Source organism: Gossypium hirsutum, chromosome A01 (genome assembly GCF_007990345.1).
Source record: "Gossypium hirsutum isolate 1008001.06 chromosome A01, Gossypium_hirsutum_v2.1, whole genome shotgun sequence".
NCBI classification, from domain to species: domain Eukaryota; kingdom Viridiplantae; phylum Streptophyta; class Magnoliopsida; order Malvales; family Malvaceae; genus Gossypium; species Gossypium hirsutum.
In genome coordinates, this window is record NC_053424.1 from 11,734,882 (window position 1) to 11,806,372 (window position 71,491).

At 31.3% G+C, this 71,491-nt stretch overlaps 8 protein-coding genes across 10 annotated transcripts; 4 read left to right on the forward strand and 4 right to left on the reverse strand.

Annotated features, from left to right (window-relative positions):
- The first annotated feature begins 1,924 nt into the window (after positions 1-1,924).
- On the forward strand, positions 1,925-4,865 carry LOC107918138 (uncharacterized). Its single transcript, XM_016847669.2, has 6 exons — positions 1,925-2,183; positions 2,320-2,447; positions 3,207-3,376; positions 3,446-3,523; positions 3,981-4,125; positions 4,212-4,865. The coding sequence occupies exons 1-6, from the start codon at positions 2,069-2,071 to the stop codon at positions 4,623-4,625; spliced, it is 1,050 nt and encodes a 349-aa protein (XP_016703158.2). The 5' UTR covers positions 1,925-2,068; the 3' UTR covers positions 4,626-4,865.
- A 1,147-nt stretch (positions 4,866-6,012) lies between these two features.
- LOC107917804 (uncharacterized) lies at positions 6,013-12,555 on the reverse strand. 2 transcript variants are annotated; one of them, XM_041076109.1, is made up of 8 exons: positions 12,295-12,555; positions 9,085-12,175; positions 8,858-8,995; positions 8,584-8,763; positions 8,124-8,318; positions 7,491-7,589; positions 6,814-7,413; positions 6,013-6,700 (listed from the first exon to the last, which is right to left on the reverse strand). In XM_041076109.1, exons 2-8 carry the CDS (start codon positions 12,157-12,159, stop codon positions 6,338-6,340), a joined length of 4,650 nt encoding a protein of 1,549 aa, XP_040932043.1. In that variant the 5' UTR covers positions 12,160-12,175; positions 12,295-12,555; the 3' UTR covers positions 6,013-6,337. The 2 variants fall into 2 exon arrangements, with proteins under 2 accessions (XP_040932043.1, XP_040932045.1); XM_041076111.1 differs by having other exon boundaries at positions 9,085-12,143; positions 12,295-12,468.
- Positions 12,556-25,648: 13,093 nt separating this feature from the next.
- On the reverse strand, positions 25,649-28,441 carry LOC121205966 (uncharacterized). Of its 2 annotated transcripts, none has more exons than XM_041076114.1 (9): positions 28,144-28,441; positions 27,480-27,536; positions 27,261-27,313; positions 26,974-27,025; positions 26,797-26,859; positions 26,647-26,706; positions 26,513-26,543; positions 26,183-26,224; positions 25,649-26,070 (listed from the first exon to the last, which is right to left on the reverse strand). In XM_041076114.1, the coding sequence occupies exons 1-9, from the start codon at positions 28,253-28,255 to the stop codon at positions 26,007-26,009; spliced, it is 534 nt and encodes a 177-aa protein (XP_040932048.1). In that variant the 5' UTR covers positions 28,256-28,441; the 3' UTR covers positions 25,649-26,006. The 2 variants fall into 2 exon arrangements, with proteins under 2 accessions (XP_040932048.1, XP_040932051.1); XM_041076117.1 differs by having other exon boundaries at positions 28,140-28,371.
- A 52-nt stretch (positions 28,442-28,493) lies between these two features.
- LOC107917896 (ATP synthase gamma chain, chloroplastic) lies at positions 28,494-29,857 on the forward strand. Its single transcript, XM_016847300.2, has one exon. It carries the CDS (start codon positions 28,602-28,604, stop codon positions 29,733-29,735), a length of 1,134 nt encoding a protein of 377 aa, XP_016702789.2. The 5' UTR covers positions 28,494-28,601; the 3' UTR covers positions 29,736-29,857.
- A 249-nt stretch (positions 29,858-30,106) lies between these two features.
- On the reverse strand, positions 30,107-31,611 carry LOC121209575 (aconitate hydratase, cytoplasmic-like). Its single transcript, XM_041080458.1, has 5 exons — positions 31,546-31,611; positions 30,798-30,962; positions 30,616-30,714; positions 30,299-30,529; positions 30,107-30,175 (listed from the first exon to the last, which is right to left on the reverse strand). Exons 1-5 carry the CDS (start codon positions 31,609-31,611, stop codon positions 30,107-30,109), a joined length of 630 nt encoding a protein of 209 aa, XP_040936392.1.
- Positions 31,612-31,740: 129 nt separating this feature from the next.
- LOC107917292 (uncharacterized) lies at positions 31,741-32,142 on the forward strand. Its single transcript, XM_016846658.1, has one exon. It carries the CDS (start codon positions 31,741-31,743, stop codon positions 32,140-32,142), a length of 402 nt encoding a protein of 133 aa, XP_016702147.1.
- An 8,213-nt stretch (positions 32,143-40,355) lies between these two features.
- Positions 40,356-42,012, forward strand: LOC107916819 (uncharacterized). Its single transcript, XM_016846193.2, has 3 exons — positions 40,356-40,911; positions 41,013-41,069; positions 41,218-42,012. The coding sequence occupies exon 3, from the start codon at positions 41,228-41,230 to the stop codon at positions 41,822-41,824; it is 597 nt and encodes a 198-aa protein (XP_016701682.2). The 5' UTR covers positions 40,356-40,911; positions 41,013-41,069; positions 41,218-41,227; the 3' UTR covers positions 41,825-42,012.
- Positions 42,013-52,430: 10,418 nt separating this feature from the next.
- Positions 52,431-53,621, reverse strand: LOC107916920 (heterodimeric geranylgeranyl pyrophosphate synthase small subunit, chloroplastic). The gene has a single exon (XM_016846296.2). It carries the CDS (start codon positions 53,390-53,392, stop codon positions 52,505-52,507), a length of 888 nt encoding a protein of 295 aa, XP_016701785.1. The 5' UTR covers positions 53,393-53,621; the 3' UTR covers positions 52,431-52,504.
- Positions 53,622-71,491: the final 17,870 nt, after the last annotated feature.

The window sequence follows — 71,491 nt, forward strand, 5'->3', positions numbered from 1 at the left end:
TTTGCTTTTGCTAAAAGGAACTCGGTAAATAATGCATACACATATTCTTGTTGAATTTTGTTTTCTGTTCAACATTTTGTTGTTTGAAATTTTAGATAAGATATTAGTTTTCTTTTTCTTTTTCTGTCAACAAGGTTGACCATATATATAACTTGCTTCTTCAGTGAAGCAAGTAAAGGTCAGCATCCGCGTCCCACCGTGATTCGAAAGGGTGGCCGTCGACTGCTAACTCCCACCAGCTGTTACCCCGGCGCACACACGTTCATTAATTGGAGTTACTTTTCAAATACAATCTACACTTATCGGTTCGATTAATACTTACTTAAAAAGTAAGAGAGCTTAAATAAAAACATAAGTCCGAAAGATAGATTTGGACAAAAATAAAGTCCGTTTAGAAAACAAGTTGGGCCTTGATAAGGTCTTTTGTGCGAGTCCGGTTCAACCCGAATTTGTAAAAAAAATTATTTTTTGTTGTTTTCTTATTGTTTTGTTGTTATTTTTTTACTATTTTTTTAACTATTTTGCTACAATTTTACTATTATTTTATTGTTATTGTTTGGATATATTGTATAACTTTTGTATTACTATTAATTTTGTTACTATTTTAGAGGTAGTTGTTTGTTAAGTTACATCTATTTTAGTGTTATTTAAGTATACATTTTTTTAAATTTATTTTAATATTTTTAGTATTTTTGATATATTATATTTAAAAAATATATTTTATATAAAAAATTTAATACGGTCGGATCAAGTTAGATTTAAATTTTAGTTTTTTTATTCAGGTAGAACTTAGACAAAATTTTAAACCTATTTTTAAGCCCGAGCCTAACAAATGGATTTAAAATTTTAATTGAACCCGGCCTAGCTCGACGCATTTACACCTCTAATGCAATCCAACTAATGTATAAGTTTACTTATATATCAAATTTAGATGCATAATTTGTAATGCAGAACCATGTATTTTGAGTGCCATGTAAGTGGCTTGGCTGGTTGCGCTCACGCCCCACCTTTCAACCATCATGCTTTCCTCTCTGCCCATTTGGAATGACACTCCTCCTTTGCTCCTTTGTGTTTGGTTTTGACGATCTCTACAGTTTTCCTATTATGCTTCTTTTATTTTGCTTTGCGATTGGCCTCAAAGGGCTTGGTGTTTGTGCACCGAGGCTGGACGATGCTAACTCCCTTTTTTGCTTTTGTTGTATTTCATATAGCCCTTCTGACTCTTGTCATAGGTTTTGGTTTTGTTCATCAAGTTGACGCATTAGGGAGAATGAATTTCACACTAATAGTTGTTGCTCACTCATTTGGTTTTCCATCTCTTCCATGTTCGACAGAATGGCTGCCCTTGGGGCATAGCTCTTCCGACATGACCATTGGTATGGCATTTATGCCTTCTTAAACCGTATTCAGACCTGTGTGCCTTGACATGATCTATATGGTCTTGAGCTTGAGAGCCACAATTTGTACTCATCATTATGTGCAATCACCCTTAAAAAGTAAATTTTATGTAATCCTGATATCAACTCCTTTACATAAGTTTCAAGCGAAGACCAACACCCTGAGACATATAAAAAGGCTATACTATAAGATATGCTAAACAACACAGATGGCAGCTTTGGCAACCTTACTAAAGACTCCAAGTACTTGCCCTAGGATGTGCTACAATTGCAGATTGCCAAATAATTTAAATATGTATCATGTTCTTGTAAGAACATTTTATCACCACATCAGCTGATTATGTGGCAATACATGTGCAAAATGTTGTGATATCAAATGTACATTATTCAATAATAACCCTTTAAAATTGAGAGTCGTCATTTTATAATAATTTAATAACGGATAATTTTGTTAATTTTAAAATTTTGATAACTGAAACGTAATTTTAAATAAAATATAGGGACTATTGGTGAAGTTTATTTATTTATTTTCTCCCTTGATGAAGTCGGCAATCATTTTGGTATGGTTTTTTCATCGTATAAAAGAGGAGCGAAATTAATCAAAAATCCAAATTCATCGCATCGCCTCTCTTTCTATACGAAATTGAATAATTAAAAAAAATAAAATTTTGATGGAAAAGGGAAAATCTGCTCGACAAGCCGTAGAAATCTCGTTGAAGAAGCTCAATCTGAACGCTGATCGAAACTTTAAATCCTCTCGTTTGATATCTTCTCTTCACTCATCAAGTATTCTCTTTTTCTCTTCTGCATTTTTTCTCTTAAATTTTGATGCAAGTTCTATGTTATTTGTAATTGAAATTGAAAGAACAAGAAAATTTTTGTAAATGAATTAATTAAAAAAGACTACGATTTTTTATGATAGAGTTACGCATTGAGAAGACGAAACCTCCTAGTTTAGTGAGCTTGTGCCTTGGAGTTATTGGTCGGCATCTGGAGGAAATTATCGAGGATTTAAGTGAAATTGCTGTTAATTTTCCCGCGGATATTAAGGTGAAATTTAATTTTATCTGTTAATCCTTAATTGTGTGTGGTAAATAATATTGTATTAGGGTTTGCTTCCTAAAGTTTTCGAAGAAATGATTAATTTGGAAGAATTAGTTCGCTTAGGTTAATAGTTTCATCCGTAGGTAATTAATGTATTTTCCCCCCAGGGCTTATGGTTCCATTTTCATGCTTTGGAGAATTGCGTTCGTTCATTCATTGAATTGCTTAATGATATGTCTATTTATGTCTGGAACCATGCTTGAGGAACTTTGTATTAGTATTTGGCATTCTTCTTGGGCACATTGCTAGCAATTTTAAGACTAGCTTTTGAGAAGATAATGTATTTGTAAGACTTTGTTTTCTTAGGTTGATAGTTCCATCCCGTAAATGATTAATGTATTGTCATTTATTTCCCTAGGGTTCATTTTAGTGCTTGGGGGAATTGCTTTCATTCATTGTTGATTGTTTAATCATACTTCCCGATTTTATGTCAACTATCCTTGCTGAAGAAACTTTGTATTAGCATTCTTCTAAGCTACATTGTTGGATGATGACAGGTAAATTTGGCAGCAATTGTAAGGATTAGCTTTAGAGCGATGATGAAGATGATTAATGTATTATCTTATGTTTCTCTAGGGTTCATTTTTATGCTTATGGGAACTGCATTGTTGGATTGTTTAATTGTATTTTCTGATTTTACTTCTACAATCTTTGCTTAAGAAGTATTTTATTAGTATTCCTAGTCACATTACTGGATGATGACAGATACCATTGGCAGCAATAGCAAGGAGAAGAAAATTACTGAATGATGATGTCATCATCTCCTTGGCCGATAGTTCTTGGGAAATTCTTGACCTTTCTGGTTCAGATGTTTCCGATTTTGGCTTAGCTAAAGTAGCTGAAATGTGCAAATCTCTTCGGGCTGTGGATATAAGGTATGAAAATATGTAATTTATCTTATGAAGTCAATTGATAAACTGGTTACTGAGACAGCTTCTATGCAGCCAATGCAAAAAAATTACTGCCAATGGTGTTTCTGAACTTGTACGGCACTGTCATTCATTGGAGACGATGAGATGCGGGTAAACTCTCATCTCCATGCATGTTATTTATTAGGGTTCATGCAAATTTCATGCTTTATATATATGAATAATTGAGTTCCACTCTAAGTTCTTCAAATTTATGGGTTCACTAACAAGATAATCTTGAATGCTTTAACATTATAAATAATAATGATCTCATATCAGATGGTTTGTGTAGAATCAATAGATGTGCGGTATTTTGGTTGAACCTTGTTAGTTTTCAATTAATGAATAAGCACTTTGATTCTAAAATTTTCTGAACTTGTCAGACCCTGAAGACAGAGAATTGTAGCTTACTGAACTGTTTTGTGCATGAAAATAGTTAGACTTGGTACTTTCGACCTTTTTTTTTTTTTTCCTGTTTCAATCGCATGCAATGATATTGAAGCAGGACATTAAGGTTTGACAAGGGGTATAAACCTCATAAACAGGCTATGAACCAAAGTTAATATTGCAGAGGGTGCCCTTCAAGCGAGTCTACAGCCCGGCGATGCTTAGGCATACTGAAGCCAAAGCTGAATGATGTGGAGGGAGATTCTTGGGAGGAGCTTGATACCATGGAGATTGGTCATGGTGCACAGTCTTTGCGTTGGCTTGTGTGGGTAATGACTTGCTTTTTCTTATTTTCATCCCGTTGAATCTATGTGGTCAAGGCTTGTTAATAGGCCTTGTTGCTTTTGTTCGGCAGCCGAAAATTGATGAAGACACATTAGAGATGTTGTCGGCTGAATGCCCACGGATAATTGTAAATCCGAAGCCCTCACTTTTTGGTTTTAAAGGGACTGAAGTTCCTAGGGAAGCATTTCCAGATGTTGCTTTGGATGATCCGATTGTTGAGGACATTGATCCCAAAACATGGTCTATTTGTCGATCTATGCCAAAGGCAATGTCTCCTTCACTTTCAAGTGCCAATGAGTTATCCATAGCAGAAAAGTTTAGACTTGCCTTTGTGGAAAGAGACACACGTTTAGCTCCAAAGCGTGCGAAAAATGCAAGACAGCATCAGCGCCGTGCAGAGAGGGAGTGGATGATGACAAGTACACGAGCCAAGGCATTAGCTTTGGCCTCAAAAGCAACCAAATCTCTACATGGTCGAAGCTGATCAAGATATGTTAAATGTGCAGCACTAATAGACCATAAGCTATCGTCATTTCACCTTATTTTCGTTTTTTGGGGTAACGGGGATGTGTAATAGAACCTGTAAAATACATGATGGAGTAAGCAAGGGCTTTGGCAATAACTTTGATTTTGCATTCTTTGCCTATATCCATCATCATCCTCTCGGAGACAAATGGAACTTCGGAGGGCACGCTTAAATTAGTATAAGTTGTTGATTTTTGTATGCAAATGTTAATACTTACTTTGTTCTATAGCGTCGCCTTTCATGGACGTATGTTTATGGGGTGTAATTGAGTCAAGTAGAGCACAAGTCGAAACTCAAGCTCAAAGTTTGGCTCGAGCTCAATTGAGTTCCACTTTCAAAGATCAAGTCCACTCGAGATAAAAGATTGAATGTTGGAACTCATTTGACTAAGGTCATTTACTTGGTAAAAAATGAGTTTGATTCTCATGTTTGGCTTCTAGGTCTTATCTTTTGTGCTTATGGGATAAATCTCAAAATTATATATGGATTTTGTCAAATGTGCAATGTTATATATGAATTATGATTTTGTGTTATTTTATACATGAAAATTTAATTTTATTTAATTTTCACAAATTACTAAAGAAAATTAAGTGTAAATTCTCAAGATTTGTGTCATTTCATATTTAAACAACTAAAAGACTAAAAATCTAAGAATGAATTCCGTAATATTTGAATTATTCGATTAAAGGTGGTACAGATCTTTAGAGAATCACATCCCAAAAATTAATTATTAAATCAAGTCTAGTCTAAATCCATATAAACTTCACTAGGAAATCTCTTACTTTTTTATGTGGGATCTAAGTCTCAGGAAATCTCTTACTTTTTTATGTGGGATCTAAGTCTCATGCCTTTGGCACATAATAAGGATATATTGACGACAAATTCACATCCAAAATTGTTTTTTTCATTGGCATTCAAGGGTTAACCCTTGTGTTATTCATCTCTAATTTTTCAATAAATCTGAACTTTTAATTTAATTTTTCAATAAACAAAAACTTTTAATTTATTTCATTTCTAAATAAGTCCTTCAATTTTGTACCAAGTACTCTCCTATATTATTTGTTCAAGTGAAATAGTTTACGATTATTTTTTCTTTTTACATATATAATGTTTAGAGCTACCCAAAGCTCCCCCTTAAATAAGATTGTTTAGCCATCTCTATTTTTCCGAAAATAAGTATATATTTCTTTTGTGGATATTCTTCTATGATAAAATGATAATATAATTTCTATGACCGCAGAGTTTAATTGTTGAGTATTTTTAACATAGGAAAAAAAAAGTAAGATTCCTTCACAAAATAATTCTGATGAAGGGAAAAAGAAATAGTAGAGGAGGGAGAAGTCTATAAAGAAACCAGTATAGTATCTCGTTATTATTATTATTATTATTATAATAAAATAATAATAATATATCGTCCATTAACACACCAACTTAACAATACCAGTGGAAGTTCTCTTATATTAACTTAGCAGTTGACCATCAACCAATCTAATCCAATAACACTATTGTAATAGAATTCAAGACTAAGGAATAAATAATGACAAAAAAAAAAAAACCACCCCGAGAAGAGCACAAAAGAATTGCCTATATCAAATGGAGATATCGACCCAGACTATGTTGATTACTTGCCAGCTAATTGAGCCAATATTTGTATATATATGTGTGTGTGTCTAAAAGTTAAACTTTTGCAGCAGCCCAAAGTTGAAAGAGAAGTTATAGTTTCCGGCCAAAAACAAGGCCAAAACAATCAGGGATGTAACAAGGACCCACATCCATTGCTGCATCTTTCTCTTACCACGGTTACGAAGTGGCGGCGGAATGGATTTTGCCTTGCTTTGTTTTGTGAACTGTGGTGGCTTTTGAGATCTCTTTGCCACTGTCACAAGTTTCTCTGTACTTTCAGAATCTTTTGGAGTTTCAGCTGGAGTTTCCAAAGTCAGAGCAGATTCGGTTTCGTCTGTAACACTTGCATCCCCTACTCCTGCTGCAGCCACCTTTCTTCTTTCCTTCTTCTTTGCCCTCTTTTCTCTTTCCTGCATGAAGGATTATTCCACTGAATCCATATACAAGCAAAATGTATCGAGTATTGCTACATTACAAGGACCCAATATGGAATATATAGTGTCAATTAACAAGAGGAATTTACCTTCTCTTTCTGCTCAGCTTCTTTCTGAGCTCTTAGTGCAGCCCTGGCTTGTGCCTTCTCTGCATTTCGCCTCTTCCTCTCTAGTGCCTCCTTAGCTTTAGCTATCTCCTCCAACCGACGTTGCTCTCTTAATTTAGCTGCTTCCTCTTCCTTTCTCGATTCGTCTGCCTTCCTAGCCATTTCCTCTTCCTCCTTCGTTATCTTTGGTTTTTCTTCTGCTTCTTCAATTTTACCCCTGCTAGAAGCAGTGGTTGAACCACTTGCAGGAGGGACAGATTTCACAGGCTTTTCTGATTTACTAGTCAGGTTCTTTTGTTCCATGGACTTTGCTGCAGGTTTAGCCTTAGCTATTTCAGCTTTTGCAGGTGCAGTCTTCTCTTGAGTTCGCTCTTCCAAAGTTGAGCTGGAAACTGTTTGATCCTTGGCCACTTGTTCGTTTACAACTTTAGGAATTGCAGGAATTACAGGTGGCTCCTCATCAGGACCAAGTGCACGGCCATCTAATGTCCTCAGCCTCCTTAATGTGCTTCTGGTATTGCATCGGATGTACTCTTTACAGAATTCATCATTGTTGTTCCACAATTCCATAAATTTCTCCACCTGAACCATCAACTGTTTTAGACAAATATACATACGATTTTGACATTGAAGAAATAAAATTAAAAGCATAAGCTCACCTGGTTAACACACAGATTTTGAAGTGCCTCTTTGTCCCCTTTCAAAGCCAAATCATTTGCTGCCTTTGCATCATCCCTGTATTGATAGAAGGATTTGTTCTGCAAAATTCAAGAGTAGGTCATCATCTTTTATCAATATTTTACTTTCATAAACAAATATTCAACCTAAACAGAAAAATAAAATGCAATTTTATTACACTACAACACCAGACCATATTGAAGAGATACGAAGTAAAAAACTAGAGGAATGGTGATCAACCTCCAGCAAGAAGCCTAGAAGATAAGAAGCAGTATCTCAATTGACCTTAAACATAGTTCAGAATAGAAAATAAAAACCACCAAATTAGTTCCAGCAGGAACACCTGCCGAATCAACAGATACAGCAGGAAAATAATGGGAAAACATTCTTAAAGCAATCCTGGTATGCAACATACAATTCAATGGATGAAACACTAACAATGCATTATACATCATAAAAACAAGTGTACAATAACTTCTACATCTCATTCCTATAATATGGGCTTTCACTTTTTTTTGGATCTTAGAGTGACCAGAAGTTATCATGATGTAAGAGAGATATAATAGACCATCTTCCTATACATAATAAGAAAGGCTCGCAGGGATTAGAAGTACCTTCTCATATGATTGTTTCTTCAAACTCTGCAGCAGCACGTAAGCTTCTTGGCGAATGTCATCAGCAGCTTTGAACTGGGACTGCAATTTGTTTAACTTTTCAGTTTCTTCGTGATACTCTTTCTTAGCAGCCTTAGTAACTGCCTCAGCCTTCAGGAGATTGACTTTCAATTGGTCTGCTTCTTTCTTTAAAGACTGTACATGGAGAAGAATGAAATTAAATAAGCAATAAAAAAAGTATTAACACTACAGAACAAAGATGTACGGTCTAACAACTAACATGGTGGATATCATCCTACATTAATTATTATCAAAAAAATAAAACTAAGGAATGACTCCCTTCAATTCTTCACAATTTTAGTAGACAATACAAAGGGAATCTATAATCATAAAGCAAAGTAGGAAAAAGAAAAATAAAAACATAAAGGCGGGTAGAAGAAGAGTAAACTGAAATTACTACCTTCATGCGCTCCTTAATTTGGTCTTTTTGGTCCAAACCCTGCTGAACTTCATCCTGCTTACTCATACTAGAAGAGATCCTTTCACGAGTTTGCTTAAATTGCTTGATTTGATGAATAAACTGTTTTTCATCCTTAAGAGGCATGGTTTCATGTTGTATCATGTGCTCCATGTTTCGTATCTGGTTGCAGGTGATATAGTGAGAACAATCAATCATATATTTAAAAAGCAAATTTAGACAAAACTATCCAAAATGGAATAAAACAGGAACTTACCTGAGCATCAATATCCTCAATGTTCATCATAGATTGAATAGAGTCTATTTCTTGACGTTTGGACCTATGCAAATCTCGTACTGCTCTTTCTTGGGATATGGCAGCATCAATGTGATCGCCATATTTCTTGCAAACAGCCTATTATTTAAGTATTTTATCAACCATTAGAAAAGAAACAAACAAATATATGATTTCTTTTTCAGAAAGGACATCATGAACATTCTTACCCTCATCTTTTGTATTTCAATCCGAATGGCATCCCGACTTTGAGTTTTTTCATCAACTCTAATTTGAGCAAGCCTGATTTTTTCTTTTAAATTTTCATCATCATATCTTGGGACCCTGATCAAGAAGTAAAATGGACTTTTCCTTTCAACCTCATCAACGCCTTCTGGTTCTTGACCTGTAACAACACTACCAAACTGAATTCCACCCTTTATGACAGCACAAGTTTGCTCATTGTTGTTAGTATCACAATCTGACTCTCTAGATTCATATACAAGCTCATCATTGTCAGAAATATCTGCAGACAATTGTTCAATTGGGGCGGATACTTTCTCATCATTACTTACAGCAGCAACCGAGTTACTATCATCTTGAACATCAACCACAGCTACCAATTTCTCATCAGTTTCAGTGCTATGACATTCAACAAGCACTTTTGAAACCTCAGCCTCTTTGGATATGATAGAATCATCGTCATTTGCCACACATCTTGACTTAAATTTATCATCAATAGAATCTCTCTCAGCCTTTATATCTATCTCCGAGTTCTCAACAAGACAGGGATCTAAACCCCCTCTGCTATTCTCACCTTCAGTTTCCAGGTTCTCATCATCAACAGAAGTAGGTGGAAAAGTCTTATCTGTAGTATCACTAACACCATTTTCAATGCTTAAATTATTACTGAGCATAACTTTAGAGGATGAGCCTTCCGCAACATCAGCTGAGTCAGTTACCATATCATTAGTAGTAACCCTTTCAACATGCACATTCTCATTTATACTTTCCACAAATTCAGGAGACTGACCTTGTTGTGAGTTTAAACCTGAATCACTGGAGTTGTCAATCTGAACTGCCTCTGAAATACCATCCTGAGTGTGAACATCCTGCAAGGCCTCTCCACATTCATCAGATAAAGAACCATTAGCGGTTTCTTTTTCTAAATGAATATCTGCCTTCATGCGCAAATCTCGTTCAGTATTTGGTTCCAAGTCTGAACCACTTTCCACAGGAAAATCATCCACAGCTGTTAAACTTTCCCCATCTTTAACCAATTCATTTCCAGATACAACATCTGGAAGCACAGTCTCAGCAATTCCAGAAAACCCATTTTGCTCAGGCCTGTATCCATTACCATCACCATCAGATACAGGACCAGGAGAATCAGCTTCAGACTCATTCTGTTCAGGCTTGAAAACTTCTGAAGTGTCTTCCACAGTATCAGAACCAGAGACACAGACTGGAATACCGTCGTTATGTTCAACCCTGGAATCAACAAGAATAGCTTCTGAAACAGTGTCATTTTCACTAACATCAGGGAAACAATCCCCATTACTGTCAGGCACAGAGACAATAGGAACCCCATCATCACAGACCTCTTTATGTTCATTCCTGGTAACAACTGCAGCTTCAGAGTCAGCGGCCTCAGCAGAACCATTAGCTAAACCATCTCCACTGCAATCACCATTAACAACTACAGCCACTTCAGATTCCTCAACATTGGCTCCAGAGACAGTGGCCTTAGCACTATCATTAGGTAAACCATCTCCGTCGTAATCACCATCAGCAGCTACAGTCATTTCAGAGCCCTCTTTCTCTTCTGACCAGGAATCAATAACATTAGTTTCAGAGACAATGGCGTTTGCACTATCATTAGCTAAACCATCTCCATTGCAATCACCATCAGCAGCTACGGCCACTCCAGAACCCTCTTTCTCTTCTGACCTGGAATCAATAACATTGGCTTCGGAGACAGTGGCCTCAGCACTATCATTAGATAAACCATTGGCATTGCAATCACCACCATCAGCTACAGCCATTTCAGAGCCCGCATTCTCTTTTGACCAGGAATCAATAACGCTGGCTTCAGAGACTGTGGTCTTAGCACTATCATTAGCTAAATTGTCTCCATTGCTATCACCATCATCAGCTACAGTTATTTTGGAGCCCTCATTCTCTTTTGACCTGGAATTGATAACGTTGGCTTCAGAGACAGTGGCCTTAGCATTATCATTAGCTAAACCATCTCCATTGCAATCACCATCATCGGCTACAGCCATTTCAGAGCCCTCATTATCTTTTGACCTGAAATCAAGAACAGTATCTTCAGAAACAGTTGCCTCAACACTGTCATTGACAAAACCATCTCCATTGAAATCTCCATCACCAGCTACAGCCATTTCATTGCCCCCATTCTCTTTTGACCTGAAATTGAGCACATTAGCTTCAGAAACAGCGGCCTCAACACTATCATTAATTAAACCATCTCCACTGCAATCACCATCATCAGCTACTGTCATTTCGGAGCACTCACTCTCTTTTGACCTGAAATCAAGAACATCAGTTTCAGAAACAGGGGCTTCAACACTATCATTAACTAAACCATCTCCACTGCAATCACCATCATCAGCTACAGCTATTTCGGAGCCCTCATTCTCTTTTGACCTAAAATCAAGGGCACTATCATTAGCCGAGCCAGGGCCAGAGAAAGGAGAAATCTCATCACTCTGTCTAGCACTGGAATCAACAACAGCAGCTTCTGAAACAGTGTGTTTAATTATATTCTTATCAACAAATACATCTTCAGTCAATTTAGAGATTCCATTCTGATCTGCCATTCCAGCATTAGTAGCAGAAACAGGACCGCCCTCGACAAGATCCCCCGATTTTTGTTCATCAACGGGAGCCTCCACGTGGCACAGTTCCACTGATTCTTTGTCCTGATCCACAATTCCAATACAAGATTCATCCTTTTCTACCAAATCAGATTTAGATTTGACTTCTCCTTTAGTCTCCAAACTCTCAAACCCCTGATCTTCCACACCAATGCCATTGCCGTTTTTGTCAAGATCCGACTCCACTAGATCTCCGTTTTCGGCTTCGTTTCCGTTAACGAAAACGTAATCACCGTCACCATCAGTGTCTTCCCTGACAGTCTTCCCATTGGTGCCATTGGAAAGATCTTCCTTTTCATTCTCTTTCCCGTGATCTTCCTTCACCACAGTCTCAACCTTGGACGAAGACGATGCCGCCATCTCCTCCTCCACCGCATGCACGGCCATCACTTCATCCACAGTCATATTCGCTCCCAATTAACTAAAAAATAAAATAAAATAATAGATCTAAATTACACTTTAGAAATTGTAGAAAAATATGTTCTTTCTTTCAATATATATAGATAGATAGATCTTAAGGAACAAAAATTCAAAACTTACTCGAAAACGAATCCGAATGGAATGGCCAAAAAAGCAGTAGCCGGAGTGAGCTCGGCGGCGCCAATGCCGGAAAATGCGGTGATCAATTGAATCCACAGAAGAAAGAGCAAATTAAATGAAAAATAAGCTGTGAAAAAGTTAAGAAGAAAACAAAAACATACATATACTCTCTCCTTTATATATATTATATAAGATAAATGAGAGAGAAGAAAGAGAGGAAGGAGTCTTCTACTGTCTGTGACTGTATGAAACTCTTTCTCACAGTAAAATTCCTTTCCTTTTTCCTTTTTCCTTTTTCCTTTTTCCTTTTTCGTAATTTTTATTTACACATCAATTTCTTTAATTGGGAAAATTACAAAAATAATATTTTTTTACTTGGAAAATTATTCTGCAATTAATCTTTTTATTCTCCAAATTTTATTTTACATTTGAAAAGTAATATTTTTTTAACCTAATAAATTCTTTTTAAAAACAAATATTAATAACACCTATCTAAATAATTATCCATAGGATGGAATTATAAATTTAAATTGGAAAAAAATTAATTTAAAAATTTGCATATAATTTATAAAAATAAAATATAAATTTAATTCAATCATAAAATTGAGTGGCATGTAATAAAAGGTTCGGAATCATTAAATTAAATTAAAAAATTTTGTTGAATCCTAGTTTTTTACTTTTAATAAATTTTTAATAATTGATTTAATTAATTTTAAAACCTTAAATTCAGCGCCTCAAACTTACACATAAACAATTTTTTATTTTTATAATCATTAAACAATTACTTTTTATATGCAAAGATGATAGTGGATAAAGAATTAATTTTTTAAAGAAAAAAAAACTGTTGTTTGATGTTGAAGTTAATTATGATGTCAGCGGTGAGATCACCCATTGCTATTCGAGACGCATACCACTTTTCTTTAAGTCCTATCTACTTGAAGTTATGAGTTTTTTTTTTAGACAATAAAAAATCTTCCCCTTTTGCTCTTACCCAAAATAAATGAAATTTTGTTTTTCTTAATTCAATTATAAATCATAATAAAATATTAACAATCTAATTTTACGATTAAGATTGAGGGACGAAGCTAGAATATTGTTTAAGAAATTAAAATATTTAAAGGGAAGTTAAAGGTATCGTTTATTAAATTTGTCCATGAGTTGAGTAGCTCATCTTATTTGATCTGAATTTAATTTTAATAATAAAAATATATAAAATGAGTTTATCAAGCGAACTTGCTGAATTAATAACGAGCCTGTGATTTAAAAATTAGAACCAGACTTCAACCAACTCGATACATATACACATCTAATGCTTATCTATAACTTTATTTTGAAAACTTATCAATTATGAGCTTTTAATTTGACAATGTTTCTAATTTATTACTTGTAATTATAGACGTAATTTTTCAAAACAAATATAAATATGATATAGAAAAGAAAAAAAAAAGTGGGGGTGAAGGTGATGAAAGGCGAGAGAAGTGATAAGGGAGCTTTTTGTGTGCAGTGATGGTGCAGGTGTGAGGCGATGAGAAAGTTCGTGAGTGCTAAAAGTGTTGCTCTGTTTTAAAAATGGATCCATCTATAGTTATGATTCCCCCCCCCCCCACTTTCAATGCAACATTTCAAGGATCTCTCTCTTTTTTTATTATTCAAAAGGTATCCTAAGTTTCCCCAAAAGTATAATATGATTTTGATTTTTGTTTTTATTCAATTTTCAATTTTCTTATTCCACTAAAATTATAAATCATACATCAATTTTTCAACTCAATTTACTTTTTTTTTCTTTTATCAATTTGAATATGTTTAAAATTAGTAATCAAGATATTATAAAATTTAAGTTAGATCTAAGATTTAATTTATTTGTTTTTATTATTGGATACATTCACAACCATCTTGTTATATCGCTCTTATTTTTAATAATTTTAATGTGCATTTCACGTATATAGAATTGAAGCATAATCTATGAATATCTCATCTAAATATTTTAATGTTCGTTGTATAATGTATAATTAACGTTTATTTTCTTAAAAGTTAAACATGTATGGTTAAATAGTAATTTCAAATTTTTGAGACGAGGCGGAGCGAAGTAAGAAAATGTCAAAATTATTCCATGCCCGCCTTTCAAGCAAAAAAAAAAACAATTGCCTTTTCTCGTCTCATCCCCATAAAAAAAAAAGAAACTCTTAAATTTAAAATCCATTAGAAATTTCAAGTTTATTTATCACTAAAATAAATGCAAAGTTCCCTAATTTTATTTTTTAGATCTAAACTTGAAATAAAGTTAATTGATTTAATGAGTAAAAGCTTTGACTTTTCGGATTTTGACATTTAGTAATTTTATTTTTATTTTTAAAATTTTAATTTCTCTATTTTTTATATTTTAAAATTTAAGTTTAATTATTAAAATGGTTAAAATTATTCCATTAAATTCGCTAATGTAAGATCTAAAAATAGAAAAAATCACTTGGTAGCTATATAATTAAAAAAATTGACATTGTAATAAATATGAATTTAATAAAAATAATTTTCAACGTTGTTTACAATTGAATTTACATTTTAAATTTAAAAAATAGTATTAAATTTATTAAAATAAAAATATAAAGACTAAATTCGAAACGTATAAAAAGTACATAAATTTGTTGCATATTTTAACATTTAAGATATTATAAGATCAAAGTTAGATCTAGATAAATAATATATATTACAATGAAATAATATTTGATACATTTATCAGCGAAATTTTTAAATTTTACAAGTAAATATTAAAAATTATCAAATATCTTATAAGAATATAATAAAATATTAAAAAATAAATATATCTATATTTTTAGAACTATTTGTAGCATAAAAAAAATATACTATCCATTTACCAAATATTAACCCATTAACAATACCTTAAAATAAAAATAAAAAATGAAATGTGAAACTGGGAGATTAGTTTTCTTTTTTTATATATTATATTATTTTTAATTCCTTGACTTGTCGGCAGCAGCCATAGGACAATTGAAAGGTCGTTCTTCTGTACATTTTATTGTCCTTTTGTTCCTAGTTTTTTTTTTTTTAAACTTTTTGAGTTTTTAACTAATTACAGCTAAGGTCAAAGTCAAATCAAAATTTAAAATAAAAAAAAATGGTATATGTTAATATTAGGCATGCTCTACCCAACTAGACTAAACAGCATTCAATAATAATAATAATAAATACAAGATATTAATTTTCCTTGGTAGTTATTGCAGAGAACATGGGCTTTTATTTTGTTTTTACTTATGTCCTTGTATTTAAGAAAAATCATTATGTTTAGATTTGTATCTAATTAGACCTCATTTTAAATAAAAAAAATATTAAATATAAATTAAATATTAGAAATTAATTTGATACAAAGCAAAGATAGAGACATATAAGTTAATACTTTTTAACCTTATAAACATATTACCTAAGTAAGTAGATAAAATAAAAACATATTTTAAGCTTAAATTTAATATTTGAAATTGTTGATGAATTAAATTAAAAATATAACTATAATTTACGACAAATTTTTTTTATAGATCTATAAAATTATAGTATATATATCTAGCATTTTTTATAGTTAGACAAATATTTTACACATTTAAATAAAATAAAAAAATTTAAAAATTATTTGATGAAATTAATGAAAACAAATTAACTGGATGCTAAAAAATATATTTCAGAAGATAAATAAATTAATAATAAAAACTAAATATATTAAAAAAAGTAAATTACAAAAATAATCACTTTTGTTTGCTTCAGATTATATTTTAATCACTTATGTTTGAAATGTTACATTTTAGTCACTTACATTATCGTTTTGTTACAAAGTGGTCACTCTGCCGTTAGGTTCTATTATCTCTCTAATGGCAATCCTATGTGGCAGTCCAAATAAGTTTTAAATGCTGACTTGGATGTCCAATTGGTATGAGAATAGGTATTTAATTAAATAAATTTAATTAATTAAAAATTTTAAATTAATTATACTTTGAACTGGAAAAAAATTGTTCGTCTCCCTTTTTTTTTCTTTTTCATTTTGACTATAAAAACTATTCTTATCCAAATTGGACATCCAAGTTGGCATTTAAAACTCATTTTGACTGCCACATAGAATTGTAATTAGGGAGATAACGGAGCTTAACGATAGAGTGACTACTTTATAACAAAATAATAACGTAAGTGACTAAAACATAATATTTCAAACATAAATAATTTAAATGTAATATAAGATAAATAAAAATAACTATCCTTAAAAAAATGCATGATATAAAGATGTACCACAAGATTTGACCAACCACTGTAGAGGCTTATCTATAAATTGGCGTGATGATCAAAATGGACCCAAAGAATAGGCCATGCCCTCAACGCTCTAAATAGTACTTGATTAGGACATTTTATGATTCCAATTGGACAATTAAATATATATTCTCTCGTGCCATATGATTTCAATGGATTAACATTGGGTCACTATCCCACTTTTATTTACTAATTGCTTAACCAATAATATTATTTTTGTTTTTCTGAAAATTACTATTATAGCCTACCTAATAAAAGAAATCTTATTGAATGTGTCCATCCTGAGTATATAATTATTTTAAATATATGATTTTTTGTGGGGTTATCTAGAAGAAATAAAATAATCAATATTTTTTTAATTTTTATATATAATATATTTTAAATAAAAATATAAACATGCTTTAACACATTTGAATTTATATTTTTTTCTATAAATAATAATGTCGATGTTAACCGAATCAATACTTAATCGATAATATCAATAATTTTTTATATTTAATCAACTTTAAATGATGATGTGAAACATGGTGATGTAGCTTAGACATTAAAACAAAAGATGTTACATCTTTCAACACTGTTTTCCCAAAATTTTATTTTGGGTTTGTTTTGATAGCAACCTTAATTGCATTACATGTTGTGTCTGCCATATTATAGATCTGTAATGGGAAACCATGAACAAGAGCCAGCTGTTCAAACAAAATCAACTTTTTTATATCTTAACAACTTATTTCTCAACTTTCTTACATTATTTTTCAAAAAAAAATCATTATTCATTAACCATAAATGGAGGAAAAAAGTTCCATATTTTTTTTGTCCAAATCTACCCTTTTTTTCCCGGTATATTTGCCTTTTTTTTTTAAAAGATTATTCTTATCATTCCATTCAGAGAACTTTTTTTATTAAATTCAAACAAATCCTTAATTTTTAAAATATATTTAAATTATGTCAGTATTCAAAAAATGAGAAATAGGAGTGAGAAATAAGCAAAAGTAATAGGAAAATAATAAAAATGTATAGCAAGTAGCCAGATTCATCTCATGACACATGTTTCTTATATTAAATTTAAAGGCTCCCTTTGACAAATAAAAGAAAATGTTTGGTATTGAAGCAATCTACCTTGTTTGGTAAAAATATAAAGTAAAGCTTTTGATTTTCTTTTCTTTCTTTTTTTTCTTGAAAGATAAACAAATAATTATATTAAACTACTATGAAAAAGTTTCACTTGCTGTACCAAATTTTAAAATAACAATAAGCTCTCCAAGAACTTTGTTAAAAACTCGAACACCTTCTTTTCTATTGCAGTTTTATTTTTTTTCCCTAAGAACATACCTTAATCTCTATTGTCCAATAAGTCTAAAACTTGAAGAATCCTCCTTATCAAGGTTGAATTTGAAACTATCAATTGCTCATCATAAATAGCTTTGACCACCTCAAAGCTAGCAATGTAGATCATCACTTTGTTAAGTCCTTGCCTGTGAAAGAGAACCAGATCATCCAAAACCCCTCATAGTTTAACATCAAACACTAACACTCCTCAAATAATGATTGTATCCAAGGACCCGCTCTCCTTTATGATCTTGCAAAACTCCCCTTGTAGAAACAAGGCCTACACTCGACTTGATGCCCCATTAGTATGTAAGAGGCACCAATTACCTGTATAAGAAGGACCTGAATCAATTTCGCGCTATCCAGGTGGGGTCTTCATATGAACCAAAGCATATTGTTTCACCCAACTAATAGAGACTTTTATAATTTCACGAAGGCTCCAAGTTATTCCTTGAGAAGTGAAAAGGTTTCTATTTTTCCAGATACGCTAAGCAAGTAACCCAAAAAGGCAAGACCAACTAACCCCTACACTAGGCATCCATAAGTAATCATTTAAGTTATATTCGAACAATTCAAGTAGATTTTTGGAAAAAAAAAACTACCTTATTGACTGAAAAACACAACCTCACTTCAAACCTCTTTTGCAGCTAAGCAATCTCTAAGCACATGTAAAATATCCTCTGACTCATTATGGCAAAACGAGCAAGAGTGATCTTGTCCAATGCCCCATCTTACTTTTTCCTCATTAGTAAGGAGCCATTGTTTGAAGACGAGCCAGAGGAACACTCGAACTCATTGTGGTCATTTATACATCCAAGGGACTTTCCACAACCTTACTTTAACATGCCACGAACTCTCTTAAATAGCTCAATACGCACTTTTAATAAACAGAGACCTTGTTTGAGTGTTTAACCAAGTGATCCAGTCTAGTCCTATTGATGGATGAGGAGCTAGAATGATCACAATTCTTTTAACAAAATCTTCTGATATCCAAACACGAAACAATTCAAGATTCCACGTACCCTCTCCCGTAACCATTTCATTAAGCTGATAATCTGATACAAGATTTCCATGAAAGGGTATTCGTTTAAACAATGGCCCTAAGTGCGGAATCCAATAGTCCTTCCAACATTAAATAGATCGACCATCTCTCACAGACCACACTAAATTCTCACGAAGTAAATGTCATACCTTAACAAGGGCCTTCTAAAAGAATGAACATCTTCCTCTCGCTATACTATCTGACATCCTCTCCTTTATGATATACATCAATCGAAGAACACGAACCCATAAAATATTGTCCTTTGAGACTATAGCAAACCCACAACCTAATACAAAATGAAGCATTCTTGTCTTCCAAGTGTCAGATTCCAAGGTCGTTACAAACACAAGGTTGGCACAAAAAATCCTAATTAACTAAAGTCATCTTCTTCATACCATTCGATGCTCTCCAAATAAATTGCCTGTCTATACACTCGATCTCCTCACAAATACATTTGGGTAACATTATGGACTGCATAAAGTATAATTAGGAATAGAAAGAAGCTAATGCGAGTCTCAAGGCCCAATTTTAGACCCATAGATGTGATGGGCTTATACTACCTCAAGGCCCAACAACAAGGTCAAAGGCCAAGCAAATCAAACCAAAATTCAATTAAAGGCAATATATAAGGATGAATCTTTTCGAGAAAACGATACATGCATGAATTTTTGGATGAATGATACATGCATGAATTCAACCAAGCTGACAATTTCCAAACTGAAAAGATTAGTCAACTTGCAACGAATTTTTGGATAGGATCTAGGATTTATGTGTAATGCCCCAAAATTTTAAGTTTTTGAATTGTTAGAAATTGATAAGTGATTTAATTTGGTTTAGTGGTTAAGTGTTGTGAGTAGTGTATGTGAGGTTTTGGGTTCAAATCCTTTCCTTGATATTTTGGCTAAATTTTGTCTAAAACCCCTAAGTTTGAGTATCTAGGTTAAAAACTATTTGTGCGCATCTGTTGGCAAAAACAAACATGTTGGTTCAGTGGTAAGATTTCAGCTAACTTTTTGGTCCTGTGTTTGAATCCTTACGTGAGCAAATGGGAATAATTTTTGCTAATTTTTCAATGTGCCATCCATATAGTAGTATTTCGGTTGAAACATAAAAAAAAAAAAAACAAAAATCTATTTAGATGAAGGATTAGGTTAGTAGGTAAGTGGTTAGTTTAATTTTTTTTCTTTCTGAAATTTATTTTTCAAAACTGCCCATAAGTTTCCCTCACTGCTACCGTCCACTACTTTCTCTTCTTTTCATGTCTGTTACTTTCTTTTCTTTCTTGTTTTTATTTTATTTTATTTTATATTATTTTCTTTCTTTCTTCTTCCTTACGCCTTTCTTGTGATACAATCTTTGTTCCCTCTTATTCTTTCATTATTATTACCTTCGTGCTAGAAATCTGCTTCTTTGTGTTCTACCTTTCGCACTATTAATCTTTCGTGCAGTTGTGCGTAAGTGTTTTGCTACTGGATTTTAAAAGAGGTTTTTGAAGGATGAACTTATTATTTTTGTGTGGCGTAGATTTAATATATGTGAATCTTTGTTTAGGTTAGGATCTTGAGACAATCGTTCCTCTAGTAAATTAATTATTGTTGAGAGTTGTTGCTCGTTTTAGGTATGTAATTGTTAATTGGGCTTGTGGTTAATTGGTGATGTTAGGACTACCGCTTGGCATATGTTGTCGATTTAACATGTTAGTTTTAGAGAATCATTATTGATTTGAGCTTGTTAAATACCGATTTTAGATTCTAGTATTTGTGTTGTTGGTTTCACATCAGAATATTTAGGTGTGTGACTCGATCTCGTAAAAATAGTAAACAACAAAAAGCCAAAAACCCCACTGTTGACGTCACATAGTCATGTGCCAAACTATATGTACCACACGGTCTGGGTTGTTTGGGGTATATGTAGGCCATGTGGATCACATGGGCTGAGCTAGTTTGGTTGTGTGAGCCTAATTTTTGGAAATTCACGTAGGGTCGTTTTGATCTATGATTCATATTTAGACTATCCTTAGGGTTCATATTGCTTAAATAAGTCTTGAAAACATGATATATGTTAATATGCTTCTGTAGGTGATATGATTAAGGTATGTGAATCATATATGTATGATCTGTGTTCTAACAATTCTAAAAGTATGATTACATACGAAAAGTATGCATGACATATGTATACTGATTATTTGTTACTATGTACATGTGCATTGGGTTGGGATATATTATGATGAAAGAAATGTTGGCAGTTTAATTATTTGCCTTATCTGGTGGTTTAAAACCACATATATATGTTCTAGTGGCTCAGCCATGTATATATGCTTCTGGCGATTTACCGCATATTATTAACTGGTAGCTTGACTACACTACTATTGAAAAGTGACATACGCTCATTTATTGGTGCGTGGGTTTAGATGGATACTTGATACCCTAATTGGTGGGTGAGGATGATCAGAGATGGAGTGTAGCGGATGGGAGTAGGATCTGATTCTGCATCTGTTTCTGTTAATGAAAATATATCTGATTCTATATCTGAGCATAAATCTGAAATACTATATGTTAATTTACATGCTAATGACTTGTTGTTTGTGATGTGTTACACACTAAGCCGTAAAATCACTTTATGTTTGTTTTTTTTAATTACTCTGTTCAGTTTAAATATTATTTTCTGTTGGATTGTTTTTGGACATTTAGGGATTGTTTATGTTTAGGATTTTATTTTTCATTTTGAACTGCTTTAATGTTGTAGATTATTTTAATTCAAATTGCAATGCATTGAATTTCAAAACCAAATTATGATATTCAAAACTTTGTTTTAACTTGAGGTTCCCGTTGCAAAATTAAGTAATTTTATGTGTGTTTTTTTTGAAATTAAAATGAAGTAACCGAATAAGACAATTTTACTTTAAAAATTGGAAATATTATTACCAAGTATTGTTTTACAAAATATTTCCAAATTTTAGATTTCTGGTTTTCAAACGTACATATGTAATTTATCAGGATTCGACTATAATGTCTAGGTTGGGTATGAGGTGTTATATAAGGCTTGGATGTCTGCACAATGTTTGAAGATCTATCTTTTAGTTTCAAAACGCATTTTGAATCACTCAATTTTGAGTTTAGCAGCTTAAGTTATGACCGTTTTAGTAAAGACAGCGCGAACAGAATTTCTAGATGGGATTATGACGGAAATTATAAGTTTCGGATTTTTAATTCAAGTTTAAATCATATTGGATTCGATTTTAGGCTTAATTTTTATTATATATGAGCCTAATATTATATTTATTAGGTTTTATTTATTTCGAAATTTGGATATTGTTTAAGTATTTTAAGTTGTTTAGGAGTTTTTGTTTCTTAGGCAAACAAGAAAGATAGTCAATATAAAGGCTTCTTCATTGTTCATTAAACAGACAATTGTTTTCATTAATAAAATTTTTAACTATGAGAATTAGTTTCTTTGTGCAAGATTTCTTTATTGTGATTTTTAGAAGTAGTTTTCTTTTCGATTTTCTTCAAGGGGTTGTGAGAATTCATTCTTTACCCTTCAAATTGCCAAGGATTATTTGTTGTAGAGATGATTAGAGCCATTAATTAAATTTGTTGGGATTTATATCTCAAAGGATTCAATTAGACATTTATCCTTTTATCCATCCATCGATTTATTGTTCCATCTTCCATTTTATTTTTTTAATATCTATTTCTTATTTATTTATAATTTTTATTTGTTCTTTATTCTCAAATTTCTTCTTTTACTTTTTTCGATTTCTTTATTACTAATTTTGTTTATTTCTTCCTTTCATATCATATTCAAATCTTTTCTTTCGAGTCGAACAACTTGAATACGATCCTTCTTTCGCTTCCTCCGCTTCAATTTTTTATCAGGAGCACATATTGCACTAAAGTAATTCTGCTCGCAAGAGAAAGTTGACTGGAATCCCAATTATGCAATTTACTGCGAACCTTTTCAACCACAAACCTCAAAGTATTGCTCGTTATTTTACCATGAAACAAAGGCACTCCCAGATATGTTCTGAGATTTTGTACCATTTGAAATCCAAGTAGAGTGCTTATCCTATTACCTAGCTCTTCGTCAACTCCACTAGAGAAGAAAATATTAGTCTTGCAGACATTAACCCGATGCTCCGAAAAAGCACAAAAACTATCCAAAGTTTCCTTGAGAAATCGAGTTTGTTTCAAAATTGCTTTGGAAAAGATGATCAGATCATCAGTAAAGAAAAGGTGGGATAACTCCAGCCCAAATTGAGATAATCGAATAGGAAACCATCTACCACTGGAAGTAGTTGAATGAATATCATGTCCCAACTATTCCATACAAAACACAAAAAGGTATAGAGGTAGAAGACATCTTCAACGGATCCCTTTAACAGGCTTAAACCTTTGTGTAAGAACCCCATTCCACAAAATCTGCATAGTAAAATTTGAAATATTCTAAAACTTTTGACTTAATTAGCAAATTATTCCACACATAATTAAATTTTCATCCCTACTTCACCTATATTCAATAATCATATTAAATTTCAATTATAAATTCAAATTGAATTAAACTTTTAAATGAAAATAAAAGGTTCCCAAAATCATTTTTCCGTTGAGAATTGTTTGGTTAAGAAAAGGAGAAGAAAATAATAATATAAATGTTTAGCTATTTCTTTTGATTTTTTATATATATTATTATTATATAGTATTTTGATTTTTTTTTAGAACTTTTTGCCACTTCACATTTTAAATAATAGTTATTGGTGAACTAGTTGACTAATATATATAATGAAGAAAAGGAGGAAACTATATTTAAAAATTTTATGATTAAATAATGAAAAATTGCTTAACTAATTTAATTATAAAATAATTATTAGAATTCCTTTTTGTTTTTGGAGTAGAAAGCAAAGTTTGAATAGGTAAAAAAGTAGTAAAATTGAAATGGTGCCTGCATGTCCTGGCACGACGGTGACAACTTTCTGGAAGTTTTTTTTTTTAATGGTTTTAAGAAAATTAATTACTCTTCTAAGGAAACTCAGTCTCAAAAGTATTTGTTTGAAAATTTTATAAACACCCACATCTTTGTCAACATTTAATAACCAAACTTTTACAAACCTTACCCTTCTCTTTATTATTATTGTAGTGCTTTACAAATCGAGACTCATAATCATACTTGAATTAGCCTTTCATTGTTGATAAAAGATGAAGGAAAGGAAGATTCATGTCCATCACATTAGTGGACACACCATCGAGGCCAGCATAGCCACCTTGATGTGAAAGCCACCCTTGCTAAGCCCTCTCTCCTATCACCTTTAAATAGAATGATATTGTAAACTTGAAACAACAACTGTAAAAAAAGCTAAAAATAGGTTGGGGATGAGCCACCACGAGTGGCTAATCTAGTGCGGTTGACAGGGGCTCGGGCCTCAAAAATAAAATTTTTTTATTTAAGTTATTTTATAGTTTATAAAATTTTAAATTAATAATGATAAAATTTATACTTTAGCATTAAAAATAATAAATATTTAATTTAATTTTTTAAAAATTATAAAGATATAAAATATTAAAATTATAAAATTATATTTTTACTATTATAAAAATATATACTTTAATTTCGCCCCAAAATCCCCGGCCACCACGGACTCAACAAAAGGGCTCAATTGTCAACCTCAAGCGAAAGAGAAAGTGAAGAGAAGGCGAATGCCGCCAGAACCACCACGCGACTGGTGGTGGAAAGCCGGATAGGATGAAGAGCCACAGTGGAACGCTCTTTGTAATTTATACTTTCACATTTAAAAAAAAAATGGAAGTTAAATAGTAGACTTAGCTTATCAAGTCTTATACCATGAAAAGAAGATTGTTTTCTTTGCAAATTAGCTAACCCAAAACATAATTAGAGGTATTCATGCCCCGAATTGATGTAAGATATTTAGGTCACTTTTTTAAGCTTAGACTCAATCTCATCCAAAAAATAGACTTATTTTTTTAAATTCGGGTTGATTTAAGAAAAGCAAACTCGAGCCTAACTTGGCTTATCCATATTTGATTTTTTTAGATTAATTTTTATTTAAAATTAAATTTGTTTAAAAATATAATACACTAAATGCACTAAAAAAACTAAAATAAATGTTTTCTAACACGATAAAAATACATTAAAATTTATCTATATTTAGAAACCCTACCATAAATATAATAAATATTTTATTATATTAAAAAATAGAAATAAATATAATAAATATTTTATTGTATTTAATATAAATTTTAAAATTTTATATTTTGGGTTGAATTATTTAGTTGGGTAAATTTTTTTCAAGCCTTGGGCAATGGATTTAATTGTTATTGGATTAATGATTTAATATAAAAATAAATATAAATAAATATAATTATTATTTAACATATATAATTAATATAATATTTAGAACAGGTTGAGTCAAGTCAAACTCAAGCTAAAAAAATTCTTGCCCAAAGCCTAGCTCATATAAAAAAGGGCCTTAAATTTTACCCAAATTTCATTTTTCAAGCCTCGTATTTTATCAAAACCCTCCAATTTTTTAGTGAACTTCCAGGCTTGAGCAAGTAGCCCAACCCATGAACAAGTTTACTCATAATCTAGTTAAAGGAAGATATAAAGCATTGCTAAACAGAGCTATTTATGCTCTTAAGCTCTTTCAGACAGTTCTTTTTGAACCAAAACTAAGACTAATGAATAGTATAGTATTGTCTATGTTCAAATGTTCAAGAGAAGTGGACCAAAAGAATACTAGCAATATTTTATCACCTCTACAACATGAAGAAAAGGTTTAGGATTAGCCCTGAAATCATGCATTGATGGATAAAATCTGAATACCAACCATCATCTATCAAAACCCAAAAATGAAAATCAATTTTAAATGTGATCCACTAAAGAATGTGTTCGTTTAGAGTGCCAAAATTGAGGCTTCACCAGACAACAATGGTGGTTTATCTCAGAGTAGATTCTGTGGTATGGATCGAAGGGCAGAAATGTAGGCATTATGGTGCCGTAAATAGCTCTCAACATGCATTGATTATCGTCATGTTGGTGGTTGCCATGTTCCCGGCTTATAGGTTGCACCAGATCCTGTTGGTTCCGAAGACCTGAAAAAAATAGATAGGAGGATAAAAGAACACATAATTCGTGTTAGCAAGAATAGTGAGCTGAGAGTATCCATGTATAAAGCTATATTTTCGAAAAGGGACTGAAACTTACTCTGGAATTGGCTCTTCTTTTTCTTCATGTGTTTCTTTGATCCTGTAAATACAAGACGAGATGTTTAAGCATTCATAGTATTGAGCAATTATCATGATATGATAAAAAGAAAAACAAATAAGCTCCAATGGTAACTCATTTTACGAGAAAAAAAAAAAGTTCACTGGTGCAATGCAGGGAGAGTTAAAAAGAAAGAGGAATCCAGCATAGGAATTGGATTAGGAAAAAGATAAAACCACAGTGATAAAGAATTCAACAAAGTAGCATTATTATTGCTTCAATTCTCGGCAATGTTTAGTTCAAGTAGCAAAACAGTTTGTTGTCTCTTACCTTCCATCTGATGCTTGTTCAACTTTGTCACCTGAGTAAAAACATCGGAATGAAAACATTGGCAGCAAAGCTTTGATAAATTATATTGATTAAGTTTTAGAACAGATGCACAGCTCGGTAAAAGAATATAATACCTTCTGAAGCAGATGGAAATTGCCGAATGAAGCTTTTTAAGTCTGGACCTCCAACTTTACCTTTAAGTTACAGTATAGTTATCAACAACTAGACAATGAAATATAGCAACAGGGAATGAGGAAACACAAAAGCAGTAGCTAAACACTAACCCGAGCTCACAGCCTTCCTACTGCCTTCTCTGGCTTTCCTTTCTTCTTCTTCCTTCTTCAGAACTTTTTTCCCAAAAAAAAAAAAAAGAAAAAAAAGAAAAAGGCAAGACAAATCTTTATCAGAGAATGCAGTATCGAGACGTGTAAATTGATACTACTAGTACTAGTAATACATACGGGCAACATTAAGCCTAACACGTTCACGCCTTGCTTCAAGTTCCATCATTTCCTGAAGATAGAAACAATAAACTGTCAAATTGGAGTTGAAATCATTCCACCAGGATCCTTACCCGGAAAACTTGCAACCAAAGTAAAAGATTTGATATCAAAATGTTTTCATCAAATCTGCTATCTGTTTAAGAGATATTTATCCATTTAAATGTATAATCATGGTTCACTTCATCTTTTGATGAGGGAAAGTTTTGGTGCTTCGAGAAAAATTTTGATAATGCATTTGTAGGTACCTCTGGAGTCGGAGCTACTTTTCGCTGCCCATTCAACCAACATATCCATTCAACTACAGCAATTGAACAACAAGAAACCATAAGTAAGGATAAAAAAATTGTAGTGCATGTTAAGGTAGCTTTTAACAAACATACCGGTTAGTTACTTCGAGAGTATCATTGTCTATTCTATTCTATGCTATGATTAATGGACATGGGTAAAAGAGCGAGCAAGCTTACCTGAGATGGATGTTGGATCTTGCTCTCCCTTGAATTCCAACCATCTTTTCTCCTTTACTAATACATAGACAGAAACTACAATGTCAAAGAAACTTAATAGTAATGGCAACAAAAATCTGCATTAATTCCAAATACGGTGTCCAGGCCTGCTATTTTCCTTATTACTTTCTCCTTCTTGAAACCTCCTTACGATTAAACCTCACATTCAGACGAGGCCCTTGGAGCAAAATAGCATCATAGTTCGAAAAATCCATAAAAACCAAGAATGAAAAACCAGCTCAAAGACATCAAATAAACATATCTAGCTAGACCTTGAAGGCTTCAAGTCTTACCCTACATGATTTCGTAAACAAAAAACTAATCTCCCAACAAGCAATAGCTAAAAGAAAATTAAATCAAAGGGGAATCCAGATGTCAAATTGCTAGCTATTTGCAACAATTATAAACACGAAATGCAATACAAAATACACATGTTCATACAATTCTTCAAAATCCCAGACAAATAATCCAATAACTCAAATAAAAAGTTCAAAAACACAAACAAGAATCACAAGTAAAAAAACCCATACCGAAAAGGAACAAACAGGATCAACAACAAATACCCATATCCATAAGAGTGAAATTTTTTAAATTAAAAAAAGAAAAGGGAATGAGACCCACTTACAAATACCATCAATCTCTTCTTTTCTAGTGAAGTAACGGTTCCCAGCTTTATCTACACCTATGAATGTTCTGTTGCTGAAAAACCCAGCAATTCTAGACAACAGCTTTGACATCTCTGCTTCTAAAGCTGCGGTTTTTCGGCTTTTTGGTAACTTCAATTAAGGACTTGGCGACATTGGAGGGTGAAGCTAAGGTCACACAGACAGTAGCTCAAAACGACATGCCGTTTTGAGTCTTCTAGTTCTAATTCACGTGGAAGTGACCCGTGGGTTGTCTTTTAGACTCTGTTTGTTACTTCAAAAATAATTCTCTTTTAATCTAAACTCGGTTCATTTATTAATAAAAGAGGCCCAAACAGAGTCTTACAACAACTGAAAAAAGTCCCCACAACAATCGTTTGTTACTTTGATCGGATTCTAAGCTTAATCCCAAAACCCTGCAAAAACCCCTCTCTCAATAATGTATTCATCAAATCTACCTATTTGGGTCTCATCAAAACCTTCAAATTCCAATAAAAATATACTCTTTTATCAATTTAACCAAAACCTATTTTTCCAATTTTCTAAAAGATTACCACCAAAAAGCCTCTCTCAATCTCCTTCACCCTTTACTCGGATTCGTTGCTGCCTTCGTGAGCTCCGAAAACGAATTGAAACAGTAAAAAGCACTCAAAAAATCACTGAAGCAATGAAGCTGGTGGCTGCTGCAAAGGTTAGGAGAGCTCAAGAAGCTGTCATCAACGGTAGGCCTTTTACTGAGGCTTTAGTTGAGTTACTTTACACTATTAATGAAAGTTTACAATGTGACGATGTTGATTGTCCTTTAACTGTTATTAGGCTTGTTAAGAAAGTAGCTCTAGTTGTTATAACTGGTGATAGGGGTCTTTGTGGTAGTTTCAACAGTGCAGTGATAAAAAAGGCTGAGTCCCGGATTTCGGATTTGAAAGGTCTTGGATTGGATTACACTGTTATTAGTGTAGGAAAAAAGGGTAATTCTTATTTTAGTCGGAAAGATGATGTTTCGGTTGAAAGATTTGTTGAAGGAGTAGGGTTTCCTACTGCAAAAGAAGCTCAGATGATTGCTGATGATGTTTTCTCATTGTTTGTTACTGAAGAGGTTGATAAGGTTGAGCTTGTGTACACAAAGTTTGTATCTTTGGTGAAGTCGGATCCGGTGATCCGTACTCTGCTTCCTTTGTCGGTGAGAGGGGAGGTTTTTGATGTGAATGGGAATTGTGTTGATGCTGTGGAAGATGAGTTGTTTATGTTGACAACCAAGGAAGGGAAGCTGGCTGTGGAGAGGGATAAAGTGAGGGTGGAAGGAGGGCCAATTTCTCCTCTTATGCAGTTCGAGCAAGATCCGGTTCAAATTCTTGATGCCATGATACCTCTTTATTTGAACAGTCAGATCTTGAGGGCATTGCAGGAATCGTTGGCTAGTGAGCTTGCGGCTAGGATGAATGCAATGAGTAATGCTACTGATAATGCAGTTGAGTTGAAGAAGAATCTTTCAATTGTCTATAATCGGGAGCGACAGGCAAAAATAACCAGTGAGATTCTGGAGATTGTTGCTGGAGCTGAGGCACTTGCATAAATTCATAATTGGACCGTTTTTACTCCTCCTTACTTGTATGTTTCTTTTCTCCAATATCCTTATGAAGTGCATGGTCTTTTGATTATGATTGCAATAAAGAGGAATTTGTTCAATGATTCTAATCCTTTTTGCTTCATTGCTCCTTTATCTTCAACCATATGCTATGTCTCACTGTTCAGCATGGTGCCTTTACTTGCAATTTAAACTACTTTATGTGCTTCAAGGTTACTTTTGGTGTTGCACATTTGTTCTACGGTACATATTTGATTGAAACTAGAGAGAATGAAGCAGCGATTTTTACGAATTTTAACAACATTAATGTGTTGTAATAACTATATTCAAGATTTACATATATGGTATAACACACTTCTTCACTCCTTGTTAAGGTTTTGAATGATGAATGGAAGTATTGCACCATGATTAAAGTAAGCCAATTCCACCTGCAGATTAATTCTCATGCAAGTTAGCAACATTTATATGCATAAAGCTAGTAATCCAATCCTGAATGCTTGACAAAAAACCCTCCCCTTTTCTCTTCATATAACTGTTGAGTCGTGACATACCTTTGAATTGAAGCGGACAGAACATGTGAAGGATTTTCTGGTGTCGGTTGTGATGGTAACATCTTGGCCTGCTCTTATCTCACAGATTTTACTTGGTAGGTGAATTTTATAGCGCTCGAGACCTGTTAATCCTAGTGTATCAGCATCCTCTCCAGCCTTGAAACAACATGTTATGATCCCATACCGACCAGATTCTCTCTCGAAGCTCTTAGCAATCACTGCTTTGACTCCCTGAACAAAGGGGAAGAAAGGTGAATTATATTGATAGATGACATGAGCTAGAAACAAAAAAACATGGTATTTAGATGTATTTGCACCACTAACATTGGGCCTTTGGCCGCCCAATCTCGTGAGCTGCCGCTTCCATAATCTGATCCAGCTAAGATAATAGTGTCCTGCCCGGTGGCCTCGTACTTCTGCGAGTAGATGATATTCCGTATTTATTAAATACGGTCTAAGCTTAAGTCATGTATTTCTAAATACTGATGTTAACACGCACCATTGCAGCATCATATACATTGAGTTTATCTCCTGTTGGGACATGAATTATCTTGGGGCTAAACTCCCCCTTCAAGAGCTTGTTAACAAAGCGGATATTGGCAAATGCACCCCTTGCCATTACCTCATCATTGCTTCGACGACTACCATAGGTATTGAAGTCCCTCTACTTGACCCATTTTGTTGTTTAAAAAAAAAAAACATAAGAACAATTTACTTGCATATTTTTATCATTAAAATTTTTAAAAAGTATTTTTATTATTTTTAAACAGTAAACAAGTCATTTGAGTGGTTTGGATGCCTAGATCCAAGCCTAGAATTTTCTTTTAAAATTAGACTTATGATCAATATATGAAAACCTCTAATTTTCCATATTCCATCAAAATATATTATCCAAACAAAATAAAGATTCATTTCCTTGCTTGACTCAATTTTCTTTTTATCTCTAAATCTTGATGCAAACGTATTAAGTGAAGTTTAATATTCGATAAAAAAAGGTAATATTGTAGATAAAAAAATAGTATTGTAAAAATTTTTTTCAATGTTAAAATACGATGCAACTTGATTTTAAATTTAATAAAGCACAAAAAAATAAAAAATAAAAACTAGATTTTGAATAATTTTATTTCTACATAAACAAAACCTCATACTTCCAAAATCTTAACCCTGTTTTCTTGCTACTTAAAATCTCTAATAAACAAGAGAAATCACGTGATTCAGTCCAACTATGCATGGATTTCCCGCCCTACCTTTTTCAAAGCCCTAAAAACATTCTCTTTCTTTCTCAGCCCTATTTCTCCAATTTTCCCACCCATATTTTCCCGCTTCTCAAACACTTCTCTTTTCCCTTATAAAACTCTCCCATTTTTTCTTATCCAAAAAAATATCTATCTACTACTTTCTCCACTGTTCCGTATCCATCTAAATTTCCCAAAATTTTCCAGATGAAATCCATTTCAAGATCCTTCAAGGCTGAAGCATTCCACAGGTATCTAAAGCCAGGAGCTTTAGCCCAACTAAGGGACTCCAAAATCAATGCCAGATCCAACAAGCTCAAGCTATTTCGACTTGACTCGATCCCATCTTTGAGTCCAAGCCAAACCCAGATCCAAATTTCAGATTTTGATCAGATCCCAAGGTTCCTTAGCAAGATCTATAGAGGTTCATGTTGTCTCCAAAGGAAGAAGCTTTTGGCTCCCAAATCTATTTTGCTTGTCAATTTTCAGGCTTCTAGTCAAAGTTTAGAATCTAGGGAGAGCGATAGTAATAGTGAGAGTAGAAGTAATAGAAATGGTGATAATTTGTTGATTAACGTGCTAAACAATGATGTTGTTGTGGCTCATTGAATCAAAGTGGTGAATTAAAAGAAAAAAGGGTTCTCTTTGCATTCTCTTGTAAAGTTTCTTCCTTTTTGTGGTATTGATTTTACATGAAAATTGAATGTGAAGTTTCGCTTATAATTATGGTGGAATGACCCCAAAATTTGTTTGCTTCTGTTTATGACACAAGTAATTGTAAGTTATAACTACTGATGTTCATTTAAACCAATGTTTTGTTCTAGTAGGGAACTCAAGGGAGGTTTTTTTTATTTATTTAACTCAACATTAATATTCTTGTCCATGTATGAAGTGGTCAATCAAAGAAATACAATTAGTCATTCTCATTCACATGTTAAATTACTGTTCTTGTTTCTGATCTTTTTCATGATCAAGGACAAATGGGATTTGTCAAATTACACTATTGGTTTCTTTTGTTGAACCAAATGTTGTTAGTTAGGCTGATTTGAGGTTGAATCAGGTTTTAAAACAGGGGAAATTTATCCTTCTGGTAGATTAAAATCTCAAGTAACCAATTTGTCTTGTCATATCTGTCTATGTTGCTTTATGTTTAGCTGTATCATTTCCAAGAAGTAAGAAACATGCAATATTCAATGAAGAGAAACTTTGGGAACTAGAGCTGATTCCAGGGTTCTAAAACTAAGCTTCTTAGTTGAAATCCAGCTCAAACTCTCAACTGAATGATCCCTGAATGTGAAGTCTGGAGAATACTGCATTGCTTACAGCCAAAGTTTATGTTTAGGCCTTTATGTAAATGTCCTGGATATTGTTCTTATCTTCTGAATCTGTTCCTTCGTTGAAAGTTGATATGTTAATTGTTTGTTTTATAACATTTCTGTCCAAACCTATTCATGGTTCTTAGTTTAGTAGTCACTTGCATCTATGTTATTATTGTTTGTTTATCTTTCAAAGCAAATTATTGTGGCCAATCATGTACTTCAATGCTCCTATCAATCCAAAAACCAAAATTGTTCCTGTATGAAGCCTGAATGTTACCCTTATCACCATTTGGAGAATCCTATCATTATTTGTTTTTGAACATAAAACTTGTCATTCATTGCGTCCAATCAGAATCAATCATTACAAGTACTGAATTGAACAGTTTAACTCAAATCAAACTAACTATTGCTTACTCAGCAGTCGAGATGTAATGATCTTACATTAATTCATTATTTCTTGAAAGCCACTCTAGTATCATGCATGATACATCTGTGGCTCTCCAAAACTGTTGTCATAAATTGAAATGTTATGCTTCCTAAGGCAACAACATGTAACAAAAACTGACAAAATTCCTAGCAAATTTATTCTTTCAAATACGCCTTACATGTATATAGTTTCAGATTTCTGGTCTTAACTTTGAGGATCCAAGTAGCATTATATTCAACCATTTGATAAGTTGTAGTCTCTTTGCACTGAGTTTCTAACTACCCAAAACCTTTATGCTGATCTTGTCTGAAAAACGACCAAATCTAAGTTTAATGTATTTCTAGACATTGTTAAAAATCCTAAAGCAAATAGTGTTCAAAGTTTTCAGGAAATCAAGAGAGCACACATGCTTGGAAAGTATTGTGCTTTTATTAGTTTTTAAACCCATAGATTTAGTACACTTTTGAATGATCTTTCCACAAAGTATTAACAATAATGGAACTTTACACTAAAAGCTCCGCCCATGACTTTCTGAGTCATCAACTTCAATTTCAATTTTCAATCCGATATAAAGTACTACCTTTCCCCCACCTCCCATACCCTTTCAATATTTCTTCATCCAATGACTTTGGACATTTTAATTACATTCGAGTTCGAATAGTGACAACTGTATCCATTAATCATTCGTCTAGATTACATTTGAAACGTGAAAACGTGCTGAAATTTAAATATGAAATTTAAATATAATAGTAGAATTTTTTTAAAAAAATATGATATTACGCAGATATGTGTAGCGTTGGTGATAATATCTTAGGTAGATTCTGCTGTATATTTAAGAATAATAAGTGGAAGTCTGTTCTTGTCCTAAAATCTTTCATGTTTCAGTCATGATTGTTCATCTTGACCAATTAAGCTAATGCTTACACCTTTAATGGCAGTTTGGTGGAGAAAATTGTCAGCTAGTTTCATTTTAGTTTGATTTTAAATCTTACGATTTAGATTTATAAAAAATAAAAAGATATCTCATATTTACTGTTTTGTAAAAGAAATGAATTTTGATAATTTTTTGGTTTAGTTAAAATCTGATTGAAAAATGAAATTAACTCAATCAACCACTTAATATTAATATATAATATAAAATTAAAAGTTATTTTTAGTACTTATAATGAAAATCCCCAAAGCTGGAACTCATCAAATTTAGGATCAAATTTAACAAGTATTTTTTTTTCTTCTTCTAATGATGGTTTGATTTGAATGCTATTATTTTCGGTAAAAACATTATGGAGGCACTTATATTAAAAGTTAGATTATATTTTACCCCTTTGACTCAAAAAATGAGTAAATTAGTATTTGTACATTAAATTAAAAAGTAAATTGATTCTTTTGTTAAAAATTTAATCTATTTTTATTATTAAAAATTAGTCCTTGTACATCATAATAAGGTACATGTAGTATGTCCTATATATCCATTTGACTATTTCGTCAATTATGTTAGTTTTTAATAAAATAAATAAATAAAATTTTTAACAAAAATTATCAATTTACTCTTTAATTTAATCAACAATGATTAGTTTATTTTTTTAATAAAAAAACCAGAGATACATTTACCAGTTATTTTCCTACATAAATTCATCACCAAACTTTTTGGCAGAAAAATGGTTAAGTGGTCGAAGGCCATCTCTATTTAATTCATGAGATTTAAATAATAATAATTATTAAAATATTAATAAATATTCAATTCAATTTATTCATATTGGTAAGAAAAGTTTAAGTAAAAAGAAAATTACTCTAATATTTATCAAAATATTAATACTAGGGTCCAAGGGTAGATAGGGATCTTAATTCCCAAAAATAAAAAAAAATTATAATTTTTAACTCTTTTATAAATAATTAAATTATAAATTAATATAGTGGAAATTTATGCTTTTGAGCCCTCAAAAATTGAAAAATAATTTCTTTAAAATGAATAAAATAGTAATAAAATTTATATTTAATATTTAATAATTTAATTTTAATCCCTTAAAAGAAATTCTGAATTCGCTGGATATTCAATAATCTTCGTTACAGAAATTTTGTTTATCATTTTGTTTTCAATCAACTAGATGTCGGCTCTAGAAAAAGACAAGAAAGAGGGGACCAGCAAAAGGCAGATGAGAAAGTAGGCTTCATGGCCGCCACAGTGGAGAGCATGTGTTTATTTATCTATTTTTAATTTTCACAGGGAAATGAGTCTACCGTCGCGCATGAATCCGCAATCTTTATCAGCTCAAAATGTTTGACAATAAAGCCAACAGCGAAAACAAAACACATTTCTGTTCTTCAACAGAAGTTGATTTGAAAAGCATCGAATCATGGTAAATATTTCCTTTGGTTTGTTTACGCTTTGACAAATTTAAGGCTGTCTACTCTTTCACTCACCCTCCCAACCTTGCCATATTCTTTGAACCCAGTTGATGCATGTGGGTCACCTTTTTTTGTTGGTTCCCATATATCATTTTCATTCTTACAATTTTGTCTCCGAATTATTCATCAAATTTTTAATTTTACCGTTATAATTATTTTGATTTTAAACAGAATGTTTTGTTGATTTTTTTTATTAAAAAAATTTGAAGGCCTAATTAAAATTTTCAAAATTCAGTAAGGAGCATAATCAAAATTTTCCAAACTCTCGACCTCTTTTGACCCAAACATAATTCAGCACTACTCATCATCATCATCATCATGTGTGAATGTTAAAGTTGATAAAATATAGTATCTAAATGCCTTCAATAACTTTCCCCTTAATCTAAAATTAGATTATGTTTTCTACTTTGGGTGTAATTTGGTTTGACATGAAACATTGTATAGCATTTCAAATCACATTTGGATTTGTCTATCTTAGGCTTAAACTATATATCTATGGGCTGTAAATCCAAGTGGATTTCACATCTTTATTGACTTCATCATACCTTTCGGCTAATATTTTAACAACAAATTCAGCTTCCTTTTCCCTACATTATTTTAATATAACCTTAAAAACAAGTTGCATAGAAAGTGAGCCTCAACTTTTCTACATCAAAAGGTTTTCATAGTATTCATTACATCTTTGTACACCTTAACTTTAATTACCTTTTCCCCCTATTATTATAATTTAATCTCTCCAAAAATTTTAATTTTTTATACTTTTCTACTATATATAGATCAAGTTAATGGAAACCTTTTTATGCCCCATTCATAAAAAGGGCACCAACGGGGGCATGAAAATGACACAAAATTTTCCTTCCGATTGAATGGGGTTAAACTTTAGGGTTAAGGAAAACACTTGTTTTTCCAAAATGTGTTCTTCACACTAATTAAAATAAATTAAGATATTTTTTATAATTAAATTTAAATAAAACTATTTTACTTTTTAAAAAGTTTCGATTATAATTATATATATACAAATATTAAACCTAGAATAAATTTGAAGGAAATTCATACATACCATAACTTCATCTTATCATTCAATCAAAGCTTTAATGATAAAAATATATTATTTGATAGGGTTATATAAGTAATTTATTTTTTTAAATAATAAAAGAAGCTTTTCTTAAAAGCAGTACTCTACTTAAAAAAGTTTAAATTACAATCTAACCCCTAAATTATACCTTTTATTTATTTTGGTATTTAACTTTTTTCTTTTTTTTTTTGTTTTGTTTTGATGTTGTTATTTGAGCTATAATTTTTGTTCCATTTTACACAAAAATTTATCTGCGTCCAATAATAATGTCACATGTCACATTTTTATTGACAAGTTTATTTTTTAGAGTAAATTAAGACGAAAATGATAATTCAAGTACTAAAGTGAGAAAATATATAATTCAGAGGCTAAATTTTAATTTAAGCCTTAAATAATCCACTAACAATTATATGTATATTTATTTTTTATATTATGGGAAGAAATATTAATTTTGTCACCAATGTAGTGAGTGTGTGAAGAAATCTACCTCATACTAATAGGCCCGATCTTGGGGGGTAGTTGGGGAGTGCAGCCGTCTAGGACCTAATGTTGAAAGGGGTTTAAATTTTATTTTTTTAAGTTTTAATGTGAAAAATAAAATTTCAGCCTTTTTAAGTTTTCTAATTTATTGCGTGTAGAGAAAAAACAAAATAAAAGGGGCCTCAATTTTTTATTTTATTACTAATATATATTTTATTTTATTATATTACATTTTATAATTTTTTTAAAAAGAATTCTAATTTATTATTTTGTCTAGGACTCTAAAAATGTCAATAATGAGCCCTTAAGCTTGATGTCATGACTTGAATGATTCCCACTCTGTTGAAGAAAGTACAATAAAAATAGAGAAAGGCTTATACAATAATAATTAGGTATACTCTAAAATTATAAAAAGTTAGATTATCTTACTTTTTCGATTTAAAAGTTAATAAACATAAATAAAATATATAAGAAAAAAATTATTTATTACATATATATTACAATAATTAGACATAAAACAAAAAATAGTTAGTCTAAATTTAAATTCAAAACTAAAAGAACTAGCAAAAACTCAAAAAAAAATTTTATGGACCCTTCCATCGTATCATTTATGGTCCCTCAAGGTTTGGAGGTTCATAGTAAAAAAATTATCAAAATTATGTATCAATGACATGGAAAAAACTGCTAAAATGTTATTAAATAATTGGAAAGGGACCATGGATGATGTGGTGAGAAATGCCCATAAAATATTTTCTCCGAAAACTTATGTAAAAAACAAAACTTCTTCAAAATAAGTGAATTTTTTTTAACAAAACTTCTTCAAAATAAGTGATTTTTTTTCTTTCTCTTTACTAAAAATAAATAATGCGGGTAGCTAAATATTACAAATTGAATTAATTTATTTCTAATTCATATGCTAAAACTTGCGTAAAAAATAATACTCCAGCCAAACGTAACATAACGATGTTAATGATTGACATATGATTTTTAAATAAATAAAGAAAACAAGAAGATTTAATTTTTAAACTTTTAAATCATAGGGACTAAATATATAATATTGTTCAAGTACAATGACTGATGTTATATTTTAACCATTTAAATAAATATTCCATCACCAAGTTCATATCAGAAAACTTTACCCAGCAATTTATGAAATTAAACAGTTCAATTTCTCCACAGTTTTCTTTTTGCCCAAAATTTGTTCATAGCACAATCAATCTAATAAATTTTATAATATATAATATCGATTTAAATATTGATTCGATTGATTTATATAAATAAATAAAAATTAATCATTGAAATTGCGAATTTTATGAATCCTTTTTTTTTATTTTGTTCATAATAAAGTGAAATACTCCTAATTAATCTATGGAAACAAGCATGAATAATATTAGGGTAAATTTTATAATTAGTCACCTAATTTTATTAAATTTTCATATTAGTCATTGAAATATTCTTTTTTTCAAATTAGCACCACCATTAGATAGTTTTCTCATTTTTGCAATGTTTCATTTTGACCACTTGTTGTTAATATGGCTAACAACAATGTTATTGTATACTCATTTTCATTATCCAATAGTAAATTTTCATATTGGTTATTCATTTCCTCTCTTTTTTTAATTAACTTTTTTTCTGAAAAATAAAAAATCTACAGGAATTGAATTGTTCATAAAAACCAGATAATTCCCTATAAAGATCTAGGTTTTTTCCTTAATTATTTTGAAAAATACTAAAATTAATTTTAATAAAGAAAAAACCTAAAGGAAATTAAAAAAGATAAAATGATTTTTATCTTTCATTAAAAAACTAAAATTAATTTTTAAAAGGAAATTTAAAAGATAAAATGATTTTCCCTATCAAACCCATATTCTTCCTTGTAAACACATAAGTTTTATATTGTAAAACCTCATGTTTTCTCATTTTTACTAAAAATAAAATAAAATTAATTCTAAAAAAAAGGAAATGAGTGACCAAAATGAATATTTATTAAAATTGAATGACTAAAATAAATATACAATAATATTGTCATTAGCCAAATTAACGGTGAAAGGCCAAAATGAAAACATACTAAAACTAGGTGACTAAAACGAGAAAATTATATAACAATGGTGATATATTTGAGAATTTGATAACCATGGTGATTTTGCTTGTTATAGAGAGGTGGCTATTAGACAACTATAAACAACATGTTATTATAGAGAGATAATAGTTGTAAGCTTACAATAGAACTCATATCGTGAATTTTCATCAAATAAAAAAAATTAAGAACTATGTTAAAAAAGAAAAAGAAAGAAAGTGCGAATCAAATCAACAAAATTAAAAAATATATATATAACAAGTACATGTATTATTGCTTATGCATATTTTATTTTACGTTATTTCACATAATTAATTATAAAGTTCATAAATTTAACAAGTTCAATTAATCAATATGAGTTATCAAATAATTTAAGAAACTTAATAATTTATTGAATTGGTGTTGTTAATTCGACCCATTGACGGTTATTTTCATTTAATAAAATATGATTAATAAGTTTCATATGTGAAATTTAATCATTTTATTAAAATAATATTTTAATTGAGATAATTTTCATTTAATAAATGATAATTAATAAGTTTTGTTCTATAAAATAATTATAATTTTATTTAAAAATTTAGACCATATATTGTTATAGTCTTATAGAGAACTAATTGAACGAAAGTCATATTTTATATCTATGAATATTATTGTTATAAGTGAAATGTTGTTATAACTAGTAAGTGTTATAGAAAGAAGTGACTGTTGGAAACCATCAGCAATTCGGCTGCCCCACTACTATTGTTTAATCAAATACATAATTATCTCTTTTTTTTATTATTAAATATAATTGTTTGACAAATAACTCTCCATTTTTTTTTCCTTTCAATTAAAAATTGTAAGGAAACCAAACACTATGGTTTATTTATTTATTAGAACTTGTAATTTAGATGCATTGGTCTTTAATACATGACTAAAATCAAGGGAGAAGGAAAAGGAAAAAAATATTTAATTAAAATAATATACAATTTGATCCTGTAATAAGACAACCCACATTTTGCCAAAAGAGAATATAAAATGAGATAATGATGATGTTAACCCTATAGTTTTATTTCTCTAGTGGGGAGATTAATCAAAGCTGTTTTTGCTAAAACCAATAACCAATAATTCACATCTCAGGATCAACTTCTCACTTATTTCTTCCATTCTTTCAAAATATCAATACCTATTTTTCTAGTGAAAAATCTTTGTTTATAAATGGTATTACAGTGAATGTGGATTTAGATGTTCATGCATGTCTGATTCATCCTGGGAAAATATTTAAAGGAAGTCAGTAAAATACAGCAAAACACCAAAAAAGATCATTACTCAATTCCCTTGTCTTTTGTCTTTCTTTTTTTTTTTTTTTTTTGGTTATGTCCTTTGTTCTATCAAAGTTAGGTTCTTGAAGGACTAAATGGAAATACTTGAGGCAGTAAGCACGCATTGATACAGGAGCAGATTTGTAAAGACAAAAACTATATGGCCTGTCTTATTCTTCTTTGTTTCATTGTTCACTGCTCTTTGTCTTCCACTTTGCCTATTTGAGTTCCTTTGGGAAAAAAAAAAAAACACCTTGTCATCATCTCTCTGAAAATTTTTGTATCAATTGCTATAGGTGAGATTCTCAAGATATCTGGATCTAGAATCTGTATTTCTTGTTATTTGTAGAAAAAAAAAACCCTTTTCTTTAACTGAAATTTCATTCTCATGATGCAGACCACTTTAGAATCTTGGGAAAGTTGTGGCTTTTGGAGGTTCTTAACACAAGGAAAGGTAGATGCTTTCTTTTTCTTCTATTACCTAGATAAATGTTCAATTCATTTCCAACATGTATGGTTTATTTCTGCAAGTACCCTTTGTTTGTTTTTGTATAAATATGTTGAATTTGGAGGAAAGTTGAAAGTAGATGATGTTTATGTAGGAATTCAGTAATGGAAGGTGATAGGTATAGTTATAGCAGGCAGGGGAGTGGTGTATGGAGATCCTTGAGAGATGGGGATTTTGAGGAAGAAGATGTTTGGGCAGTTCTCAAGGAAAGAAAAGATTCTACTAACAAACTTGGTCAACAATCCATTGAATCATCTGTTCCTGTTAGAAGACATCTCCCAAGTGCTGCAATGATGATCCCTAGAACTTTCTCTACTATTAATAACAGTAGCAATATTGGCAGTTCAAGCTCCGGTTCCAGTCATGAAGCTAATGGAGTTAAACAGCAATCAGCTCCTGTCAACATCCCTGATTGGTCTAACATCTCTAGAAACAAGTCAAAGAAGGGTTCCAATGGCTTATGGCATGATCATGATGATGGGGATGGTGATGGGGTTTTGGTTGGTTTTGCAGACAGTGATGATGATGATGTTGATGAGTACAATTCAAAGTTGCCACCACATGAATTCCTTGCTAAGAGGCTTGCAAGGAGTCAGATATCTTCTTTCTCGGTTTTTGAAGGTGTTGGGAGGAAACTCAAAGGTAGGGATTTGAAGAAAGTGAGAAATGCAGTTTTAACAAAAACAGGTTTCCTTGAATAATGGTCAATGTTAAAGCTTTTCCCCATTGTTGTAATTCATAGATGGTAAAATGTCAAATGTGGAACTGTTTTCAATGTTGGTATTTTGTTAGTCTAGTGTTTATGTATAGGGATTTTGAATGAACAAATGATCATTGTCAGATGTGTTTTTATTAGAAAATATTCAATTAAAGCCATGGATTTGAATTATCAGTGAAATTCGAGTCCTGATACTTGTCAAGGTGCTGATGAGTATTTTACCCATTTTGACATAATCATTCGGCATCTATGTATAAAAGCATCCTTCCACATGCAATCAATTTATGCAGAGTACAAAGGAAGGTGATATAAGTTGGCATTGAACCAACTCAGCCTAGTGCCTGATGTGTCCATATCATGATATCATTCTCAAGGTTGAACAAAGCCTCGCTAGGTACCAAAACTGGGATTTGGGACCATAGAGTTAATTGGTCATGTTGCTTTCTGTTTCTCTCATTTTAGGCTTCGGGGTTAGGCAATTAAAACTCTTCCATTCATTGAATAAGGTTTCTCTTTCATACTTCATTATAAACTTGTAAAACCACACATTCTAAATTCCTTTTTATCACCTTTTTTTCGTGATTACATGACATTCTTTTATTTTGTGATGTAATAAAATAATATTTAGATTTTGTTAATAAATATTATCTATGTTTTCAATTAAATTTGGATGCATAATTAATCAACACCTCTTTTTAATCACATGGGAGATCTTTTACATCCAACTTACTAAATTATCAAAGGAGGAAAGGGTTCTCCAAGAGTTATGGTTGAGATTGAAAGAAATCTAATCTAACAGTAATTTTAGCTTGAAAATGCACATTTTTCAATAAGTCTGAATTCTGTTTGTCGGCAATCATTTTAGGGTTAAGAGAAAATGGAAGTGGGCTGCTTTCGTGATGTTTAAAGCCTGCAATGATATCAACCACAAATAGGCCTATGCCCAGATTTCATTATTGGCCCTAAATCTCAAAGCCGAGGGAAAGGGACTTCAACTCCAACATTTTAATCTATTTTAGGATAATGTTTTTATACTATATCATATTATATTATATTCATGGAAAATATTGTATAAAATAGTGACGCTACATCACCTGTATCTCCTTTTTAATAATTTAATGTCATATTAGCATTTTCATCTTGAAAAATTCAAATCTAAATTAAAATCCTGAAATTCAAGATGAAATTGTTGATGTGTAACGACCCGAACTTTAAGGTTATTAGAAAAGTGTATTTTCGGGTCACTGTTTCTGAAAAATGGATTAGAAAATATTTATTAAAAATATTTATGAAGTTAATCGAGTGGTTAATTAGAGTGTTAATTAAGTGAATTTAGCTTAATTAAGAGTAATTAGGAAAAATGACTAAATTGAATAAAGGATGAAAGTTGAATTGTAGATTAAAAGAAAATAAAAAGGACCAAATAGGCAATTATGCCTAATGTATGAATTTAGGCGGCAAAAGATGGAAGTGTCTAGGATTTTCTTATATTAATTAATTAATTTATTATTATGGTTATTATTTAATTAATATTAAATTATTATATTATAAAATAAATTGAAATAAAGACAAAATGTGTGATGACAAAATTGTACAAGTGTGATATATGTATTTGAACACTTGGAATATAATTGTATATTTACTTAATTTTAGAATAAAAGATATTTATTAATTAAATAATTATATTATGAGATTTTTATGTAATAAATATATTAAATTATGACAAATGTATGGTAAAATTTGTGACATGTGTAATAATAAAAAAATGCATACAAGTGTTAAATAAATATTTGTTATTAAATAGATTTTTAAATATAGATATTTTATTTTTATTATTATATTTTATATATATATAGTAAATAAATAAAGAAAAAGAGAAAGGAAACAAAGAAAAGAAACAGAATAGGCAAACGAAAAGCAGGGGAAGGAAAGAAAGAAAGGAGAAAGAAAAGAAAAAGGGAGAATTGGGGTTTGAAGCTTTGGAAGTTTAATAGGTAAGTTAATTAAGCCATTTTTATTTAATTTTGATGTTTTAAAAGCTTTAGAACAAAGTTTTGATGAAATTAAATTAATATTTTGAAAGTTATTAGAATTCTAAATATTGTTCATGTTGAATAAAAAAATGAATTAAGGGTTAGATTGATAGGAATTCAAGTTAGAAATGAAATAAGGATTGAATTGTAAAGTAATTCATAAGTTTTATGTTGAAGGAACTAAATTGATGAAATTTTCGAAATTAGGAAAATATGCTGAAAATTTAATAGTTAAGTATGAGTTTGGACAAAATTTGAATAGAAATGAAGTATGAATTGAGATAGAAAAAGTAAGTGAATTTAGTTAAGATTAAATTGAAATTAAAGTAGAAATTGAATCAAAATTGTATTAATTAGATATAAATTAGTAGAGAATTAACGAATATGAATTATTTTAATTCCCATAGCTAATGTTGTATCGGGAAATCTCGGCTAAGCAAGGAAAAATGGCAAAGACAACAGGAGTTAGCTCGAGAAAATACAGTTTGTATTTCTATAATCCGAACTCAGTCATTATTTGTTATATTTATATACAGATGACAATTGTTAGTGTTAGAATTATGATATTTTACAATTGAAATGGATTGATTTTGGTATGTGATGAATTTATCAAATTTATATTGATTGAATTCATTTTGATTGAATTTATATTGATTGAAATATAATATATATATATGATTTATGTAAAAATTTGAATATTGAATGAATGTTATATTGAAAAAAATTATATTGATTGGAAATTTGAGGGAATTGATATGAATATATGTGATTATTAGAATGGTATATTGATGAAAGACTTATTAAATTGAGAAAGTGAATCAAATATCCTATTAACAGTATCGGACCAGATTGGATACAAATGGCATGCCATTGGATTTGTGATGTGATGGGGAGATTTGTGGTTCGGCCGAGAAGATGTTTCTGTTATTATATACTTCGGTTTATCCGAAGAGGCATTTAATGCCTTATTGGTGTGTTTGAGAGGATATGATATACTGGTGTGTTATGGAGGATTTATAATATTCCGGGTGTGTTTGGGTTGGATATTCTAGCGTGTTTGGGAGGAATCCGCGTATCTATCAGAGTCCGAGTCTTGTTAATAGGGGTAAATAAGTGAAAAGATAAATCGAGTGAATTTGATTGATTGAGCTATTGGAATGAAATGAGAAATTGAATTGAGAATTGAAATTGAGATATGAGATTGAAAACATACACCAAAAGGTTCATTAAATGAGTGAAGTTCAAATGGATGATGATTGATGTTAGAATGAATTAAAATGGTATATTGTTAAGAAGTAAAGTGTGAATACAAATGAATTGTGAATATAATGTAAAGAATTTATACAGTAACCAAATGAAAAGAATTGAGCAAATATATTGTTGTGTTTGTTATATGGCTTGTATAGAATTTTTATGGTAAGTAAATGAAACTTATCTATAAAATAAATAAATGAATAGTTATATTTGTTATTGTGATTTTAAGTTTAATTGTTATATTATCAAGTGTTCAGATTATAGAAATACCACTGAGTATACCATACTCAGCGTACGGTTTGTTTCCGTGCGCAGGTTAAGTAAAGATAGAATGTTGAATCAGCATCCTAGGCCGATCCCGAATTCAATAAGGTAAAGTGTGTTAATTATGGGTAATGGCATGTACCTAGGATGTCTTATGTGTGTGTCATTTTGAAATTGTAAATGTAAGGATGAAATAAATAAATTTAGGTTTGGTTATGGTATAAAATAGGATTTGACTAATTTGGTATGAATTTGAATTTTTGTGAGACAATGTCAGATTGATTTTGGAATTCCCTTTTCTGAATTGGGAAAATCATTAAAAATTGTATAAAAATAATTATGAGCTATAATTTATATGCTTAGAATCTTTAATGAGTATATTTTCAAGAAAAATAAACAGGAACATCATCCGAGTCCTATGCTATGAGATAATTAAATTTTAGTAAAAAAGGGTCGAAGTTGTCAAATAGCAGACTAGGGGTAACTTTGAGGAATAAACTGTACTAATTGACTATATTAAAAATTCTTAAAATTTTATGGTAGAAATCTATATGAGTCTAGTTTTAAGGAAAATTAACGGAACTTAATTTGAAGTTTCGTAGCTCCAGTTATAAATATTTTAGTGACTGCTGCTCAAGAAGACAGCTTTGACATAAACATAAGAAAATAATGGAATTGTGTGTAATTATTCTGTAAACTCTGGTAGTGCTCCATAACCCTCTTCTGGTGACGGTTTGGGGTTAAGGGGTGTTACAATATGGCATTAAACTATTGGGAAGAGATAATATCCATGTTTCATAGAATCCTTTCTCTTATGTGCATTGTACACCTGTGTCACCAAAGACATAAATGGCCCTTTAGTTTATTATCTACAGTTTGTTTAGAGTTTCAAATTCAACGATGGCAACTAAACACAAAAGTTGTGCTTATTGTGGGACATAATACCTTCTTGCATGAGCTGACGACATTCGAAAAACATACACTACTTGTGTCTGCATTCTTGAAAGCACCCTTTTCTTTCAAGAGGATTCACGGTATTTCAACCTCTTTACTTCGAATTAAACCACATGCTTTATTGTTTGTTCAGATCCTCATCATTTCCTTTTGAGTTTCATTCTTACAAATGTACTTCTTAAGGGAGATACTTAATATGCTAGCTATAACACTACACGGGTCAACATACGTAACCCTTAATATCCATAATTTACGATTAAGACTATTGGGGTACATAGTTTCATTCACTCCCTTAATTTTTGTCTTTCAGTCTCAAAATCAATGAAAGCACTCTCATACAAGTATAATTTAAAAGTGTATATATATTCCATTCTATTCTAATATATTAGGTGATAGAGTAGCCTCTGAGATATATTTATGTGTCTACATTTCTTCCTTTAGAGTGATTTAGGGTGAGTTAAAATAGGCGGTGTGTTTACTTGCGGTTAGTGTAAAAACAACGATGGTGGTGAGATTAGATATTGTAGCGATACTGTAGCATGAGACAAAAAGTAAGTTAAACGCACCGCACCGCTGCCCCCCCAAACCCACCCTTAATTTGCTACAAATAGTTTGAGGCAATCCTAATTACACAATTTCCACTCTGTCATTTTCAAATAATGACTTATTTCATCATTAAATTTTATAGAGTTCCTTTTAATCTTTGAACTTTTATTATTTTTTCAAATTACTTTAAAAAAAAAGTTAAGATTTGTTGATGTGATGGATGACATGTCCACATTTAATAAATTTTTAAAATATTTTTTTATATTTTATATTTTGAATAATTTAAATTATTTTTAATTGTAAAAAATACTTTTTATAATTTTTTGAATTTTTAAAATTTTAAAAAATTAATTAAATGTAACATGGCAATCCACATGTATGCCATGTTGATAAAATTTAAAAAATATTTATTTATTTATTTATTTTAAGGTAATTTGACAAAAATATAAATTTAAAAGTTAAAATATAAAAAATTAAATAAAAATTAAAATGACTTTTTTTATAAAATTGAAATGACATTTTTTATAAATTTTAAGTTGTCTTGTTAAAAACCTTTACTAGGAAAACCCAATGGAACAAAATCGTGATTAAAGAAAAAGAGTACAACTTGTTTTTAGACTCCCCCTGATGGCAACATTACATTATATTTTTGAGTTGACGCATTCCAATCTTGTGTAGTAGTCTTTCAAATATTGAAGTTGGCAATGCCTTAGTAAAAAGATTTACTAAATAATAATTTTTGAGTTAAACATTTATATCACCTCTTTTCTCAAGATCATTGATGAATAATAATTTCGGTGAAATATATTTCGTTCTATCACCTTTGATGTAACCACCTTTCAATTGAGCTATACATGCTGGATTATCTTCATGTAAGATAGTTGACATCTTTTCCTGTAAAAGCAAATTACATATTTTCTGGATATGTTGGGTCAATAACCTTAGCCAAACTCTCTCGACTTGCCTCATACATTGCAATTATTTCTGCATGATTGAAGAAGCGGCAACTAATGTTTGCTTTGTTGAATGCCATGATATGGCAGTATCCCTACATGTAAATGAACATCCTATTTGAGATCTACCATTATGTGGATCCGATAAGTATCCAGCATCAGCATAGCTGACTAATAGAGGTTTTGAATAATTTGAATAAAATAACCCTATATCAATATTACCTCTGAGATATCTAAATACATGTTTAATTCCATTCCAATGTCTACGTGTTGGAGAAGAACTGAATCTTGCTAACAAGTTTACAGCGAGAGCTATATCAGGTCTTGTGTTTTAAATGCTCGATTTGTAAGCCAAGACAAAACTTTGTTTTCCCAAGATCATTCATCTCAAATTCTTTCTTTAAACAATTTACTATATTTTGAAGCTTTTTAGGAGTTCCAATAATATTTATATCATCAACATAAACAACAATTATTAGAAAATCTGATCCAAACCTTTTTATAAAGACACATGGACAAATTGGATCATTTTTGTAACCTTCTTTTAACACGGATTCCTTAAGACGATTGTACCATATACGTCTAGATTGTTTTCATCCATATAAACTTTTCTTTAATCTGATCGAGTAATTTTCTCAATAAACTCTATATCTTTTTGGGATTTTAAATCCTTCGGGGATTTTAATATAAATTTCACTATCAAGTGAACCATATAAATAGGATGTAACAACATCCATTAGATGCAAGTCAAGTTTTTCACGTACTGCTGAACTAATAAGATATCTAAACATGATTGCATCCACCACAGGAGAATATGTCTCTTCATAATCAATGTCAGGCCTTTGCAAAAATCATTGTGCTACAAGTTGAGCTTTATATCTTACGACTTCATCAATTTCATTTTGTTTTCACACAAATATCCATTTATATCCTACCGGCTTTTACACCTTTAGGTGTTTGGACTACAAGTCCAAAAACTTCACGTTTAGAAAGTGAATTCAATTCTACTTGAATTACATCTTTCCATTTTGGCCAATCGTTTCTATTTTTACATTCCTTAGTAGATTTAGGCTTAAGATCTGCATTTTCTTTTATTATTTCAATAGTAATATCATAAGCAAAATTGTTGTCGATAACTGCGTTTTTTTCGATTCCATATTTTTCTCGTATTAACATAACTTATCGAAATATCTTTATTTTCATCATTTCCATTTTCACTTTTAGGTACCTAAATCTCTTCTTGAGTTTTACAATTAGTTATGTCATGAGTCTCTTCAGTAACCTCCGCCTCCACTATATGACCATATTGAATGCTTGCTCCTTTCCTTTTATGAGAATTTTTATCTTTGGAACCAACTGGTCTTCCACGCTTTAGGCATGGATTCTTTTGTACTAACAGTTTGCCCTATTAGGACATCAATTCGTATTGGAGCATTTTCAACTGGTATGTGAGATTTAATGAATCTGGTAGTTGACTTGTAAAATGAATCATTTGTTGAACTTCTAGTTCATATTGATTTGTACGAGGATCTTAGATATTGATAATTTATTTCAAGTAATTTATTAATCCAGCTTTTTATCCTTACCCCCTAATGTTGGGAAAACTGACAGCTCATGTCATAATTAAATCTCGAATTAATAGCTCAAAAATATTATCAGGAGACTCATATAAATATACATTTCCAATCTCTTATTATGACTTGTGCGTTGTGGTGGAGCAATTGGAACATATACCTCACATCCAAAAATTGTAAGATGGAAAATATTTGGCTCTTAACCAAAAATCAATTGTAATGGGGAGTATTTATAATTTATTGGCTTGATGCGTACAACATGTAAATCAAAACAATCTCATGTGGAAATAGAAAGTTTTGTTCTCATAAGTAATGATTTAGCTATTAGTTGGAAGCATTTGATAAACAATTCAGCTAAATCATTTTGTGCGTCAACATGAGCTACAGGATGTTCAACTTTTATCCCAATTGACATGCAATAATCATTGAAAACTTGGGATGTAAACTAACCAACATTAGCAAGATGAATTGTTTTAGTTGCATAATCTGAAATTAATCATTTAAACAAGCAGTTTCGCAAACGACAAGTTGCGAGTTGATAACGCATGTGATTATTTTATAGATGTATCTACCAAAATCATATAATATCAAAACCATTCACGTGGTGGATGAATGGACCCATATTAAATCTCAACTTTAGCTAGTGAGTTTCTAAGAACCAATTTTTTTATTGAGAACAAGCAACAAATGAGAATTCTTTAAATTAAAGAATCTTCTGGTTCTTTAATGGAGGTCCATGTGAATTCTCAATTAATTTTCGCATCATATACGATCCAGGATGGTCTAACTAGTCACGCCAAGTAGTAAATGCATTTGTATTAGTAAACTTCTGGTTTACTTTGTGTTTCAATTGTACTAAATTGTAACAAATTGATAATTTTATTATCATTCATTTTAATTTGTATCCACATATAAGTAATATTGTGACATATAATACTGGAAATGTCTAAATCAATGTGAAGTCCATAATGCTACCAAGTCAATAAATATAATTTTCAAATAATTATATGCAATATTCACTTCAGGGAATATGCCAAAATCTTCAAATGCCCAAAAATCTATTAATAGCAAACTTTGAAAGTGGATCTTATTTTCTAGGTGTACAACAGGTACATAACCAATGACTTTTCATACATAAGTTTTCTCTCTTGCAAGTTCTCATCACTAATATTTTACCACGTAATTTTAATTGAGAACTTATTCTGAATACTATAGAGTTATACTCACAGTTTTTAAAAAATATTTGCAACTTTAGGCGCATCCAACCATAATAAGCTTTAGATAGAATTATAATATTCTATTACTCATGAGTAGATCTTTTACTTTCAACCTTTTAGTAGGGATGATGACAAAAGAATATCATAAAAATTATAAATTAATAACTCAATCCCCTTTTTTTATTCATGTGAAATATAATATTTTCCTCATTCACAATCTCAATATGAGATCCATTACAAATATCTTTTTAAAAGTAATGCATTAAATAATTTTATACTTTTTAGATATTGATTTATTAGCTCTTCTGGAGCTTTCAACTAATTTTGTATTATCAAATATTGAAATAATATTTGTTTGTTTCAGTACCAAATAAGATAAATATTTTCTATCTGTAATGGTAAAATTCATTACTATATTTTTATATCCTTCCTCAAAGAATATTAATAGAAATAAAATATTTAGGTATACGCCACATATGTGGCCAATAATATTTCATATCATATTGATAGCATAAGTTATCTTTACCCTTTAAAGAGTTATCTTAAAAATTCTCATTGTTCTCACTATGTTCCTACTTTTAGTGGTCCATAATTATATATTTTATTTTCTTTATGTTTACATTCACTTCAAGGAATGCAACAAATCTAGTAGGATGAACTTATAAATATCCCAATAGATTCTTTATTTCATAATCACCATTGCAAACATGCGTGAGATTTCAAATCAAAATCGATCTATTCATGATTATTTTCCAACTATAATAAAAAAATAATAAAATATACCTGAAGATCTTTAACATTATTGTCACCACCTTGACTATTATCATGAGCACAAATCTATACTTTACCTATGCTTGTACAATAAATCAAAGATCGGTAATAAAAACCATAATCCATTATGAGATTGAATCTTTCAACATCTCGAAGGTGAAGTTGTAAGGGTGAAAGTTTAAGGTGAAAAAGAATTTGATTTGTGGGACGAATTCGAAAGATTTTGAAAAAATATAGAGAATTATCGTGCTGATAATGTGTTGTAAAATAAAGAGAGATAACGAGAATAAAGAACAAAGAACAAAGAAAATATGAAAGCAACAAAGAATGTGCTTTATTAATCAAAAGGATAATTTACAATTCTTCATCGGATCTATTTATAGGCATAAGAAATATAAAATAAGTAGAGATCTAATTCTAATAACAATTAGAATTTATAACTATTAGAATTTAAAGTACATCAAAATTTTATTTTTATCACAATGGGCATCCACTTAATAAGATATTCATAACACTTTTTATAATTTTTTAAATTTTTATAATTTTTAAAAATTAATTAAATATAACATGACAATCCATATGTATGCCATATTAATAAAATTTAAAAAAATATTAATTTATTTGTTTCTTTTAAGGTAGTTTAACAAAATATAAATTTAAAAGTTAGAATATAAAAATTAAAATAAATTTTTTTATAAAATTGAAGAATGAAACAACCCATTATACCATAAATAAAATAGTGGGGGCCCCAATAATAAAGGTATTTTCTCAGGCTTATGCCGTGCGGAATTTAAATTCAACAATGATAGAATTAATAGAAACGTGAGGGCAAGCAAGGGAGATTGGGTCCCTCAAAATGGTAAATCTAACGGTTAAGTCACTCTCTTAAGATACCTATTTATAATTTAATAATGTCCTTAAAAATAATAAAATTATAACTTAACCACTAATTTTTTTAATAACATCTAGAAAAATTGAATTTGAAATATTAGAGAGAAAATTTACAACACATGGACAAATAGATGCGACGACAGAAAAGCACAATATTTATTAACTCATTGCCAAATTTACCCTGGACATTATACATAAAACTAGGCTCAAAATAACTTAGATATTGCTTCAACCTTTGCCTCATTGAAACCTCTCAATTCATTGGTGGCTAATTTTCTAGTCTCCTCCACCAATTCCTTCAAATCTTTGCTGTTTCTTTCATCTCTTCTTATCATTCCTTGTATTTTTCCTATGTATAGACCGTACCTTCTCATTTTCTCTATCTCCACTTCACTTCCGCCTGCTAATATCGCGCCACACGCGGCCGCGCAACCGTGTAATGTGCCTTCGTATTTTTCGCTAACACGTTCGTTTTGTCTGATATTGCTTGATTCATAAGGTTCCACTTCGTAATATTGTCCATGAACCATGCCCTGTGAGCCTATAGCACGTGTGATCTCGACCATTACACGTAATACTCGATCCGAATTCTTTTGAGTCGGATCATCCGATACGGCCAACAGCTCGAGCCCGAATGGTATCATTGCGTCCCCGGTGAGTAACTCAATGTTTGGACCGTAGAGATGTTGGATCTCGGATTTGGGCCTAGAGCTTTGGGTCAAGGGAAGGTGTTCGTGAGCGAAGGAAGCTGCATACATGAGCTGAAGTGCTGATGCCGCGGGCAAAGCTTGGTCCCGGTGACCCCCGACAAGCTCGCAGGCGGCCACGCATAATGCAGGAGCAGTGCTCCGTGGGGCGGAAAACGTCAAATGGTTCATGGGTTCGAAAACAGAGAGGGGTTCTCGTACCGGTATGGCTTGCTTGAGATGAGTTTCAATGTCAGCGTTTATGGTGGTCCAATAAGATTGGTTGCTTGACATGGTGACTTTGAAAAGCCTACAAGGCAATTGGGAAGGAAATTGACGTGTGGGAATCGGTGTGTAAGGAACATGGAATACTGGGCTGCCATGGATGTGGGAGAGAGCTCTGGCCATGGATGAGATGTTGAAGGAAGGAGATTTTGGGTTTTGGAATTACTTTATGGAGATTGTGGAGGAAGAGGAGAGTTGCAGGACAATTATATAACATGGGATGTCACTATTATCATGTCTGATATTTTTTGTGGTATTATTGCTATTAAAATATGACACGGGGGACACGTGTTTGAGCATTATAAATTATTTATTAATATTAGGTTTAAATAAACTTTTAGGCTTAAATTTATCACTTTTTCACAACTTTTTTAATTCAAATTAGGCCCCAAACTTGATAATTATTCTCATATTAGGGTTTAAACATTTTTTTGTCCAAGTTAAGTTTTGAAATTGGCAACTGATCCACATTAGGGCTTAAACTTTTTTGTCCAAGTTAGTCTTTGAAAACCTTAAAGTTTAGGCTCTATTGTGGGGCATTGCCAAGTTCAATGACTAATTTAGATAAAAAAAATTCCTCAATGTGGAACAGTTGCCTAATCCAGGTCCTAATGTGAGAATAATTGTCAAATTCATGACTTAACTTAGAAAAAAAAATTTAGACCCCATTATGACAAAAATTATCAAATTCAAGCTCAAAATAGTAATTTAACCATTAATATTATTTTAGGTTCTTAAGAAAAAAATATTCCTTTTTAAATTTTCAAGAAATATAAATTCGCGTCCAATAATTCAAAAAAGGAGAAAGTAGTTGAGAGTTTTGTACTCATACCTTAATGTTTTTATAATATCAATATTCCCTCTTTAATTAAAAGAAAAACACTCATGCTTAAGTATGAAATGTGTTTAACCTCTTGAGGGGTTATAAAGAAACAGTATGAAATGTGTTTTAATTCATATTAATTCTAGGGTTAATATATTATCTGGTACTTGAGTTTGGTTTTAATGTTTAATTTGGTACTTGAGTTTAACTTCAATATTCACTTTGATACTTGAGTTTTTCTTTGTCCTATTTAAGTACTCTAGTTTGGTTTCAATGTTCAATTTGGTACTTGAGCTTTATTTTTTTGTCCCAATTGAGTACTTATGTTTTGTTTATTAGAGTACACGTTCATTGGGTTGTTTGGTTTGAGTACCAAATTGAATATTGAAGTCAAACTCAAATATCAAATTGAGACACAAAAAACTTAGATACCAAATTAAGGGTTGAAGCTAAATTTAGGCAACATACATTATATTAACCCTTAATTAGTTTAGATTGATCTCAATTAACAATTAAGAAATAATTGATCAAAAATTACGCTTAATTTCATTTGAAAAAACTATGAAGTTAATAAGGAATTTAAAATCATTGTGTTGACATTATTATTATTATTATTATTATTATTATTATTATTATTGATCAGTAAAATTCACATTTATGGGAAAAGAATTCATTTATCTCAATATTTTTCAAGAAAAAAAATAAAGAAAACATGAGATGTATTGAATTTCAAATAATTACTTTTAGAATACATATTTGGAATTGCACTAAAAGTAGAGTCAATTCAATTGGTATTCACCACCATGTTTTAGTCAAAATGGTAATCATGTGGAGTAGAACACAAAATGTCTTTAGATTAAAAAAATGAAAAAGGAGAAAGGAAAGTACAATAAGGTTAGAATGTCAATTGGCCGTAAAGTTTGAAGATATTTCTAATCATGCCATTCACGACCGTATCCCAACATTTATAACCAAAAAGAAAGCAGTTTAGGGTACTTCTTTACCGACCAGATTCATCATCACATTGAGACGGTTAGCCGTAGTTTTGTGCACGAAATTAAATTATAATTTTTATAATAATAAAAATATAATTTTATTTTTATTAATTTAAAATTTTAAATAATTTAAATAAAAAAATTTATTTTAAGAGATCGAGATTCTTATTAACCACTAACTATGCCCAAAACAGTATAATTTTTTAATATGTAATATAATAATTTTTAAATACCAAATTCAAAAATAGTAAATTTTGGGATTATTTTGTAAGGGATATTTTGACATTGAGATTAATGAGATTTAAATTTGGAATAGATTGTATGCCCATCGATAGCAGGGCAATTACAAACGTCCACGCAAACTACAAATATTTTTAAATTAAATACGATTATATTTATTTAGAAGAATTATTATGTTACTTAGATATAAACACAGCAGTAAATAAGAGGTCTGATTCAAGCAATCAGTAAATTAATAAATATGTTCAGATATTATTAGTAAGAGAAGTGATAAATATTTACAATTTAATATATTATAAGATATTAAATATGATTATATTATGATGACTCAAAAGGAATATACACTAATCACCACACTGCTGGATAATAATCCTTTATTTCCTTAAAATAATGTCACATTTTCCTCTAAAACGTCCTACAGAAGAATGCTAGAGTCATTGCACCTTAGTTGAATTTAGCTTTTTAGCTATCAAATCAAATTTTGACAATAGATTTAGATGCATACTGCAAACCAACAACATTGCTATTATCATGTATATATCATCTAAACTCCCATATATTGATTCATTTGCTTGAAAATTGCATTAACATCGACAGCCGATTTAATAAGTTTTAACCTATTCCCATCACATTCATTCTCTCATTATTAGAATATGATCTAATGATCGATAAATCGCAGCAATATGTCAATTGCATTCTATTCAATTATTGGTTCTTTGTTGATTGGAAGGCAAACTACATCTTCTAGCTTTATGGTAGGTTATTCGAATGAAAAATGAAAAGTCTTCATCTTTTGAGCAAGACAGTAAGCAACTCTAACACCATTTTCAAGTGGGACATTTTAGTTAGCTGCTAATAAACCAACCCTCGCTAAATGACCTTCATTACCTTACCTTGATTCGGCTCACCAAAATAAACGTTATGTCCGGCTCAAATAGTTTAATTTTCCTCCTATTAGAAATTTCAAAAAAAAAAAAAGCTATGTAATTACTAAAATTTAGAAAGAATTTAATAATAATAACAACAACAACAATAATAATAATAATAATAGGATTTATGGTAAACTATTAAAATAGTCACTTTTGTTTATCTCAGGTTATATTTTAGTTTCTTATGTTTGAAATGTTACGTTTTAGTCATTTACGTTATCACGTTGTAACATTTTAGTCATTGAGTCGTTAATGGTGTAATAGTAAGCTAACGTTGCATGTTAAATCATCATTTTAAACAAAAATTTTAGGTTCATTTATACAATCGGTCCCATATTTTTTCATTTCAAGCAATTTAATTTTTTCTTCTATGTTCTTTTAACTTTTCTTTTTTTTTCCTTTTTTTCATTCTCTTATGCTTCTCCCTCTTTTTTTCTCCTTTCTCCATTTATTTTAATGTAGTTTTTCTATGTTTTCTATTTATTAAAACTAGACCCTATACTTTTATTCTTTTTGAACAATATATATTTTTTGAATGAGACGAGCTTGTAGACTAGCTTTAACAAATGAAAACCATAGAAAAACTACGTTAAAAGAAATGAAGAGGTAGAAGTAGAAGAGAATAGAAAAAAAAAAGGAAAGTTAAAATAACATAAAAGAAAAAAATTAAATTGCTCAAAATGAAAAATATAGGGACTAATTGTAGAATTTAAGCTAAAATTTTCATTTGAAATGATGATTTAACGTGTCTCGTTAGCTTACCATTACATTGTTAACAGTAATTAACGATTTAGTGACTAAAATGTTATAACATGATAAAGTAAGTGACTAAAACATAACATTTCAAATATAAGTGATTAAAATATAACCTGAGGTAAACAAAAGTGACTATTTTAATATTTTACCTAGATTTTAATTTTAACAAAATATAAGAGCAACAAATTAAAAAAACTGAGTAATTTTACAACATTTACAGATGAGAGAAGTATGTGTTTATGTTGAAACTTCAATAAAACCATTTAGAGAATAGCGTGTTAAAAGGATAATTCAAGTGAAACTAGCCAGAATAGTAGAGAATTTAACACCATGTTTTGTCGAGCATTCCCCCTTACTCATTAACGATAAATCATTTATTTGTTTGGTTGAAAGTAATACTCATCCATAAATGTTGGTTGAATCTCGACATTCATAAATGTTGAAACTACGCCACTAACATTAATTTAAGTGGTTGGGATGCTTAAATTACATTCAAAGAGACTTGACACCATGAGTATCGAGATCCAACTAATGTATTCTATTATCTTGATTTATATAGAGAGACATTAAAACTTGTATCAAGGCTTTTTCACCTAAACAATACAAAAAATAAAATTAATAATTGAAATGGTATGCCCATAAAATTATTTACCAAAATGGTATAGTTTTATTTTTGTCGCTTGTCAAATTGGCGGCATCGGACTGAAATATAATGATCTAAAATATTCAGGGACCTATTATGCAATTTTTTCATTTAGAGTGGCTGCTAGAAAAAAAGGGAAAGGGTGTTGCCTGACAGTGTGGCGGCACCAAACTTTAAAAGTATTCAAGTTTTTTTTATCTCAACTTAGTATTTGAGTTCGATTTCAATGTTCAATTTGGTACCCAGACCACATGACATTATGTGACCCAATGAAAATTTGACAAGTATGATTTAGTAAAAAAAATATAGGTACTTAATTACGAAAAAAAAGGTTTGAGTATTAAATTGAACATTGAAGTCAAATTTAGGTTTAGCTAAGACAAAAAAAAACCCACAAGTATCAAATTTAAAAAACTCAGGTACCAATGTGAACGTTGAAATCAAACTCAAGTATCAAATTAAAACTAAAAAAATACTTAAGTACCAAAATAAATATTAAAACCAAACTTATATACCAAATAGTATATTAACCCTAGATTAATTTATGAATTTCGTTTCAATACAAAATCTTTTGTAAGAATGTGAAACAATAAGCAGATGATAGTTACTAAAATGCACCAAAATTTTTTTATAGATTAGGTGTTGTTTCGTAAACTAAAAAATTAAGTGTTGAGAAATTAAGCATTGAAAATTTAAGAAATGAATTAAAGTTATAAAACCTATTTGATAAATTACATAAAATTTATTACAAAATATAATTAGATTGTTTGATAAATATAAATTTTAAATTAAAATATATATTTGACATTTTATCCTTAATTTTTAAACATTTCACCTTATTTTAAACAAAAGTCAAATTTTAAAAATAAAATGTTTATAGAATAATATAATATTAAAATAAATAATACAAAATTGAAGTAATTAAAAATATTCTCCATTTTTTCACACTTTATTATATATAAAAAATTCTATTCTATTATTTTTATTTTGGATTGTCAAACATGTGTAAAAAATTTAATAATTGAAAATATTAATTTTCAATAAATTTAGTGTTTTCAACAGTTTATCAAAGCCCAATCTAGCATGTTTTTAACAAATATGTGAACTCAACTCTAAATAATTGAAATAAACTTTTACTCGAAGCAACAAAAATGTATACTAAAAATGTGTTTATCATTGAGGTTGTAAAGCATTTTTCAACTCAGACCATGATTCTGAACTAAAAAATTGATTTTAAGTTGGGATTTTAAGCTAAGCTAAAAGGCCAAAATTTTTGACTTTTAGGAAAGTGTTTTTCAATAAAATTTCATTTTTGTCCCTTCATTAAATCTTCTATTTTACAATGTCATGTTTAAAATAAATATTTTATCTTGCTACTTATGTGGTAGGGAAGTGTGTCATGTGGGATATATTTTTCTAACGATAAAATTCCAATGGTCACAAAATTCAACGGCTATAAAACAACTAATATATTTACAATGTAAACCCTATCCATTTTCTCCATTTTACATTCAAATCCAATTCTCTCAAGTTTTTAGTTCTCAATTTTTCATTAAATTTCTCTTAAATTATTGTTGTTTTTATTATCTATCTCATATTGTATTCGTTTTAAGTGATTTTTATAATGGTAGATACTCTTATTTGTCTTGATGACAATCACATTTTTGGCATTCAATTACAAATGGTAAGAAAATATTTTTAATTTTTTAATTTTAATTAAGTTCATTATTAAGTTGTTAACATTATTAAAATGATAATTTTTTTTTATATTCAGGTCGAAAATCAAATTTTGGAGACATACATACACAATCTATCATCGAGGGCACTGCGTGTAATTGAACAATACTTGCAAGAGGTGGGATTCTTGCACGTATCTCGTATGCTAGGGGGTGTAGATTGGATCCCACACTTATCAGCACACTAATGGAAAGATGGTGACTCAAGACACACACATTCCATCTCTCATGCGGTGAGTGTACAATCATACTTGAGGACGTAACTTTACAACTCGGTTTACTGATGCATGGGTCAGACGTTACAAGATTAGTAGTTGTTGGCGGTTGGAGCATCATTTGTGAGCAACTATTAGGCAAGTTGTCGGGCAAGCTTTGGTAGTTGGATAGAGATGAAATAGTAGGAAGATAATTTTTGTTGTCTCGACAACAACTTGAGTGCCCTTGAAAGAGAAAAACACGCTCGAGCATTCATCTTGAGGTTAATCGGTGGTGCTCTAATGCCCAATAAATCTCAAAATTTAGTATATTTAAAGTGGCTATTACAACTCGTTGACTTGAAAGAAGCAGACTGACTCAGTTGGGGATCAGTCGTGTTGGCCACGTTGTACTGAGAGATGTGTCAGGTGATACAACTACAAAAAATTAAAATTGTTGGTTGCATACATCTTGTGTTTTTTTTTCAATTCTTGCCCACCTAGTTGCCTATATAAAGGGAGGGTTTTCCTCTTCTTACTCCATAGACTCTATCAGCCACTACCCCTCAACCTTAAAAAAATTTCTTCTCAATTGTTTTTTTCAGTGTTGAATTTTTTTTATGGAAAGATTTATTTGTGTTTAAGGGAGACAATGTGCTAGCTTTAAGGTGTATTTGAGTTCACAATGATGCCACAATCATTAATAACCACAACCGTTTCCGTCTCGACTCAAGTTTTACCTTCTTTCCACTGCTACAATCACTCCTCCTAAGAGCCCTCTTGCATCCAACCTGTCACAAGTTTCAGATAGGGATGTTAATGATATTACTTTCGGTGAAGATGGAGAAAAAGATTAATTTGATTATATTGGAAAACCTCTCAGTTTTTCCCTATGATTATGATCTCAAACTTATGTATCAGGTTTACAAACCATCATCTTCTTATGAGGTGAAACTCGAACTCATGACCACATAACCACTGTCAACTTGGCTCTCGAGTTATACTCCAACCCATGACCGTACATTAACATTCATCAAGTACGAGCCTTAGTTATACTTCAAGCCATGATCATATAAACATCATGAACTCGGAGCTTGAGTTGCAATGTGATGGGCTTCTAAGGCAATGATTCCATCTCAACACAACAAATGAAATGCAAGGGTCTCCGAGCGCTATCGCATCACCATCAACTCAAATATACCTTTAAGTTTTCATAATGTCTACCTTAAACACAAACACAAATAAATCCGTCTTCACAAAATTCCAACCTTAAACCCTATAAAAAAACAAAACCCAAACCTTTAAAAAACAAAAAAAAAGGCTGAGGAGAGAGAAAGCGAAAGCGCGTCCGGTAAGACTCGTTTTCACTTGGGGTGAGCAAAACTCGATTCGATTTGAAAAAATCGATTTTTTTTAGTTAATCTAATTGAGTTATTCGACTTATTCAACTGGATAAGTGATTCAAGTTTAGAGTTTAAGTTGAGTTGAATTTAACAATTCGAATAATTCAAATAACAGATTGATGTAAATAACCTTTTGGTCCCTGTCAAATTTGAAAATGAGCAAATTGGTCCCTCTCTCAACAAAAATTACAAAATAAATTTTATAATTGAAAATATTTATAAAAATTCTAAAATTTTTATTTTTTAAAAAATTTTTAAAATTTAAAAAATTCTAAAAAATATATAAAGAAAGTTAAAAAATTAAAAATTTTCTAAAATAATAATTTTGGAACCTAAATAAGTTAATTAATGATTCAAGTTTATAATACTAAAGTATCTTATTATTTATTATTTTGCTTTGAAAAAGATTTAAAATATATATGATTTCGAATTTATGTGCTCTAACATGGAATTAAGTATACTGTAACAATATTTTAATTTGACATGTTTAATTTTTTAATTTAACTCAAACAATTTCCCCTCCATTTGATTCGACTCGAATTTCATATCACTTAACTTGTTTCGAAAAAAATTCAAATTGAGTTAAGTTGATAAAATATAACTCGTCAACTCAAAATTTTTTAACTCGATTCGGTCGAACACTCACCTTTATTTTTACTTTCTCTCTCCAGAATTGATTTGATTCCCTAAATATCTACTTAAATTTTTTTAAAACAAACAATTTTACCAGATTTAGCTAATAATAAACATTATTAACACAACCTAAATTTTATTAGAGCATTTCGAAAGAATGATCCTTTGGAATTTGAAAGATGATCCTATAATCCACAAGATTAGTATTGTTTAAAAAGTAAAAAAACCCACCAATATTATTCTCCACATTATCCATTTTTGGTGCTGCTAAAATAAGGAATACAAAATCATCAACGCCTGGACTCATAATTATTGAAGTGATTACATATACATAATGGATGGTCTTTTTCCACGTGCCTCTTGCCTCTTGCGTCTTTTAGGCCATCATTTTCATTTCATCTCATTTGGATCTTTATATTCAAAGGAAATGAAGATTAATTCTACAATTAAGAAAATTGGTGGTTATTATTCATATTTTAAAATAAAAAGGCAACACAAATCGCTAAAATAATTTTAAAAATAAAAAACAAGAGTTTAATTTGAATTTGATGAGTCTGGAAGCGAATTTGAATTTAGTTTATAAAAGAGAGGGAGATAAATAAGAGTAAACTATAAAATACTTATTTGTGTTTATCTCATGTTATTTATGTTTAAAATGTTACATTTTAGTCATTTACGTTAATGTGTTGTAACATTTTAGTCCCTAAATTGTTAATTGTCATTAATAGTGTAATGGTAAGCTAACGTGGTACATTAAATCATAATTTCAAATACAAATTTTAAGTTAAATTATACAATTGGTCCCCATAATTTTTCGTTTTGAGCACTTTATTTTTTTCTTTATTTTCCATTCTCTTTTGCTTTCCCCTTTGTTTTCCTCCCTTCTCTATTTTTTTAACGTAATTTTTCTATCTTTTCTTTTTGTTAAAACTTTTTTTTTATGTTTATGAAAAAATAAAGGCAAAAGCTAAAACCAAAATTAAACTTGCTTCGCATATTCCCACCCCACAATTACAAACCCTCACCATCCATCGTCGCTTTAACGAACCAATTTGGATCTCCCAATGACCTAGTCCACAAGCTCGCCTCACTCAAAGGCCTCGCTAGTCGTGACTTATGACAGTCCACCCTCAACAAAGTTTCTGGAGCCCGTTCCCTTAACTTCCTCACCATCCCCCACGATCACTTTATCTATCTTACCTAAAACATTATCGCTCTTTCGAAACTATGTTGTTTCACGAATTCTTCAAACGAGCTCTACACTCTCAATGACTAAAACGACCACCATACAAAACTTACCCTCAACTTTACCCAAACCAATTTGGTTCCATGTTTCCTTTCTCTCTTCGGTTCATCTATGCTCGACTTCCAATCAAGCTTGCTTGGGAATGTCTAAGAAGATTTAAATCAATTTATAGTTTGCTTATTTTTATTCGTCAGAAAATAAAAGAAAAAGAAATGAATAATCTACAGGATTTTGTAAAAGTTTGGAAAAGGAAAAATTTTGTTTTGAATATAAATAATTCAAGTTATGTTTTAGATTTGATTAAGGATATAGTTTTTTATATTGATTAGTTAGATCCAATTTTAGTTTCAAAGTTGGGTTATATTCAAATCAAGATTTGATTAAAAATGATTTATATTCGGTTTTGAGTAAAATTCAATTTAGGAATCATGTAAAAGAAATAAGAACTTGGTTTATTTGGTGGGTAAAAATTATGTTTTTGTACTGAAAAATATGAGAAGAGAAAAAAATAAAGGGGAAGAAGAAATTGAAAATAAAGAAATAAAAAAAATTAAATTGTTCAAAAAAATAAAAGTATAGGGACTAATTTTAACAAATAAAAAAACTAGTTAAAAGAAATGGAGGAGGAAAAGAAACAGGGAAAAGGAGAAGAAAATAGAAAATAAAGGAAAAAAAAAGAAAGTTCAAAGAATATAAAAGAAAAAAAATTAAATTGCTCAAAACGAAAAAAATATAGGGATCAATGGTATAATTTAACCTTAAATTTTTGTTTAAAATAATGATTTAACGTGCCACATCAATTTACTGTTACACTGTTAACAACAATTAATACTCAATGACTAAAATATTATAACACGATAACGTAAGTAACTAAAACATAACATATTGATAGTTCACCCTAAAAATATACAAAAGGAGATTCGAAATAGATATACAATCTTTTATCGAAAATCCTTTTTCACTTGTTTTTGGTTTACATGTTATTTTATTAAACACAAAAAAGATTTAAAATAAAATTCTTGATTTTTCTTTTGAAAATAAAAAACCAGAATTACAAAAATTGTATCTTTTACCGAAAATTCTTTTCACTTATTTCTGTTTTTGGTTTGCATGTGCTTATTTCATTAAGCACAAAAAAGATTAAAAATAAAATTATTTTTTTTTTCTTCTGAAAATTAGAAACCATAATTGAAAAAATTGTATCTTTTACTTTTCGTTTTTTTGTATGCATGTTGTTATTTATTAAGCACAAAAAGATTTAAAATAAAAATCTTGATTTTTTTTTTGAAAATCAGAAACCAAAATTAAAAAAATTGTATTTTCAGAAAATTGGAGAATAACTTTCAATGAAAATGGTGCTTTATCGGGTTTCAAGATCCTTGCAACAAAGTCTGTTGAGACTTATTGGAAAATCGAAGAAAATCTGATGTGTACTGGAAAAGTTAGTGAAACGTTGAGTTTTGGGTTGAATGAATAATTGGTTAAAACGGGGCGTTGCATGTTAAGTGAAACGATGTGTTTTGTTAACCGTTTTTGCCACGTCAATTCTTGTTATTTTTCCTTCCTTTTATGTTAAAAGTGTGGGGAATCAGTGAAGAATTTTTATGAATAGAGAAAACAGATTTTCTCCCTATCTTCTTTTTCTCTCCCTTTCTCTGCTCTTTTCTCTCTTAAAAATTCTACTCGATTTTTGAGTGTTCAACAAAGGTATCAGAGCTTCACGATCTTGTTGATGGCGGGTGACGGAGTTTCGACGAGGCTGCAGAAGGATATTGTTAGTGTTCAACAGGAGATGTCCAAGTTGCAGGCCGAACTGGGTCGTTTGGAGGGTAAAATGGAAACTCAAATGGATACAAAGTTCCAGGAGTTCCGTAATGATGTGCAGGCTCTTTTGGAACAATATCTCGGCCAACCCAAGCCTGGTCCGACGATGGTGGGAACTGAGGATAAAGGGAATGGGGTGTTGGGAGCGCCGCCTGGGTTTCCTCCTAAGGAGATGAGAGGTGGGTCGAATCTGGCAGATGGGACTAGTATTCACTTGGGAGCTACTTCTCATGTCGTGAGGAAGTCAGAAAAAATTAGTCGTCGACTCGAGTGCCCCAGTTTTGATGGGTCTGATTTTCGTGGATGGTTAACTAAGCTCGAGCAATACTTTGAGGCGGAAGGAACGCCAGAAGAAGAGAAGGTTCGTGTTGTGATGTTACATTTGGAGGGCAGAGCTTTGGATTGGCACCATTTTTACTCGCGACGGAATGGAGGTCTTCACATGCTAGCATGGCCAGCTTATTTGGAGAGTTTGCAAAACCGTTTCGGTTTTGGGCAATTTGGAAACCCGATGAAAGCTCTGGTCAACCTTAAGCAACTGGGCACGGTGGAACAATTCCAGGATTCTTTTGTAGAGTTGTTGAATCAGCTACATCTGCCTGAGTCTTATGCCCTTAGTATCTTCCTCAGTAACCTGAAGTCGAAAATTGGGTATTATTTAGATCTGTTTGAACCTTCTACATTGGTAGAGGCTTTCCAGTTAGCAAGGAAGATCGAGATACTACTTTTGGGTACGGCTAAAAAATCTTCGTTTTCTTTACAAAATTCCTCTCGGCCATTTTCTATGGCAGCTGGGTACTCTTCAATTCCAACGAAAGCAAACTCAGTTCAACAATCAGGCAGCAACACTTCTGTTTGTAAGCCAACATCTCGTTCCATTTCTCCAGCGTTGATGGCAGAACGGAAACAGAAGGGCTTATGTTTTTGGTGTGGAGCTAAGTATCAACCGGGGCATAAATGTGTTAGATCACAATTGTATCAGCTGCTGATGGAACCTTTTTCTGACAATGAAACGGAAGAATTTCAGGAGTGCTCGGATCGTTTAGAAGAGAGTACTCTGGAGGAGGAACCACCTAAGTCACCTGTAATTTCATTACATGCTCTCACAGGTATGCAAGGTCATAACACCATGCGTGTTGCTGCTCGGGTAGGCTCCCTTTTAGCTATTATTCTTGTTGACTCTGGAAGCACGCATAACTTTATTGATGTTAGATTGGTTAGTCGCCTGTCTTTACCTGTAACGTACCAAGAGCAGTTAAGAGTTTTCGTGGCCAATGGTGAATCTTTATTCACTAGAGGGGTGTGTAAAGGGGTGTCATGGGAGGTTCAAAATTATACGTTCGAAACAGATTTTATGGTTTTACCATTAAAAGGGTGTGATATGGTGCTTGGGGTTCAGTGGCTACTCTCTTTAGGTGACATCAACTGGAATTTTAGTTCCTTAATCATGCAGTTTAAGTTCAAGAATGAAAATTGCCTACTACAGGGAATTGTTCCTGGTTCATTAGCTGAGGAAAGTTTGAATTCCAATTCAAGGTGTTTTTCGACTATTGGGCACTCTTTGGGTCCCTATGCAGTAGTATTGTGCTCCTCTAGTCAAATAGTGCTTTCAACTATTATGGCGGTTGAACCGGAAAACGAACTTCATGAACTTTTGGAAAATTTTGCTGATATCTTTCAATTACCGAAAGGACTACCTCCTTTTCGCTTGCATGACCATAAGATTCCTTTGAAAGACGAGAGTGTGGTGGTGAAGGTTCGACCGTATCGATATCCGGCCATTCAAAAGGGGGAAATTGAGAGGTTGATCCAAGAAATGCTTCAGGCAGGCATCATACGAGACAGCAACAGTTCCTTTGCTTCTCCTATAGTGATGGTAAAGAAAAAGGATGGTAGTTGGAGACTTTGTGTTGATTATAGACAATTGAATCAGCACACTGTTAAGGATAAGTTTCCTATTCCAATAATTGAAGAACTGTTGGATGAGTTGGGGGAGGCTCGCGTGTTTTCCAAGTTGGATTTGAGGTCCGGATACCATCAAATACGAATGTGGGAACCCGATATTCACAAGACAGCCTTCAGAACACACGAGGGGCACTATGAGTTCCTCGTAATGCCTTTTGGCCTCACCAATGCCCCATCAAGCTTCCAAGCCCTTATGAATAATGTTTTTAAACCATGGTTGTGGAAGTTTGTACTCGTTTTCTTTGATGATATTCTCATATATTCAAAGTCATGGTCTGAACATTTGAAGCATGTGAAGTCGGTTCTTTTGGTTTTAAGGGAACAACAATTGTTTGCAAAGAAAAGCAAATGCTGTTTTGGAACATCTAAAGTTGAATATTTGGGTCATGTGCTTTCTGAGGGTACAGTTTCTATGGATTACTCGAAGATTGAATGCATTTCGGCTTGGCCGGTTCCACAATCTGTGAAGGAATTGAGAAGTTTCCTTGGTCTTTCTGGCTATTACAGAAGGTTCATTCGAGGATATGGGACGTTAGCCAGACCACTTACAGAATTGCTGAAGAAAAACGGATGGGGTTGGTCGGACCAAGCTACAGCAGCTTTTCAAGCGTTAAAGGCAGCCTTGTGTGCAGCACCTGTGCTAGTTCTACCAAATTTTCAGATGGAGTTTGTGGTTGATACGGACGCTAGTGGAATTGGAGTGGGTGCAGTGCTACAACAACAAGGAAAACTGGTGGCTTTTTTTAGCAAAGCTTTGGGAATCAGACACCAAGCCTTGTCAATTTATGAAAAAGAAATGTTAGCAGCACTGTTAGCCGTCAGGAAATGGCATTCGTATCTGGTGGGTCGGCACTTCAAAATAAGGACTGACCATCAAAGTTTACGTTTCTTGTCAAATCAGGTAGCCATTACCCCATTCCAACAGCGTTGGGTTGCGAAGATGCTCGGGTATGACTTCGAGGTGTCCTATCGGAAGGGTATTAACAATAAGGTTGCTGATGCCTTATCTCGACAACCTCACTTGGAACAAGGTCAGTTTTTTACACTATCATCCAGTTCAACTATTTCTGAACTATTGCAACAGGTGCAACAAACGTATACAATCGATGTGAAGCTGATAAAAATTATTAAAGACCTACAACAAGCCAATATTCCAAATGATAAGTATGCATGGGATGGCCGATTCTTGCGCCGTAATGGGAAAATCATGGTGGGTAAAAATGTGCAACTGAGACAGGAGTTATTTCAACATTTCTATGCTAGTGCAGTAGGTGGCCATTCGGGGGTTCAGGTCACTAAGAAGAGATTGACGAGTCTGTTATGTTGGAAGGGATTAACGACTGATGTGAAGCGGTGGGTTCGCGAATGCTCGGTTTGTCAAAAATGCAAGAGTGAGTCAGTTGCTTCCCCGGGACTCCTTCAACCTTTGCCCATTCCTAATAGGGCTTGGTCAGTCATCAGCTTAGACTTCATTGAAGGTTTACCGAAGTCAAGCAAGAAAAATTCTATTCTGGTAGTAGTAGACCATTTAACCAAATACGGTCACTTCTTGGGGTTATCTCATCCTTATACAGCGAAGGAGGTGGCGCAGGAGTTTATGAGCCATGTTTACAAACTCCATGGAATGCCTGATTCGATCATTTCAGACAGAGATAAAATCTTTGTAAGCAACCTCTGGCAGGAGTTATTTCATCAAGCTGGTACTAAGTTGTTGTTGTCCACAGCTTACCACCCACAAACGGATGGTCAGACAGAGGTGTTGAATCGTTGTCTTGAAAGTTACTTAAGGTGCATGACTGGAGAGACTCCCACCAACTGGTTCCAGTGGTTACCACTAGCTGAATGGTGGTATAATTCTTCCTTCCATTCCTCTATTCAACTTACTCCCTATGAAGCTCTATATGGGCAGCCTCCACCTTCACACATGCCATACCTTGCTGGGGTCTCCTTTGTGGCGGTCGTCGATAGGAGTCTGCAAGCTCGTGAGGCTGCAAGAAAATTGCTACATTTCCATTTAAAAAGAGCTCAAGGACGCATGAAACAATTCGCAGATAGACATAGGAGTGAGAGGAGTTTTCAAGTTGGTGATTGGGTCTATTTGAAGTTACAGCCATATAGACAACACACTGTCAGAAAAATTTTGAATCAAAAGCTATCTCCCAAATTTTATGGCCCTTTTCCAGTACTTAAGAAAGTGGGTGAAGTCGCATACACCTTGCAGTTACCTCCGGGGTCTCGTATCCACCCAACTTTCCATGTCTCCCAACTGAAGAAACACGTAGGGTCTGCTCCTTCGCAATCTCATTTACCCTTGGTCGATATTCATGGTGTCTTACCAAATGAGCCGGTCAGAATCATTGAGCGACGAATGGTGAAAAGAGGGAATCAAGCTATCACTGAAGTTCTTGTTGAATGGATTGATTCTTTCCCTAAAGATGCGACATGGGAGTCTTTGTCTGAGTTACAAGCTAAGTTTCCTCATTTTCATCCTTGAGGACAAGGATCTGGTCCTGAGAGGGTGGTATTGATGTGTACTGGAAAAGTTAGTGAAACGTTGAGTTTTGGGTTGAATGAATAATTGGTTAAAACGGGGCGTTGCATGTTAAGTGAAACGATGTGTTTTGTTAACCGTTTTTGCCACGTCAATTCTTGTTATTTTTCCTTCCTTTTATGTTAAAAGTGTGGGGAATCAGTGAAGAATTTTTATGAATAGAGAAAACAGATTTTCTCCCTATCTTCTTTTTCTCTCCCTTTCTCTGCTCTTTTCTCTCTTAAAAATTCTACTCGATTTTTGAGTGTTCAACAAAATCATGCAAAAAAAAATAAAAAACATGAATACTTTTTTTTTTCTTTTCATTCTCTTTGGATTTCGATTTTCTATAAAAAAGGGAGATAGTGAAGCTTTTGTTTGTTAGTTTAAATTATTAGGGAACATGAAAGAAGAAAGTGGGAAGAATGAGAGAGAGATTTTTTTCAAAGTTGATTATTAGGAAAATTAGTTTTTCAATTGCGTAAGAATAAAGTTATAATTAATTCAGTGTTATGTCTTGGTGTTTTTATGATTAATTTGTTAACACATTTTAAAATTTTATAATTTTTTTTAACTATTCTATAGTTCTTTAATATAATTTTTAAATATTTTTATAAGAAAAAAAATAGGGGTCAAATTGATAGCAATTGTAAAAGTTAAGGGGTTAAATTTGTGATTGTATCTAATTTTTTAACAAAGTTAACGAAAACGTTGAAGGGGACTGAAAATGATTAAATTAAAAATTAAATGAACTAATTTTAAGCAAATGAAAGTAGAAAAATTAAATTCACACAAATCGATAAGTATAGAGAGGCTATCCTCGAATTTAACTAAGAAAAAAAAAACATGAGTTGATTTTTCATGGATTGGGCCTTAGAAAAGGCCTAAACTTCATTTATTTTCTAGAAAGAAAAGCCCAATCGGATTTCATGATGGATTGGAAAGAGATTGGATATGATGTTGGCAGTTGGGTTGGGTTTAGCTATTTGAAAACGATAACTCAATTTATAGTTGATGAAACTTCTGAAAAATAAAAAAAAGGGCAATTTTCTTATGTCAAACTGATATAAAAAGTTAAATCTTTAAAATTTGTGCCCTACATAATGTGAAAGATTAGTTATTAAGTTTGTTTCTATAAATACATTAAAAATTAAAAAAAGTTAACATCTTTTAAGTACGACTATAATTAATATATTCAAATAATTACAATTAAAATAAACATAAATATATGGATAATCATAATATATTAAAACAAAATTAACGTATAATAAATCTAAACAAAAACAAATATGAAGATAATTCATATATGACAAAACTTGAACATATAATTTCAAAAGTTTTAAAATCCTAACAATCTTAATATAATTTATTATTATAATAATATTAAAAAAATAAGAAAAGAATGACAGAGTTTAAACCTGTGTTATTATCAATTTTATTATTTAACTTTTAATAATGTAATTAATTTTCTTAAAATTCCGACCACTATTTTTTTAATTAACCAATTAATTTTCCAATTGTCAAGACATAATATGAAGTTTTCAAGACAGAAATAATAAATTTCATTTAGTTTGTATTGAAGCAAAGTCAATGGCCCATGAGTAGAGTATATAAAGTAAACAAACATGTGAAATGAACATGCAATTGGTCACAATGTTAGGTGACACCATGTGGCTCATGTGAAGCAATTAGGCCATGACCCCATGACCCACTAAGGAAAATGATCTACCCTTCTTTTGAAATGTTGAAACTGGGATTAATTACTTCCCCAAATATATTTGGATATTATATAACTTATTGTTTGTAATTTTTTTGGGTTAAAATTTTCTATTAGTCCCTGTATTTTATAAAAGTTATGAATTTAGTCCATCTGTGCTTTTTAAATTTTAAAATTTTAGTCCTCACCAAAATTTCAAATTTTAAGTCATTAAATTTATAATTCATTAAATTAAGTTTTACTATTTCCAAAACTTGATGTGGCAAACATATTGTCATGTGTGTAATGTCATGTCAACTTATTATTTCTACATATTACGCACTTAAAATCTAATTAATGGGTTAATGATTGTCATTTGTGTCAAGATTGAAATTTCAAAAATTCAAAAAGTATAGGAATTCAGAATGAACCGATTGGAGAATATTGATTAAATCTACAACTATACACATAATTTATGACTATTAATTGAATTTGACCCAACGAATTTAACTATTGTTGTTTGAGTCATTACTAAAGTTTCAAAATTTAAAAAGTGTAATGACTAAAATTGACCAATTTGAAAAGTATAATATCAAAATTAATCAAATT

Coding starts and splice junctions, on each gene's coding strand:
- LOC107918138 (XM_016847669.2), top strand. CDS start 2,069: ATGGAAAAGGGAAAATCTGCTCGACAAGCCGTAGAAATCTCGTTGAAG. Junction 2,184..2,319: donor ATCTTCTCTTCACTCATCAA/GTATTCTCTTTT, acceptor TTTTTATGATAG/AGTTACGCATTGAGAAGACG. Junction 3,524..3,980: donor TTGGAGACGATGAGATGCGG/GTAAACTCTCAT, acceptor TTAATATTGCAG/AGGGTGCCCTTCAAGCGAGT.
- LOC107917896 (XM_016847300.2), top strand. CDS start 28,602: ATGTATTCATCAAATCTACCTATTTGGGTCTCATCAAAACCTTCAAAT.
- LOC107916920 (XM_016846296.2), bottom strand. CDS start 53,392: ATGGCCAGAGCTCTCTCCCACATCCATGGCAGCCCAGTATTCCATGTT.
- LOC107916819 (XM_016846193.2), top strand. CDS start 41,228: ATGGAAGGTGATAGGTATAGTTATAGCAGGCAGGGGAGTGGTGTATGG.
- LOC107917804 (XM_041076109.1), bottom strand. CDS start 12,159: ATGACTGTGGATGAAGTGATGGCCGTGCATGCGGTGGAGGAGGAGATG. Junction 8,764..8,857: donor TTGAGGATATTGATGCTCAG/GTAAGTTCCTGT, acceptor ACCTGCAACCAG/ATACGAAACATGGAGCACAT. Junction 6,701..6,813: donor AAGCTGAGCAGAAAGAGAAG/GTAAATTCCTCT, acceptor TCCTTCATGCAG/GAAAGAGAAAAGAGGGCAAA.
- LOC121209575 (XM_041080458.1), bottom strand. CDS start 31,611: ATGGGTGGGAAAATTGGAGAAATAGGGCTGAGAAAGAAAGAGAATGTT. Junction 30,715..30,797: donor ATGTATATGATGCTGCAATG/GTGCGTGTTAAC, acceptor ATCTACTCGCAG/AAGTACGAGGCCACCGGGCA. Junction 30,176..30,298: donor CTGTCCGCTTCAATTCAAAG/GTATGTCACGAC, acceptor ATTAATCTGCAG/GTGGAATTGGCTTACTTTAA.
- LOC107917292 (XM_016846658.1), top strand. CDS start 31,741: ATGAAATCCATTTCAAGATCCTTCAAGGCTGAAGCATTCCACAGGTAT.
- LOC121205966 (XM_041076114.1), bottom strand. CDS start 28,255: ATGTCAAAGCTGTTGTCTAGAATTGCTGGGTTTTTCAGCAACAGAACA. Junction 27,314..27,479: donor AGATCCAACATCCATCTCAG/GTAAGCTTGCTC, acceptor CAATTGCTGTAG/TTGAATGGATATGTTGGTTG. Junction 26,225..26,512: donor GAACAAGCATCAGATGGAAG/GTAAGAGACAAC, acceptor TTGTATTTACAG/GATCAAAGAAACACATGAAG.